The 72,089-nt window shown below is 42.8% G+C and overlaps 2 protein-coding genes and 1 pseudogene across 7 annotated transcripts; all 3 read left to right on the plus strand.

Moving 5' to 3' along the window:
* The first annotated feature begins 4,117 nt into the window (after positions 1-4,117).
* On the plus strand, positions 4,118-17,530 carry LOC136477221 (dynamin-2A-like). 6 transcript variants are annotated; one of them, XM_066475318.1, is made up of 22 exons: positions 4,120-4,418; positions 4,511-4,561; positions 4,787-4,907; positions 5,042-5,134; positions 6,026-6,087; positions 6,291-6,408; positions 6,525-6,864; positions 6,954-7,101; positions 9,202-9,303; positions 9,396-9,515; positions 12,795-12,878; positions 12,960-13,087; positions 13,527-13,602; positions 13,767-13,857; positions 14,025-14,101; positions 14,181-14,237; positions 14,913-15,060; positions 15,164-15,339; positions 15,531-15,642; positions 15,720-15,789; positions 16,291-16,463; positions 17,070-17,530. In XM_066475318.1, exons 1-22 carry the CDS (start codon positions 4,275-4,277, stop codon positions 17,219-17,221), a joined length of 2,643 nt encoding a protein of 880 aa, XP_066331415.1. In that variant the 5' UTR covers positions 4,120-4,274; the 3' UTR covers positions 17,222-17,530. The 6 variants fall into 6 exon arrangements, with proteins under 6 accessions (XP_066331418.1, XP_066331420.1, XP_066331419.1 ...); XM_066475319.1 differs by having other exon boundaries at positions 15,179-15,339; XM_066475321.1 differs by lacking the exon at positions 17,070-17,530 and having other exon boundaries at positions 4,118-4,418; positions 16,274-16,456.
* Positions 17,531-22,193: 4,663 nt separating this feature from the next.
* LOC136469805 (lysine-specific demethylase JMJ26-like) lies at positions 22,194-57,093 on the plus strand (annotated as a pseudogene).
* A 10,965-nt stretch (positions 57,094-68,058) lies between these two features.
* LOC136473400 (chaperonin-like RBCX protein 1, chloroplastic) lies at positions 68,059-71,166 on the plus strand. Its single transcript, XM_066471049.1, has 6 exons — positions 68,059-68,311; positions 69,236-69,330; positions 70,177-70,294; positions 70,412-70,428; positions 70,518-70,580; positions 70,820-71,166. Exons 1-6 carry the CDS (start codon positions 68,146-68,148, stop codon positions 70,898-70,900), a joined length of 540 nt encoding a protein of 179 aa, XP_066327146.1. The 5' UTR covers positions 68,059-68,145; the 3' UTR covers positions 70,901-71,166.
* Positions 71,167-72,089: the final 923 nt, after the last annotated feature.

Raw genomic sequence — 72,089 nt, forward strand, 5'->3', positions numbered from 1 at the left:
CTAATCTCACAAAGATGATGAATCAATGATGGAGATGAGTGAGAGGGCTTTGGCTAAGCTCATAGGTTGCTATGTCAATGCAAATGGCTAAGAGAGTGAGCTTGAGCCAGCCATGGGACTTAAATAGAAGCCCCCCATGAAATAGAATCGTTGGGCTCCTCACTGCATAGGTTTCGGGGTGACCGGATGCGCCGGTCAGATCGATCGGACGCACGCCACTAGCGTTCGATCACCCAATTGCTGCCACGTGTCACTTGCTTCGAATGTCAGCCGTGTGATCTCAATGGCTAGTAGCCACTCGCGTGCCACTTAAGTGACAACCAGACGCGTTGATCGCTCATGCGCACACCACGGCCATGACAAGACCGAACACGCCAATTAGCCACAGCGTCCACACGTTAGGTCATTTCCAAAGAGCTCCTCGAGCTCCAAAACCATGACCGGATGCGTCAGGTGCTTGCGACCGGACACGCCACCACGTTAGGTCCACTCCTCGCTCGCACAGCCACTTTCGTCAGCGTATGTCATCACGGACCGGACGCACCCCCTGCGTGTCAGGTCACATTTTGACCCAACGTCCGGTCAGACGACAGACAAAGCCCGAGCATGTCTTCTTGTTTTATAAATGACCGGACTCACCGATCCTCTATCAGTTCACCTCGAGAGCATCGTCCGGTCACTGTTTGACTGTGAAAATCACCTCCTTCACTTCATCAACTTCTCCACCCTTGCTCAAATGTGTCAACCACCAAGTGTATCACTTTGTGCATAGGTGTTAGCAAATTTTCACAAACATTTTCAAGGGTGTTAGCACTCCACTATATCCTAAATACATATGCAATGAGTTAGAACATCTAGTGGCACTTTGACAACTGCATTTCGATACGAGTTTCACCCCTCTTAATAGTATGGCTATCGATCCTAAATGTGATCACACTCGCTAAGTGTCTCGATCACGAAACCAAAAAGCTTTTATGGAATATCACCTTTGCCTTGAGCTTTTTGTTTTTCTCTTTCATCTTTTCCAAGTCCAAGCACTTGATCATCACCATGGTCACATCATCATCATGATCTTCACCATTCCTCCACCACTTGGAATAGTGCCACCTATCTCATAATCACTTAGATAAACTAGGTTAGCACTTAGGGTTTCATCAATTCACCAAAACCAAACTAGAGATTTCAAGGTCCATATCAGTCACATGTGCATTCCTTGCTGAGTTGACAAGCACTGTGGCATGCATTTTTTATTTGGCCCCTCCCTTTCTCTTTCTTTCAAGAATGGATCCCTTACCTCTCTCGTGTGACTCCTCCCTCTTGCTCGCCCCTCCAGGAGTTTAGGGGCAATGCATGCAGTTGGGACAACATGGTGTTGTGCATGCACATGCCACATGGCCATCAGGATGATGAACTCACCACCACCACACATGGTAAACAATAGCACACTACAATGCCGTCACACACGCCACCCCTTGCACTGTGGTTGCTCCCGTGCCCGCCGCCACTCACGCTCCTACCGCATCTCCATGGGCAAGAACCACCACAACTGTCGCTCATCCTCCCACGCGTGCATCAGAGTTGTGGCAAGCAAGAGAGGCGGGTAGAAGGTGATCGAGGAGGGTGAAGACGTCATGGCCGCATCATTGTCGTCGAATGAAGAAGAGACAACAAGTGGTAAGGGAAGGGTAGGATCCATTCCTAAGATAAGAGAGAAGGGGAACGGTTAAATGCAATAATGCATGACATGTTGGCGTGACACGTCAGCGAGGAATGCACATGACACTATATGTATATGAGGTGTACAAATTAATAAGTTTAGGGATCTAGAAATGTATTTTTAAAGTTTATGGATGTAAGTGGCACCCGTTGACAGGGGCCACTAAAAGGACTAGATGGCTAGAGAGGAGGTGAATAGCCTATAATTTTTTTCTCTTCGAACCACAAACACTAGAGCAAAGCTAGGTTGATTAGTACAATATATGAAGCCCTACTAGCAACTACTTGCTCTAGCTCTATTTCACCCAATGCAAGCCCAACACAATTCTAGTAGCTTGGTTTCTAGTCTATGTCACAACACAAAACAAGTTACACTAACAAGAGCAACCCTAAGAGAGCTACTAAAGAGAGCAACTACAACTAGTCACTACTACTACTACTACTAACTAAGCTACTCTAGCTTAAGGCAAACAACTACACACACAAGCAAGTATGAGCAATGTAATAAACAAGTGTGTAATGAGCAAACCAATCAAGGCAAGTGATGACACAAGATATATCCCTGAGGCTCGATTGCTTGTCGGCAACCTATGTCCTTGTGGCGAGTCCCTACTTGATGGTTCATGAGCTAACTAGCATGACAAGCTGGACCCACCAAGGGTGCCGCAAGAATCACTCAAATGGTACACTCCAATGAGTCACTAGCAATTCACTAGAATATCCCTTTGCACTCCGCGAGTTGGGATCAAAACCTCTCACAATATCAATCGGTTGGAGGCAAAGAACAATCACCAATCTTCCTCAACGACCTCAAACTGCTCCAAGCCGTCTAGGTGCTGGCAATCACCAAGAGTAACAAGAAAACCGCAACCCAATTGATGAACTAGTGCCACTAGATGCAACAACTCAATGCAAATGCACTAGATCTCTCCCAACCTCAATTTGAATGAAGCACGAGGCAAAGAGATGAGTGGGAGGTGTTCTTGTCTGCTCAAGAGGGTGTTTTTTCATTTGGGAGGCCAAGAGAGACGGCCACTACAAACCGACTATTCCCTATTTATAACCCAAGGCAAACGAGCCGTTGGAGCTCTTCATTGGGTAGTTATCGAGGTAATCAGATTAATCGCATGCCCTGAAACTCCTAGCATCGAATTAAGCGTTATGTTAAACGGGGCTGTGCCACTTAGTCCGATGCACAATCCGATGGTGCCCTAGGGACTGTTTTCAACTTGCTTTGATCCCCTTTTTCAACTGTGCCAACTCCAAATGTGTTCCACCGTTTGTGCAAGTGAGTTAGCATTTTCACAAACATTTTTCGAAGGGTTTTTCGTGTCCTTACTAGGTCTAATGCATATGCAATAAATCATCTCACCTAGTGGCACTTAGATAACCGAATTGAACTTTAGAGTTCCCCTCTTAATTATACTTCTATCGTCTATTCTAAATCCGATCACGCAATCTATTGCGTCTTGACCGGTAAAACAAAATGCCCTACCTTATACATTTGCCTTGATCGATAGGGTTTTGCTTTTCTCTTTATTCTTTTCCAAGTAAGAACTTGCTCCAATATGAATGATCACCCTTCATCCATCCTAGCTTTGCTCTCCATCTTGGTGTGGACCTAACCTGGCTCATCACACAGTTAGCATAGAGGTTAGTCACTAGTTGTATCCATTAACAAAACCAAACATACGGCTTTTCAGCCACTCATGCATATATTTAAATCAATAGTTTTTTCTATGCACTTAAATATACACCATATCTATCTATATAATAGAAATAATATATATAGAAAAGCCAAAATGTGGCTTACAATTTAGAAAGGGGGGAGTACCTCATAAAATTGTTTGTGTCATGGTCATTTGTCCCTACTCTCTCTGCCCCAAAAAGACGGTTGTTTTAGAAAGGAATTTGGACATCTGTTTGTCCAGATTGGTTCCCAAAACAACGGTCTTTTTGGGACGGAGAGGGTATATATTTGAATGTTGACTAAGTTTTACGATCTATATACAATGTTTGTTCTATTATAAGTCTACAATTTCTTAAGCTAGTATTATATTTCCTGCCTCAGTTGGCAGTTGCTTGCGGCGTGTCCTACTTTTTAGACTTATATCTCTTCGCCTAACATTTTCTAAGGTGTGGCGAGTAAATTGGTACTCTCACCATAGGAAGTTAGAACTTCGATAAAAGTTTAGTAAATAAGTGTGACGATAACGATTATCTAAACATCTCCTAAAGTACATGAGCATGGACGAGACATAAAACGAGCGCGATCACCGCTTTGGCATGCTGCACGCATATGCATGCAGTTGGATTAGATTATATTGATTGGACGGGAGAGACTTGCGCGCGGAGCTGCGCAGAGTGCAGACCCAGCGTCACCACTCGTACGTGTCCTGCTCCCACGTCTCCATAACCCGGAAGAGAGAGAGAACCCCGATCGGGACCGCACGAAGAAGCCGATCCACCGCATCCCCTCGCACCATTTGAAAGTAAACCCACCCGCCTCCCTTGGCGGCGCGACACGCGATCGCCGATCAGCCTGAATCCCTGGACCGATGGAGGCGATGGAGGAGCTGGCGGAGCTCGCCGACACGACCCTGCAGGGCACCGCGCTGCTCGCGGACGACGACCCCTCCGCCGATGATCGCCCGAGCCGTCGCGGGTCATCCTTCCTCACCGTCGTCGCCATCGGCAACGTCGTGCGTACACCCTCCGGGCCTCCGTCCCAATCGCATGCAACTCGGTCCGATCCTTGCGCTCCTGCTGGGGCTTGATGGTTTGATTTGTGCAGGGCGCGGGAAAATCGGCGGTGCTCAATGGCCTGATCGGACATCCCGTGCTCGTGAGCACAGTTTTTCCCCCAATTTCATTTTTTGCACACTTTTCTAGGTTCCATATATATATTATATATTGCTCGGCGTACACTTTGTCTAATTCTGCAAATATGATTGTTTTCTCATTCCATCTCTGCTACGTTGAATGGTGGAGCAGAGATTCATAATTTACCAAATATTTAAGGCGCTTCTCCTGTTGCCTACACCGACGAATCTCATGTTGCTGATTGCAGCCTACCGGGGAGAATGGCGCGACAAGAGCCCCAATCTGCGTTGAGCTGCAGCGGGGCGCATCACTCAGCAGCAAGGCCATCGTTCTGCAGATCGATAGCAAGTCGCAGCAGATATCCGCGAGTGAGTTCTCTTGGTGAACGATCTCTCAAACGTGGCTAAAAAATTCTTGGACTGTGTGAAATCAGGGGATGGATTTGCATTGGGTGCCTGCATGTGTTTGTGGCGACTATGTCTGAATGACGACTATGGTACAGGTTCCCTCAGGCACTCGTTGCAAGACAGGTTGAGTGAGGCTTCTGGCAAGGGGCGGTCGGATGAGATCACTGTGAAATTGTGCACTAGCACAGGTTGGTTTCCTATTCCATTATTCTTATCTCTTTTTTTTCCCTACATACGCGGTAAACAGTTAATCGAGTATTGTTCAGAAATGAGTATACACTATTTCCTTTTCTTTTAATTTGAATATATAAGCGACTTCACTGTTTCATTCAATTGATTGGCGAACCGTACGTTATTTCCTTTGGCTGCATCTATTTCTACTGGGCCACACTCTTTTTGTTTGCTTTATGCAGCCATACGCCGTTCTGCGTCAATCCTACAGCGATTGTAACTTCTTTCATTTGTTTCTCTGAATTAAAGGTACAGTAGGAAGCTCTGACATAATAAAGCTTAGGGTCAAGGTGGATGATACATTTTTACCTTTGCTTATATATGTATCTTGAAGAAAAATATGTATGTACAAGATAAATAGATTTCAAAGAGAAGATTGCAAAAATAAAGCACACATAGTAATCTTTGGGCTGTGGTGCAGTATTGAATACATAACTCCTACTATACACATGAAAGTGAAAATAAATTTGAGAAATTACTATACCAAGTCATTATTTTCGCTACAAATCCAGTAATATTTTCTGATCGATGGCAATGAGTTTTCGTAATTCAGTTGTCAATAGTGGGAGTTTTCATTAAAACAAACAAAATTGTCATGTAGGTTTTTATTTTTGAATAATCAGGGTAACCCACTGCAGGTCTGCAACCCATGCCAAACCCTTTCTGTTCTGATCCATATCAAGAGTAGTTTTAATATCGAAATCTAGATGCTTTTGTCAATAATATTGCCCAAATTTTGACAAAATATGCCTGGGCTCATGTCTTCGAAAATAAAAACCCTTCAAATTTCATGTTACGGTAACCATTTTACTTTGGGTATTCACTTCTCATTAACCCTTCTGTTTCAGCCCCTCCACTAAAACTAATTGACATACCGGGCGTTGATCAACGGAGCAAGGATGAATCAATGGTGAGTATTATGTAGTCCTCTATTTGATTGTTTTGTTTAGCTTTTTGAGCAACTAGCAGATTACCTATGCAATGGTGTGGTTAGGTTTAGAAATACCATTACATTTCCATATTGTCAAGAATTATTATCGAAACTGCAAAACTAACCAAGTGTGTACTCTCTTTTCTCCATATATGGCTTGCAACTTGAAATCACATCTCCAGATTAGCAACTATGCTGCACGCAATGATGCAATTTTGCTAGTTATCATTCCAGCTCTTCAAGCACCTGACGTGGCGTCTTCTCGAGCTCTAAGGATTGCCAGAGAATTGGATTCAGAAGGTGTGTATAATAGATTGCACAAAAACAGGACTCCTTTTCCATTACACTTTCTTGACATAGCATTCGAGTTTACTTGTAATGTTTTATGAAAGCATATTAATGTGTTTGTTTACTAGGTACTAGAACCATTGGTGTCTTAAGCAAAATTGATCAAGCTTCTGGAGAACAGAAAGCCCTGGGTGCTGTTCAGGCCTTGCTTGTAAACCAAGGTCCAAGAACTGCAGCGGACATTCAATGGATAGCTACAATTGGGCATTCTGTTCCTACTGCCTCTGCTCAGTCTGAAGTAGGTTCTGAAACCTCACCGGAAGCTTATTGGCAAGCAGAAGTTAAAACCCTTATATCTATTCTTGGCGGAGCTCCCCAAAGTAAGCTTGGGAGAGTAGCTTTAGTTGATTCACTTGCTAAGCAGATAAAAACAAGGATAACAGCTAGGCTGCCAAATCTCCTTAATGGGTAAAAACTTAAGCCGCTCCTTTTGGTCAATTTGTGTAGTGGTATGCTAGAATCAATGATAATTTTATTCCTCTTTCATATCACTTTAGTCTTCAAGGGAAGTCTGAAATTGTCCAAGAGGAATTAGGAAAGCTTGGAGAACAGATGGCCCAAAGTTCTGATGGAACCAAGGCAATTGCTTTAGGACTTTGCCGAGAATATGAGGATAAGTTTCTTGAACATATTGCTGGGGGTGAGGTTAGTAAATCTAATGCAGTCCCTGCTGGCCTATATATATCTCTTAGATTTATTCATAGTCTGAGGTTTACTTTCCTCAAAAGTAAAGGATATTAGAAACTTTGAGCATTAGTTCATTTGTGCTGTTATATATGCAGTATTTCTATCATCATAAACTGGCCAGTCTGAAACCATCACGTCCTGCTGGCCTATATATCGCTTAGATGTATTCATGATCTGAGGTTTATTTTCGTCAAAAGTAAAGGATATTAGAAACTTTGAGCATCAGTTCATTTGTAATGTTGTGCAGTATTTCTATCATCATAAACCAGCCAGTCTGAACCATCCTTGATTTGGACTTGGCCACAATTGTACAATGTATTAAAAGGCTTTGTAGAAGTTTTATGTGCCACTTGTTTGATCTTTTCAGTTTCTAAAAAAAGTATGTTGCACCTTTGCTTTCTTTTTTTTTCTTAAACATGCGGGAGAGCTGTGGATCACTTCATTAAAGAAGAAATAAAGGGTTTTAGGATATAGGCTGTAACTGCCTTAAAGATACAAAAATCGCACCATATAAAAAGGAAAAAAGAACGACCAATCCCCAAGATAAAAAATAAATGGACTCGGGAAGCAAGAGCATCTGAGGATGCCTTGCACCAGCTGCACACCACAACGAACGTTCATGAAGCACGGACTGCTGTACTTTCTGGGGATCTGGGAACCAAATTTCCCAAGTAACTAATTGGATCGAAGAGTTAAAACCTTTTTTGAGTCCTCCTATCCTCTTGAGAGCTCCACACCACACCAGCTATTGCGAGATGAATCTCTTAGGGGACAGAACTGCTTGGGGGACCACATTTTGGAGAACGAAAAACATAGAATCGTGAGTTAGGACACAAGAAACTAACACATGTTCAAAGTTTCTTGCGCCTGCTCACGCTATGGGCACTACACAGGATGTGGAAGTCCTCTCCGCGCTAGTCTCTCAGCTGTCCATCATCTATAAATATATCAACCCAAAGGAAGACTTTACAACGTAAGGGAGATCAACATTTCTGTAACCTTTTCCTAGTATTGAATCCGTTGATTGAAACAAAAAAGGCCATGTATGCTGATTTATAAGAATATGTGCCACTCTCTGTAAATATCCACTTGTCTTGATCCAGTACCTCAAGATTTAAATGGACTTCCTCTAAAATTTCCCAAAGGTTTAGATATCCAATCAACACAAGAATTGTTAATGCCTCTCGAAATTCCAAAATGCATTTGTGATTAGCAAGGGCTTCATGCACAAATAAATTGTTTGGCCCTCGTTTTGGCACCAAAGCAGTAAGATTAGGAGCAACTTCTGGCTATGATTTACTGTGTAGCTACCGATCTGTACAAAACTTGGTTGACATGCCATCCCCAACTATTGTATCAACAGCTATAGCATACATAACCTTACCACAGGATGCACTTGCATGAAAAGCCCACACCAGGACAAGATAGATCACCCAATGAAATCGAAGTGTCCACTCAAGTGTCTAAATGTCATGAATAATCCCTAGTCCATATTCAATTGGTCGGCTAAGTTTTGGCCATGCTGCTAGACAATTGCCTCCATTATCCTTCTGATGCCCTTTCCAGAGAAAACTCCTTACCTTGTCAATTTCTTTATTGGCACATTTGGAAAGATTGATAAATTGCAATCATGAGGTAAGAGGAGCTGAAGTGAGGACTTCTTTAACCATGGTCAGTCTACCGACCCGGTTCATAAGCGAGTCCTTCCAACTCATAAAATAGTCTGCAATCTTGTCAATAAGTGAACACAAAGAAGCCTTGGTTGGTTTCTTAAGCGAATGAGGCACTTCAATTCAAGTACATGGAATGAGGAACGAGGATGGTCTTAATGAATATGGAATGAGTGCACAAACTTAATTTGTAGACTTCGTTAGTGAGATTGATGTTTTATATAAAGTTTATTCTATCTTAAATGTGTAAGCACATCCTAGTTGCAATACTATTCATACCAGAAATACCAATATGCCTTTGAAGGTGTTAATTTGCCCCTCTATGAAATTTCTCTTTTTCAAGACCTGCTAGAATTTAGAAGTCCTCGAAATTTTACTGCTTATGCAGGGTGGGGGTTGGAAAGTTGTTGCAAGTTTTGAGGGAAAGTTTCCAACTAGGATCAAACAACTACCTCTGGACAAGCATTTTGATATGAAAAATGTCAAAAAGGTAAGTAGTTGTACATAAAACATAATTAAAGCCAACTCTACTTGAACTTGTCAAACTTATGGTTATTATAACATCATTTTTCTTTATGTTAGGTTGTTTTGGAGGCTGATGGTTATCAGCCATACCTGATATCACCCGAAAAAGGCTTAAGGTTTCTCATAAAAGGGCTTTTAGAGTTAGCAAAGGAACCATCAATACTCCTTGTGGATGAGGTAATATTCGAGTTCCTTTAGCCTTCTTCCGTCATGAACTAGTAGTCACTGCAATCTAGTAAATGATGTAGACCTCTTCAAGGTTTCATCTACATGTACATTGCAAATGTTAAATGTATAGTCACATGTAATGAGCCATAGTATATGGCTTCTTTGTACATTTACACATCTGTATATTTGCCCATTGGGCCCTTGGAATAGATTAGATGCTTTACTCTAATGTGGTAAGGTTTCTAGATCCTTCTTTGGCTTCATTAGTTGTTGCCGGCACACTATAGCTACTTAGCTAGCGAGTGGCCGGTGAATCTCATAGCCACCATGTCTATCTTTATCTCTTTCCCCTTCTTCCACACACCCTGAACCCACTTCTCCAACTATGATGTCGCCTTAATTTGTGCCCTCCTGCTCTGGACCGCAACTGCCGCTCTGGCCTTTCATGTAGCGTCCCACCCACTCGCTTGAGTTGCACACTACCCCACTTGCATAGGCTGCAACCCATGGCTCCGCACACCCATGTCGCACCCCTTCTGATCACCATCATAGTACCTTCCGACCACCCCAAATTGATGACACCCCTGCCTCTCTTGCAGCAAAACCAGCCTGCACTGCTTCCTTCTCCATCATCAAAGTCATGGCTCGCCCCAAATCAGCTCAAGAGTACTAATTGTGCTATTACTGCCGGCTTCCCAGAGTATGGTAGCTCCTCTGCTCCCTCTATAGACCACATCCATCATCAAGTTGGACAAGACCAACAATCAAGAATGGCATGCGAGTCATCCTAGACATTTATGCTAGTTGGGACATGTTAGGGGTATAAGATCCTGTCCACCAATGCCCGTCCTGCTAATATCCTCGGCAACGCTATCTCTAGCCATGGTGGATATGGAGATGAGGCTGCCACAAAGGCAATAATGATGCTCTTGCCATTGATGCTGCAAAAACTTAGGAGGCCTATTAGGTTGCTCTTGATGCTCTTGAGTGAGACATTACATTTCCATGAAGATCGTCAAACTTCCTACCTCACAGATGATTTGTATGTACCTCGAGGAACATTACTGACAAGGTGGTGAGGCCATTTACTACTACTTGTTGGGGCAACTTGCTAGCCTCCAGTAAGGTGGCCAAAGGGCGCCTAGCTCAAACGGTTAGGTGACCCAGCGGTACTCCTCAGGTCCTGAGTTCGATTCTCCGTGGGAGAGAATTTCAGGCTGAGGTTAAAAAAATCCCCTCACCCGTCCCAATGTGCCAAAGCGCAGTTATGGCCCGGCCCGGTTCTCACAGGGCAACGGATACCGCTGCGTCAGGATGGGGACGGGAGTTCAGGGGTTTTCTCGATCTGTGTGAGAAGATCTTCTTCTTAAAGAGAAAACCCAGGGGCCGTCATAACCCCCGCAGGTCGAGTTTTAGCCTCCAGCAAGGTGACTCCACTGTGGATGTCTTTTATCTGTAGTTCACTTGTCTATGGCATCAGATTGACGACATGGATCCTCCAACTTGCTCTAGTGGCTCCACCTTCTAGCGCTCATAATGTGCTTAACGTGATTGACAATGCATGTTGACTTGCTCATGAGATTTATCTAGAGTTTGAGCCTTTTCATGCTCAACCTGTGAGTAGATCACCATCACTGGCTACTTTGGAGGTCCTTACTACACTTCGAGCTGAGGAGACTTGGTTTTGTAGTATCTATGAGTAGCCATCACTTGTTATTCTAGCTATGTTTGTTGTGCCTACTACTACTACAGCTTAGCTGTGACTTCATCGATAGCTACTCATGCATGGGCCTCCACCTATTGTAAGAGGTGGAGGTATTCATGCTCCGTATGAAGAAGCAAGGCCATGTCCATGGTTCCTCTAAAGAGGGGGAGGGTCCTCAGGTGGTCTTCAGCGGGAGTTCTCAAGTGGCACCTCTCAAGGTGAACATGTTATCACCAAGTGAGACTGCTCAACATGTGTCCATCCTTCAGTGCTTCACTAACCAATCCACGTCAAGCTCTGCTGGCATTGCTCTGTCTTATCCAGGTATTTTGATCTTGGATTCCGGTGCCTATTTTCATTTAATACCAGATTCTTCCTTTGTCACTTCTAAGGACCTCTGGCTATTTGTCATTGTTCAGGCAACTGATGCCAAGACTATTCCAGTTAGCTATCAAGGCACTTTTCTCTCACCTTAGCTCATAGTTCCTAAGCAGTCCATGCAGCTTCTTTGTGTAGGCTATCATGTTGGTTTTGATTCTTCTTCCTGCTTTGTTCAAGACTGTCGAACTTAGGAGATAGTTGGGACTAGCCACTGCCATAGAGAACATAAGGGTCTCCACATCCTTAATCACCTTCATCTGCCGTACACTACTTCCGCTACATCATCCATGGTGTCCTCACCCGCTGCTTCCAATACAATGGCCAATGAGAGCAATCTATGGTGTATGGCGGGAGCTTCGGCCTTACATTAGTTCCTTGCTAGGTCGTTGGTCTTGGATCCCTAGGTCCTTGGTCGTTTGAGGCAGTTGGTCATGTTTCCCTAGTTTATTTTCTAGTATGCTGCATTGACTAAACCCCATGAGGAGGGGGTTTCTTACTTCCCTCCCTTTTGTATCTTTTTATTCTTCTTCTTGATGAAATGATGCACAACTCTCAGGCATAGTTCGAGAAAAAAGGGGGGTGTCAAATGTATATAGTCACATGTAATTATCCCATAGTATAGGGGCTTCTTTGTATATTTATACATCTGTATATTTGCCCATTGGTCCCTTGGAATAGATTGAGATGAATTATTCAACAGCTAATACCTAGTTTCAATTTGTCATGTTGCACTCTACGTCTTGAAAAGTTTCGGATATATGTTGTGATGTTAAGATTGAAAGATGTAATGCATATTAATTCAATCAAAACCTGGACCCAGAAACTATGCTATGGCTATTCATTTTTTTTCTCGAATACGCAGGAGAGTTGCATATCATTGCATTTAGAAGAAGAGAACTGAAAGTACAACACATCCGAAAACACATAACACACCCACGCACAGATGCATTCATTTTAGCTTACATGCTCATGTCAATTTCTGTAGTTCCTGATTCCACAAGCATATTCACTAGTCTAGTCATGCCATTGCTACTGAAATTGCCAATATTTCACGTATGTAATGCTTTATTATTTTAATTCATTAGCTGATCAGAGACCTTACCTATCCTGTTCAAATGAAGTTGTAACCACTTCTGTATAAAATTAGTGTTCTTATGACATTGTTACCTTTCAATACTTTTCCTTGGAATTATTGTTATCAGGTTCACCGTGTATTGCTAGACATAGTATCAGCTGCAGCAAATGCAACTCCAGGACTTGGTAGATACCCTCCATTTAAACGGGAGGTAAAATCCTTAAAGTGTGTTTAAGAGCCAAAGATTTTTATTAGTTAGTCAGTAACCCTTTTTATTTCCTTTGCTGGCAAGGTAATTGCAATAGCATCTGCTGCTCTAGATGGTTTCAAGAATGAGGCAAGAAAGATGGTCGTTGCACTAGTTGACATGGAGAGAGCATTTGTACCTCCCCAACATTTTATTCGCTTAGTGCAGAGAAGGTTAGGTGATTTTGCTATGTAAAATGTTAAAAAAGTTGTATGTAAATAACTTGTTGATGTCCTCCTTCATTATATAGTTATTTCATACCTATCCCCTTTCAACTTAGAACACAACTATTTTCAATGTTCTATATTTTTTTAATGGTATTCTGGAATTCGAGTAAACCGCCTTTATGTATAATGAACTGTCTACTTGTGTCATTGTAAATTCAACATAGTTAAGACTTAATATCTCTGCCATTCATAATCAGAATAAGTGAAGCCAGGGTTTTGTCGATATATTATGAGAAATCATGTTCACTAAAGTGTCTATTCATGAATGATCCAATTCCTTTCCACTGACAGACATTCTCATCTAGTTTGCACCCGTCTTGTACATTCTCAATAAAATGGTGTATCGTTTTATTTTTCTGTCTAATTGTCAAGTCGTAAAATTCAGGATGGAAAGGCAACTACAAGAGGACGAGCTGAAGAATCGCTCTACAAGGAAGGGCCAGGATCCAGACAAAAGCAGAGTATGCTACTCTGTACTATACATTGTGCCTACTTTATGTTTTCCTAATTTCTTGTGTATGGATAGTTAAACATTTTGAACAGTAGTTGTTACCCCATAGTGTTTGTCTCATAGTATCCAAAAACATCATGTTAATAACTGTGAAAATGGTTGTTTCCATTTCAGGATACAACCCCACAAAAAAATTCACATCAAGGAGAGATGAAACAGGCATCAAATATACAAGTTTTAGGTCCTGCAGGAGAAATTATTGCTGGTATGGCCCTACTACAATTATTGTATATTTACCATCGCTAATCTTATTAGGTAAAGATAATAATAAGTAAAATAGATGGAAGAGCTATCCATAAGCAGAACTGTTTTGTGTTTTCAATCTTTGCCTTGGATTAATTACATAGTGAGTGCATGTTTTCTCTGCTAAAGGTTTTTTGTTCAAAAAACGCGCAAAAGCAAATGACTGGAGCAAGCGATGGTTTGTTCTAAATGAGAAAAGCGGAAAGGTTGGTTGTATCAGCATTAAAATACTCATCCATTCCTTTTTACCATTTATGGTGGCTCTAAAATTTCTTTTGTGCCCAGCTTGGATACACAAAGAAACAAGAGGAGAGACATTTTCGGGGTGTCATTAATTTGGAGGTAGTAAAAGTTTTTCAGTAATTTTCTGTTGTGATTCTTCTTTTTTTTCTTTGGAGGGGAGTCATGATTCTTCTATTGCGATTTGGGCATTCAGGTTTATGTTGATGCAATATGTTTAGCTTATATCTGATAGCTTTTAGGGTCTGTTTGGTTCTCTCCTCGCCGGAGCTGCCTGGCCCAGGCAGCGCTCCCAGGCGTCCTATTTCAGTCGACTGTGGGGCCAGGATCGAATGCCTGGTAGGTGCCTAGGAGAGACCACAAACCAAACACGCCCTTAGTGGGCTTTGAATCTTATTGAATCCCATAATAAATCAGTTGTCAATAGAGTAGTCAGAAAGGGTGGTGTTTTGAATAGATGATCAGGTGCAAAGAACTGGTTCGGCCAGTTCCAGGTCTTGCTAAAGCAACAGGCTTAGTTATTCTTTATTAGTTTGAAGAAATGTTTTCTATTTCCTTTCTGCCAATTTGAAGTTCGACATATAGATGCAGTTAGAATTTAAAATTTAGGTGAACTGGCTTGATCCAAACGGGATGCCAACAAGAGGATGTGGTCAGATTGACTGGCTAAGATTCACTAGTTTTTGGTACCCTAGTACTCCTAGTGCTACCTTGTGGTCAATTGATCACGCAGTTACATTATCTGTCATTGCATTAATTTTTGTTTGCAACTTGTAGGATTGTAATCTTGAAGAGATTTTAGATGATGAAGATCCTCCAAGAAGTTCTAAGGATTCTAAAAAGGCAAATATGGTTGATACTGGAAAAGATTCTAGTCTTATGTTCAAGATTACTCACAAGATTGCATATAAAAATGTGTTGAAAGGTACTTTTGGATCTATTTTTTAATTCATTACATGTTTCTCAGTTATAGTTTCTAATTAATTACATCTTTGATGTTTCTTTCCAAGTGTTCACTTAAATTTTAGTAATTACCGTGGCAGCTCATAACGCTGTTATACTGAAGGCTGAAAGTATGAGTGATAAAACTGAATGGGTCACCAAGATTAAAAGCATTGCTGACCCAAAAGGGCTTGCTGCAAAGAAACAAAACTCTTCAGAAGGTGGCGGACCAATGAAACAAAGCCATTCAGATGGTTCCCTAGTACGTTGCAAGACCTTACATTTTTGTTTTGTCAACGGAATTTGTAATGCTTGCATTTGGTTCTGCCCTTTCATTTCCCCATATGAGAACTTTTGGAAGCCTTCCACTACAGCAGAAAAGGATGAATTATGTGGCATTTGCTCTTCATTCTTGTAAAATATTTTCCATTCATGTACATACCATCCTTCCAGGATACAATACTCAAGAAACCTGTGAACCCTGAAGAAGAGCTTAGATGGATATCCCAGGAAGTCCGTGGATATGTGGAAGCAGTCCTCAACAGTCTTGCAGCAAATGTCCCCAAGTTAAGACGACAATCTTTTTCAGGATTTCCTAATTTCCTTTTTATGCCATGCAATGTCTTACTATTCTAGTTGAGCAGGCTGTGGTTCTCTGCCAAGTAGAGAAAGCGAAAGAAGATATGCTTAATCAGTTGTATACTTCCATAAGGTTGGTTCTATCAAATTATTTCCGGGTACTGGGTATTTCATTGTCAATATGTTATTTTCAGGGAAAAAAACTTATTACTTTTTTTTCCTTGTGTGATGTATCTGTGTGATTTGAGCACCACGTTATTGATTTCATCTTTCTTAAGGTTCAAAGTTGATTTAGTGGTACATATTGCTATGTTTTTCATGAAAATGAAAACTTCTTCTTGTTAAGATCTTGATTCAGGTTTTGCTGTTTCAGCCTCTTAGGTGCCAGTTGCTTCTATGGTTTTGCACTGCATATATGTACATCATTTATGTAATACCTGCTGGTACCAGTCGATTTATTAGAGCTACTTAAGTACAAGAACATGACTATACAATGTTGGATATTCTGAATTTTCTCTGATATATGACTTGGATGATAATACAGATATTGTAGTCAATTACAGCCATTAAAGTTTGAAATATTTCTTACCTAGAAAATTGAAGTAACAAACTCACAGCTCCGTTCTGTGGTTAGCACGCAAAGCGCAGCCAAAATTGAAGAGTTAATCCAGGAGGACCATAATGTGAAGCGCAAGCGTGAAAAATTCAAGCTGCAGTCATCCCTTCTTTCCAAGGTCACTCGCCTGCTCAGCATCCATGACAATCGGCAAGCCAGTGCTACTTTGTCGACAGATTCGGCTGGATCAGGTAAGTCAATTCCTTTTATATGAATCAACGTACATTTGGGGCTGCTGCCTGGTTGCATGAAAATTGCTCCAAGAAATGCTGTTGATCAATAAATATTGTAGCTACATTTTTTATACACATTCTGCAACTGTGATGTTATGATCAACTTTGTAGAGATCTCTGGAACTTATTTATATATGTTCCTCATATATACATACACCAGACCCAACAAAGTGCTGTTGATCTTTATTTTCTCAATTTTTATACAGCCATGTGTGAATTTCCTTTTATCTAAGGGCCTGTGTAGTTCCCAAATTTTTTTGCGCAGTACCCATCACATCGAATCTTGCGGCACATGCATGGAGTACTAAATGTAGACGAAAAAAAAAACTAATTGCACAGTTGGGTGAGAAATCGCGAGACGAAACTTTCAAACCTAATTAGTCCATAATTAGATACTAATTACCAAATACAAACGAAAGTGCTACAGTCACCAAAACCCAAATTTTTTTGCATCTAAACGTGCCCTAAGATTGTGCTCTCTGCGACATCATGATATGTCAATCCTGTACAGCATGTTTTTGCTATAATTTATTCATGCATTTCATCGCCAATCATGTCCTGCAGAGAGTAGCCCGAGGAGAATGGTGGGATACTCCGGTGACGAATGGAAATCTGCATTCGAAGCTGGATCGACCAATTCGTCTGCTGTAGCACCCTCTGGCGGCCGCCGCTTACCAAGTCGAGGGCCGCCTCCGCCTCCACCAAATGGTGTTTGATTAAGGAGCGCGTCTTCTTGCCCCATGTGCCCCTGAGCAGCAGCTGATTATAAGTTTTCAGAGGTATGGTAACGACCCGTGAGTGAAGGCACAAGATTGATTGACCGGACTATTACTGAAACAAGTAAGGTGACCATAAATTATTACAGACCGTGAACAGAAGATGTAGATTTTTGTATTTTCTACTACTCACATTGGATCCAGAGGCATTACATTGCGCCAACAGATATCTACTGTAATCTTTCGCTGCTTCCTATACTACTAATTTTATTTATTTTATGCACTTTTCCTTTCTATTAGCTGCTTTTATCCCGATGATGTCATCAGTCTACTGTACGATGCATCCGGTTGTTATCTTGTGATGAAGCAAATCCTGTTAGTGGAACTCCACCGGATTGAGCAAGGAGGCATTTGTAGATTATATATCATATATATAGTCATGATTATTTTGTTATTTCAATCGCTTCTGCCAATTAAAAGGGGGGATATAATATCGGTTATTTCGAAAGTTCGGTCATCTAAAAACGGAGACCGATTGGTTAGTTTCAGAACTCAGGACCGGGTAAGTTCGGTCTCGGTTAGCTCGGTTTAGTCTCGGTCATAACTGAACTAACCGGACTAGACAAAACAACTACTAACTGTATAATTTGTAGCAAATCTTAGCAATATTTTTTTCTATTTCAAGGCAAAAATAATAATACAACATATATATTAAACAAAGTGATAAGTATGATGGTGGGTATAAACCCATTAGAATAAATATTATATTACTAATAACAGTCTAAAGTACACATTATATCAACAAAATCTAAATATTCGGTTAGTTCGGTTACCCGAGGCATATAACCGAACTAACCGTAAAAAGTTCGGGTAGTATAGACTCGAGACCGAACTAGTGACCGAAAACTTCGGTCTCGGTTAGTTTAGTTCGATCTTCGGTCTTCGATCAATTATGCCAAGGGCTAATGATGTCTTTCTTTGCTATTCCAAGAGGAGCGCTGAAGAAATTAGATTACTCTCGTTCTAGATTTTTTTTGGCAAAGTGAAAACCAAAAAAGGAAGTATCGCCTTGCCAAGTGGAGCATACTTTGTCAGCCGAAGGATCAAGGGGGTTAGGAATTCATGATCTGGATATTAAAAATACCTCACTTCTTAGTAAATGGCTTTTCAAACTACTTACGATGGATGGGACCTAGCAGCAATTTATCCGAAATAAATATTTAGGCCCTAAACCTTTATCTCAGACTTACTGGAAAAGTGGGACTCACATTTTTGGGCTAGTCTTATGAAAGTGAAACAAGACATTCTACGTTTTTGGATCTTTCACAATCAAAGATGGGTCGCAAATGAGATTCTAGGTGGACAAGTGGTTAGGAAATGTGCCTTTGTGCGAACAATATCCTTGCTTATACAACATTACTAGACACAAGCAACACACTGTAGCTGAGGTCTTTAGTCCGTCTCCTTTAAACATTTCATGGTGGTGTGATCTAATTGGGCCTAAGTTACTAGCCTAGAATGAGCTTCTTCCTCGCATTGCTAATATCACGCTAACAAGAGCAAGATGAGTTTCGCTGGAACTTGGACTCGAAGGGCCAATTCTCTGTTAAATCACATTATTCGGCTTTGATTCACCTAGAGGTTCCCAACTTAAACAAAACCATTTGGAAGATAAAGGCCCCCCGCTGAAGATAAAGAATTTTCTCTGGTAGCTTCGAAGGGTAGTGATTCTAACAAAAGATAACTTAATTAGCCAAACACAATTGGCAAGGAAGTGAAATGTGTTGCTTTTGCCACAAAAAATGGGACAATTAAGCACATTTTCTTTGGATGTCGCTTTGCACGTTCGATTTTGAGTTGCATACACGTTGCTTTAAACCTTCCTCAACCATGTAGTATTTCTCACATGTTTGTGAGTTGGCTAAATGGGTTTAGGAGGGATTTAAATCCTTTATTTCTGCTAGGGGCGGTAGCTACTTGTTGGTCACTTTAGTTATGCAGATATGATTTGGTATTTGAAAAAAAAAGTTTATTCTCCCTTGCAGGTGGTACATTTGGTTATTTATTGGCTCCGCATGTGGGTTATCCTTCAGAAGTTCTCGCTTTGGTTACGGCGGCATCGCAACACTTGACAGGTAATGTTTTTCTAAACGGTAAACGGTCTTTACACGGTCGTCCTTCGTTTAGCGTTTAGGCTGTTTACACGGTGTTTAAACGAAGTTAAACGGTCTAAACGGTTTTATACTTTTAAAAAAATACATATAATTATATATGTGCATGTAAAAAACCAAGTATTCTAGCATTTATACATGTTTATCCGAGTAAAAATCAATTATGTTGGTATGTATATATATTTATGCATTTGAAAAGAATCAAATATAGATATTTATGCATGAAACATATCAAGTGTACACATTTATAAATATAATAAACTTAAGTATACAAATTTATCCATACAAAAATGAACTAGATTTACCTCGTGTTCGCCTAAACGGCCGTTTAAACAGCTGTTTAGCCCGTTTAATGTTGTTTATCTCCGTTCCGTTTAGGCCGTTTTTCCCGTTTTTTTTTTACCGTTTAAACGGTCAACCATTTAATTTCCGTTTACTCCCTAAACAAAACAGTTTACCATCGTTTACCGTTTACTAGCCGTTTAAACAGCCGTTTAATCTGTTTAGGCGAACACTACACAAGCGATCACAATGCTTTTCTTCTGGGCACATGGGTAACGATCTAGTCTTAGGATTGATTATCATTAGTGTGCCAGGCTTTCCTTTTGTTTTAGTTTTGTTCAGGCTGTGTGCACTTTTCGCATAAGCCGGGAGACTTGTATCTACTCGATATAAAGATCGTGATTTAATAAAATCCTCCCTTTATATAAAAAAAGTCAATCTACACAAATCGATTAGATGCTTTTCCTATACGGAAAAGCTACCGCGCGTTCGGTCGCGCTGCTGGTGGAGCGCGCGACTCTTTGGCCCACGCGACTGGAGTACTTGGTGGCCCGCGTTTTGCTGATCGGTGCATCCGCAGGTTTTCTTGGCCCGTCGGCGTCGTGTTGGGCTGGCTGTCCGTGGCAGACAAAAAGCCAATAAAGATGCTAATTGCCAAATGGGCTGCAACTAGACAACCGTCCTTGTTTTTTTTTCATTTTGTCTAATTTTGTTTTTAGTTTATATTTCTCAATTTAATTTTTTTATTGCTTGCCAATTTCATTATTTCAGTTTTTTCTTTTTTTTTATTCTCAGTTTTTTGAGTTTTTTTTTTATTTTCAGTTTTCAGTATATTTCTTTTTAGTTTCAGTTTTGAGTTAGTTTTTAATGTTTTTTTAGTTTTAGTTTTCAGTCACCCTTAGGTTCGAATACCTTCCTCAATCCTGCATATTAGTTGTCTCACCTACAATGTATAACTTGCCATAAAAGGGTAGCCTTGCACACATAAGTTGCCACAAAAGATTTTTTTTAATTTCAGTTTTCAGTCAAGTCTTTTTTAATGTTTTTTAGTTTTAGTTTTCAGTCATCCTTTTATGTTCGAATGCCTTCCTAAATCATGCATATTAGTTGCTTCACCTACATTGTATAAGTTATCACAAAAGGGTAGCCATTGCACACATAAGTTGCCACAAAAGAAAAGCACATACACATACAAGGCAGATTGGGTTGGGATTAGGGGTCGCAACAAGTATTAGGATTAGAGGTTGCAGAAATTATTAGGAATAGGGGTCGTGGATTGGGTTATATAATAACTTGTCCCTCAGTTGGCAGCTTATTTTATGCTTATTTAATCATTTGCATCTCATGTTGTCCAACTATAGGATTACATGGTAGCAACTTTAGTATTCCTTTTTAACTTTTTTGCCCCCGAGCTTGTGCATACTATATAATAACTTTAGTATTTTTTTGAGTAGAAACTTTAGTATTACATGGTAGTAACCTATTTGATAAATCTCCTAACATGTATTATACATAATTTGCTAATAAAATAAAATATTTCGAAACATGTGCAAGTGAGATCTAGTTTTGTTCGTCTCATCACGTATAACACATCGACGGAATTTAAAATAGATGCACCAATCAAAAGTTACAGTAGTTTGAAAGAAAATATTTGGCTTTTTTGCATCAGCTTGCATACACCCAATGGACACAGAGCGGGTGGAGGAGAGTGGGTCCGCTTGAGACACATGCGCATGCAGGGATGTGGGACAGGGTAGCGCGCTCGTATTTTATTTTCAAAACCGGAAAAGCGGAGGGGCGCCGGGCGTCGTTTCCTAAAACGGAAAGGGAGTACGGGGTCGTCGCGCGTTTCGCTTTATGTCGCGCTTTATCCTGGTCCTTTTCTCGGCTAACGATGTATTGATGATGGTTTCTATCCTCATTAAATGACTTGTCACGTAGGTAAAATGTTGACATGACAACGTAATTAATGAAGAAATAGAGCAAAAATCATAGAAATGGTTTCTTCATGAAGAAATCAGGTCTACTCTTGACCCAATGCACCAAGAAACCATGAAATCACTATTAGGGAGAAACCACCAGTTTCTAGGGAGCTCGTGTCGCACTCCCATTGGAGGAAGAAGATAGAGTTAGGAGGGAGAAAGAAAAAATAATTATTACTCATAGAAACCATAGGTTGAAAAGCAATACTTTTTTTGATGCGGTATTTTATGTTATAGAAACTACTAGTTTTTTTATTAGGACTGCCCTTAGTTTCGTATGCATCTGGACAGCACCAGGCCCAGATCAGCGGCCCAAGTCTCCCAGCTGACGGGTGAAAAAAAAAACAAACAAGATGCGCCTCCGACCATTCTACACCAAGACAAGTCCGGGCCCGTTCATCTCCACATAACCAGGCACGGACTGCTGACGGGTCAAAAAGGAAAAGGAATTCAAGAGCGAGGCGCCTCATCCTCCCTAGTAAAGGTCCCTGCTCCGATCCATCACTCTCCTCCTTCCTCTCTGTAGCTACTGCAAGGATGACGCGCAACATGGCCAGGAGGATGGCCGCGGCGAAGCTGCTTCAGCACGCCGGGGAGGAGGCTGTCGAGGGTAGTGCTGCCGCGGTGGACGATGGGCCACCGGAGCTCCGGCGGGCTGACGTCGCCAAGGTGAGGAACTACTCTTTAATTTTTGTTTCTTTCTCGCCTTCATTTCTTTCGCGTTCATGCCTTCCTTCATGGCCTCACCCACCGGCCACCACAAATAAACGGACCTGGCCTCCTATCTGATTGATCTGATGGCGTCAGCAATCGCGAGCTTTCTTCCAACTCACCCACCGCAAATAAATTTCCCCGGATCGAGCGAGCTGGAGATGCCTATGTAAATGCTCACTGAAGCACAACACAAAACACACAACCACCTGAAGCCCTAGGCTTCTTGTTAGGCGCATACATAGCTGCTCCGATCCATGGCTGCAAACGACGATGAGGCGGCGCCACCGGCGATGGGCGGCGGCGCGTCCTCGGAGCACACCGGCGACGACGTAGGTGCGAAACGGAAAACCGTTTCCTCGTGGCTTTGTTTGTCTTATTTCAGTATCAGTAGGAGTGTATAGGACCAAGTGATCAACGATGTTTGTTTCTTCTGCATGCGTCCAGAAGGTGCCCAGCAACAGCCAACAACTGGCCTTTAATTTTCACCAAGCTTTTTCTGTTGCCGTTTCAAACAAAAAAAAAGCTTTTTTTTGTTGCATGTAGCTAGAGAGCAAAGACCACATTTTTACTAAATAATAACAACTCCAAGTAGGCATGCGTCACTTTACCCAAACTTTATAGTAGTCCTTTCTGTTTCGCTAACCTCCGTATTTAAAATGATTCTTCAGTATATATCTCTATCTTTATCTCTACCTCTATCTAATATTAAAGAGTAAAATGTTTTTCTTACAATTTATTTTCTTTTACCATGTTTTTTTTAATTTTCTGAACTGTCTTTGTACCCACAACATCTCGTAGGTGACTCGTGGTTATAAAAGTTCAAACAATGACTCGCGTCTAGCCATAATACGTCCAGTGCTTTCACCCTTGCTCTATATATACAAGTTTACGTCAAGTTTAGTAAAATTCAGGATTCTATTGCTAGACCAAGCTGGCCCGATGGGCATGTCGGGCCTGCTCGGGCCAGACTTTTTCAAATATAGGGTTGGTTCTTTTTTCTTTGGCTCGGCCATTTCAGGTCAAAGATTGGGCCCCCAATCTGATCTGATGGTCGTAGAAGCTGAAAATCACAGGTGTTCGGTTAGATTTGTACGACGTTCTTTTTCTTGCTAAGTGAAGGATGCGAGATTAATAATCCTGTTGCACGTATATATGCAGGTGATGCTCGTCGCCGGTGCATCAGAGAGGGACGCCGCCGCGTCGTGGTTGGAGTCGGCGACCGACAAACACTGCTGGAATCTCGCATTTCTCTGTGTGTGCGAAAACACACAGAAAAATACGAATACCGTCAGAAAAATATTTTTCTGACGGTGTACCATCAGAAAATACACATAGAAATATAATGACAGAAAAATTTAATTGTTCTGTGTGTTCGCCGTCAGAAATAATTTTTCTGTGGGTGTTACACGCACAGAAAAATTACGTTAGCCCATATTAAATTTAAATGTTGTGTGCGTTGATCCTCACAGAAAAAAAGAAAAGCCCGATAGGAAAATGATTTTCTGTGGGTGTTACACGCACAGAAAAATTGCGTTAGCCCAGATTAAATTTAAATGTTGTGTCGGTCTCGGTTAACGCACAGAAAAATAACAGACCACCGACAGAAAAACCCTTAACCATGCAGCAAATTGGATACAATAATTATATATAAACAGAACAGTAGCAACAACATATTAAATATGGACTGTCCATACTGTAATTTCATCACAACATAATAGATAGCATACATATAAAGATCCAAATGTTTAGCACATTCATTAATGCACCCTAGAAAAATTCCCATTTCCGTGAACTGTCGATATCTCATATGACAAGGGAACCCATGGTCTAATTTTTATTTCAAAAGAACTTCTTGCTCATACTTGCAAGAAGCAACTGAAGAATGTAAAGTCAGGGCTAATTACAGATTTATGAAAAGATGAACCATGCACTGTGTTCTAGCTCCCATCGGATCAGTTCGGACAACTCTTTTTGGACGGTCATGATTGCTTTACACCAACATTTGGACTGAGGTCCATGCTCATGTGGTTATAGGCAAGAGGTGCGTACATCCGTGTATCTTCAGAGCTCAGGAGCTGTTACGGAAAAAAAGGGAACGTAAATGAGAGGCATGCACATCGAATTAGTATTTTTAAATGCAGAGTATACAATGCTCTGTTCTCCCAAACCTAATATGTAACAATGCTATGTACAGGTTAATGTTGCGCATGATGGAGAACTAGAATTGTGAACTAAAGTTTTTTCCAATGTTGATCTGACTTAACTAGGACACAAAAAAAACTACCTTTATTTGCAGCTGCAGGAACTTGACATACTGAACTGCTTCCTCCAGCATAGTGCTCATGTCAACCTGCAAAGGCAATGATTCTGGTGACTGGAGCTAGGCATGAGAAGACTCATTCTTCTTACCCAGACAAGCACATCCATAACAAATCGAATAAAATAATGAAATGATGCAGGATGAGGATGTGAGAACACTTCACGCATATCCAAACCATTATTCACACTGCTTTTAAGTCAACCAAGATAACATACGTGGGACACAAGCTTGCCAATCACTAAATTCCTTGAAAGTTCAGACTTTATAACAAATCAAATTAGCAAATTGTTTAACAAATTTAGAGCCATACATTATAGTACTGAACACAGTTTAATTTTCTTTGTGTCGTGCATGTCTATGGAATCCATTGCCACAGCCACACATGTATTCCACACAGATCCAAAGGGACGTTCCTCCCAACAGTGGTGGGCAAACTGAAAAGGAAGCCCGAGCAAGGCAATACTTGAGGGAGAGCTATGAAGGAATCGAAGACATACTTGCTTGCTTCTCACCAGGCGTGGGCAGAGCTTGAGAGGTGACGTGATTCTCGGGCATGCCGATGTAGTTGAGGCTCTTAGCGGCGAAGGAGCTCATGTCGGTGCCTCCGACGGCCACTCCGCCGCAGCAACTAGGGATGCCTCCATGGATGAGTAGGCATCCGGTGGCTCCAGTCTCTACCAGTCGCAGCCGGCATGGGTGAGGGAGGGGACCGTCACGGTCCTTGCTCCACCTCATGCGCGGCCTCTTGATCTAACCACGGCCACCATGGATCTGCACCGAGGTAAGGGAGGAGGCGGCTCTGGCTAGATCTGGAGGAGGGAAGTGGTGCCACAGCCAGATCTAGAGGGAGGCGAAACCCTAATGAATCAGGCATCAACGCGGAGCTGCAAGCGACACGAGTGGCGTTGGCGTCATGGAGCGCACCGGCGGTGACCAAGGGAGGGCCGCCGCCACCACCACGCCCCGCCGTCGGCCACCACCACCGCCGCCGCAGCCACTGGCAGGATCCGGGAGAGGGAGGGCCGGATCCGGCCGGGTGAAGAAGGGGCAGGGGAGGGGCACCCACCGGGGAAGAAGAAGGGGGAGGGGAGGGGCGCCGACGGGGGAGAAGAAGGGGGAGGGCGCGGATCTACTCGGTCGTCGACGGCGGCGACGGATCCGGATGCATTGCTCAGGTGAAGGGTGAAGAGGGTGACGGATCTGGCGTCGGGGGTGAAGGAGAGGGGCCGCGCCCGCCGCGTCGATGAAGAAGGAGAGGGAGGAGGGGAGGAGTGGCGGCGCTGCTCGGGGAGGGGAGGAGCCCCGCGCTGAGTCGCAGAGGGAGGGGCGCGGCGCTGAAAGGAGAGAGTGAGGGAGGGGGCGCGGTCTACTGCGTGCGTGAGAGGGTGTTTGGGGGCGCGGCGGCCGACGGGTTAGGGTTTGGATTTTTATGTGCGTGCACATATTTTTTTCTGTGCGTTTTTAAAGAACCGACAAAATAAATTGCATTTTTCTGTGAGTGCTGATTTTTTCCGTATGTGTATTGTCACGCTTAGAAAAATCATATAATTTTTCTGTGAGTTTTCGTATTTTTCTATCGGGATATTTTAGAACCGACAGAAAAATCGTAATTTTTCTGTGCGTTCCGAAAAAAACGCAGAGAAAAATTATCACCCATAGAAAAAGTGAGATTCCAGTAGTGAAAGTGGCTAAGAGCAAGAACGCGAGCTACTACTACTTGCCTCATTACCTGCTGCCGTGCCTAGCGGAGCTCAACAAAGAGCAGCACGCTGAGAAGGAGGTGGAGGCCAACATAAAAGGTACGGTGGTACATATATGCGTCTCCGTAAGCGACTTGCATCGAGCTAATAATTCAACTCCTGTCATCAATATACTCTGCGCAGGGGTTTCATTGTCCAAGCTGAGCGTGCAGCCGGCAGCCTATAATAAAGAGGAGAGGGTGACCTGGTACGTGTACTCCCTCGGTCCCAAAATGTTTGACTAGGTTTATAAAAAAATTAATAAAATTTGCCTTTAAAAAAAGTTTATTATCAAATAGATTCAACGATCTGTCTAATGATATTAATTATGTACTATAAATATTAATATTTTCTTATATATATTTAGTTAAAGTCAAAACGAAAACATCACTTATTTTTCCTAGAGCAGCATGCATTAATTAGAGTTGGAGGCCCTCCCGTGTTTCACTATTAGAGATGGTTCACATCTCAACCAGTTGGTAAGGCCCTATCACAGTAGGCTGGGAATGGGATAAGGAGAGATAAAGGGAGAGGGAGGCAAAGCCCAAATGAATGAAAATTTTGGGTCCGAGCCTTCTTTTCACGACCTGGTTGTTTTTGGAGCCGGCGTATAATGATTTTTCATCGCTAGTTTGTTACGACCTAGGGTGCAAATGCCATAAGAAAAAACCATTTATGTTGTAGGGTGTCATTGAAAATTAGTTAGTAGCTAGTTTTGTGTTAAAAAATTTGACAAGAGTAAGTACTTCAAATGATGGGTTAATAAGTGAATTAGCAGGATGCACTAGTGAAGAAAGTACCCTAACAAGTACTCCGTAACAAGGAGAGGATGAATCATGGGATATCGAAGCGTTGCAATACGTGTTTCATTCTTTATTAATCACATACATTATGCTTGTGCATGACTACCTTGTCCTTATATGGCAGCGACAACTGCGACACGTCGATCTAGACCTGCCCACGCTGTGACTACGAGCTCGGAATCGCCTGCTGCAGGAGCTCCGTGAAGGAAACGGTAACAACCCGGGTTTCCGTGTAACCAAAATACAAGCTTTTTAAAAAAAATTCTACAATATGTAAATCATGTAGTCGCTAGGTCAAACCTGAGTCAAACCTAGGAGGATTTACCACTAAACCGTTGTATCCATCTAGATTTGATTGTAGGTGTGTGCCTTGTTCTTGAGTTGGCTCTGGTTTTGAGTTCATTTGGAGTGCACAAAGCCATAGCAAGAATCCCCTCATTGAATCTATCCTGAATCCGCAGCAAATTCATATCAAATCTCTTTTAAATCACCTCTCAATTCCTTTGAAATTCCTCTCCATTCTCATTTGAATTCATCTCATTTTCCTTGAGACATAATTCACAATGGGGGAAAATCATTTTTCCTTTTCTCCTCACATCCAGCCCACTCCTTTCTCTCCCTTCCCGCTGGCCCATTCGGCGTCCCAGGCCCAGCCAGCCCTCTTCCTTCCCCGCCGGCCCGTCCCTCCTCTTGGCCTGATCCGCGAAGGCCTGCTCGCCTTCCCACCTGGACTGGCCAGCCCAGCTCACCCCCACCCTTCTCTTCCACCGCACGGCCCAGCAACCACCTCTGGCCTAGCTGCGCAGTCGGCTGCGCCGTAGTCCGCTCGCGCCCGCGCAGCCCCTGCGTTCCCGGTCACCGCCGCCGCTGCCCGATGTGGAGACGCGCCCCCACGCCTTGGCGTCCGTACACGCACGCCCGGGATCCGCGCCGCGTGTCCCGTCCGTGGCACGGACGACGAGGATCACCGGAGCCCCTGGAGCCCTAGCCCGCGCGCGCCTATGAGAACGTCAGTCGCCGCTCCCGTTCTTGTTTCCAGGCCCGGTGTGACCCGGAGCGGAGCTTGAAAGATGGGCCCTTATAACTCAAATAATATAATAATGTTTCTAATAAATATAATATACATAAAATATTTTTTTCTTGTGTGATTGTATCAAGTCCTCTATCCTCTCTTCTTTTTTCTTTTCTCACTTCCAAATGCGTGTAAATTTAGAAATTAGTAAGTAATTTAAAAAATTATGCAATACTCAATTCAATTTCAGAATTTTAGAAAATCCAATGTCATACTAAGGGATTGCTAAATCCCAAATCTAAAGAATATACTTGGCATACCACATACACAAACACAATCAAAGGGCTTAGGGTAATTTCTTACCTCTGTTACTCCGTACGTACGCAGGAATGGAGAGTGAGCCATGACCGCCGTCGGCCGGCGGCCGGTCGCTGGTTCTGGCACAGGGCACAGCCGATCGGCGGTGGCAGCACGACGCATAGTCTCGCAGAGTCGCATTTCGCAGCGGTGAAGAAGGCAATCGCGGCCGCGCGGGGGAAGGGTAGAACGTGGTCGCGGACGCGGAAGCCGATTAGCTGAATCGACGCTAGGGATGACAAATCGGCAGCCACATGCCTTACCTGCTTCCTGGGCTCTAACTTTATTTGGGGCCATAGAAAGGATATAGTATACCTACTTCTCGGTCGAGGGCCCTGTTCGGCTGAACAGCTCGAACCCCCAGGGCCGGGCCTGCTTGTTTCCCAGCCGCCGCCGCCACTCTCTTCCTCCTCTTCTCACCCTCGCTCATCCAGCAGCGAGCGCGCCACTGCCCTACCTCTTTCCGTGGTCACCAAGCCGCGCCACCACCGCTGCGTCTGTGCCCTTCGCCTCTCGCCGTGCCACGACATCGACCGCGCGCATAGCGCTCTCCGTCGACGCATCCGCGACGACCACCGTGACCTCGCCTCGACACCGCGTCGTGCCGTGGGCGCGATGTTCTCCTCGCCGATCCCGACGTCGACCACGCCGTGCTTTGCTTCGAGCTCATAGCGGTCGCGTCCACCCCGTCCACCACCATGAGCTCCTCTTCTTCCCCACTGCATCCACCCCGCCGCCTCTGCTGTCCGCGCCGAGCAGAGGACCACCGAAGCCGTGCTCCGACCTTGTCCTCTCCACGATGCGCCTCTGCACTGCACCGCGACCACCGCAGTGGTCAAAATTGCCCTAGCCTCGCCCTGCTGCCGTCAGCGGCGTGCCGAGCCTCGTCGTGCTTCTGCCGGACGCCGTCGAGACATCGAGGGTCACGCCGACACGGGCACGGCCATCCTCGAGCAGCGTCCGAGCCTTCCCCATGATGCTGAGCTCCACCTCACCGCCCAGCTGCTCTTAGTCGAATATGCCCGACGTCGTCGACCTCCTCTTCACCGAGCACACCACGCTCTGCCTCATCCTTGCAGCCACCACGTCGAAGCCGGTCGGCACTCCTTCCCCGGGGGTGGAACCACTAGTGGAGAAACGGGCTGTACTCCCGGTTCTCAACCGCCTTCAGTCCCGGTTTTGGAACCGAGAGTACCAAATCGGGACTAAAGGTCCCCTCCTTTAGTCCCGGTTTCGCGCCCGGTAAGACCAACTAGGACTAAAGGGCCTCTCGGCCTAGCCACATGGGGCAGCCCTTTAGTCCCGGTTGATATTACCAACCGGGACTAAAGGTTTCCTTTTTTTCTTTTTTTGTTTCTATTTTCAATTGATGATTCATTTTGGTTTTCGAATAGGTTTTCGAATACGCATTCTACGCTGCTAATAATATACGTATTCTACATGTTTATAATATTCAAACATTTTGTACAAACTAAAGTTTGAAACTAACATATATATTACATGTATATACATATATTGTACGTTATTTTATGTACATATAATATGTATGTATGTGTATATATATATATTACAAATAAAGGTTGCATTGTATATTCTATCATATCCTTGGGATAACAAAATCACTCTATCTAGTTTGGCTTCCATGTTTTGTTGATGTCATTGTAAAACTCGCCGGCGGGGTTGAGGACCTGGTCATTAAGAAATCCTGCTATGGTCTCTTGAATTGCTTTCAGTTGGTCACGTCGTATGACTTTTTCCTTCAACCATAGAGTCTTCAATAAAAGTTAAAGGAAAAGTATTAATATATATATATATATATATATATATATATATATATATATATATATATATATATATGTTGGTCACTTGATTACTTATATATATGAGCAACAAAAGAAATTGTGAATATATGAATATATTTATATAACATACTTTGAGGATCTCTTTAGGAGTTCTTTTTGTGTACGCCCCGATAAACTTGCAAACATAGTATCCGCAGTAGTTGTTCCCCTATTCTTGCCTCAGAACCCACTTTTATGAGAAAAAAGATCCAGTGAATTAAAAGCATGCATGGTGTTAATTGAATTATATATATATAAATGTAGATAGTACTTGCTTTGTGTGCGATTACATCCAGTGGCGCTTTGCAATGTTTCATGTGGTGATTCTCAATGAAACTTTTCCAAACACTACGCCCAATAAAATAAAACATTAATTTGGTCTTTAATAATTGTTGTAGTTAAGATATCGGGGTATATATAGTTGCTAGAGAGACCATATTACCCTTGGATAATATCTATCATGTCTTGGTACTCTGTTTGCTCTTTTCTTAACGAGTCTAAGATTCTCAACCGACTATTGGCCATATCGATAACCATCAATATCCTATGATTGCTGCATATATTTTTATACACAAATATGATCGACATTAGCTAGAGTCAACATATATGTATATATATGGGAGATAGCTTAGCTAGTAAGCAAATAATTGAACAAATGTCCATATGATCGACATTAATTATTTAACACTCACTTGAAGTTGTAGGGGAAGAGTATGTCCTTGTTTTGTTGGTTCACTAAGAACCTCATGAGATTTTTCTCGAGTTTGGCTTTCCATTGAGGCAGGGGATTAGGGTGTTTGAATACGACATTTGGATCAACGAAACCAACATCATTATCCTTTCTCTTTCTGAGTTCTGTCATCTCATATCTGCATATATAAAAATATAGTGTGAGGATATATAATGTATATATATACATATAGCTTTATATATACACACTTTAATAGTAGAAAATAATCACACTTACAGATAATAGCAGCTAACGAGACTTTTGTCGAGAGAGTCCAGGTGGCATAGTTGGTGTAATTCTTCAAACTCGACATATATAACGTCATCGCCACGGAAGTAATGTTGGTTTCTAACTCTGACAGTAACAAAGGCCTCTCCCCATTCACACGCCGCCATGTACCACTTGTTTAGCAGGTACATTTGCGTACCCAGTTCATCTAAGGCCTTAGGGTTGTATAGACTCTTTCTATGTTCAAATTTCTTCCAAGGATCCACTTTCAGAGCAGATGGTCCTTCAGCGAGCACTTGGACAAGGTCCAAACCAGTTTCCTCGTAAAACCGAGCTAGCTCCTCAAAATCGACGTCTAAGTCTAAGTTTGAACCATATTCATTACGAACAACAAGAGGGGGGACTGATTGTTGCGATTGTTGTCCGAGTTGTGCAATACCTTTCCCTGGTCTAGTCTTTTTCTGCGCCGCCTCAAATGACTTGGTGAGAGAGCGGTCGTAGTCCGATTTTGACCGGGTCTTTTGAGATTCCTGCTTTTTCTGGTCTACCTTCTTTCTTAGAAGATCTGGAGGTAGGTAGAAGTATGACTTCTCTAGGTTCTCCCTCTCTTCTCGTTGCTTTTTTACTTTTTCGAAGAAACTGTCCACATCTTTTTTTACTGCAGCTTTTAATTCATTTTCACTTTTCTCGAAAGACAGTTTTTGGGGAATAACTGGATTAGATGAGGCTTTCTTCTTTACCGGCTGGTGGGACAACGACTTTGTTTGTGGGGTGGACCTCTTAGGAGTTGGCTTCCTCTTAGTCATCAAGGGAGGCGGGGCAGCCGTTGGAGGCGTTGGAGACCTCCTTGGAGGCGTTGGAGACCTCCTTGGAGGTGGCGGCGATGGCGACGTTGCCACCTGATTCCTCGGAGCACTATGATGATCTGGAGATTGAATAATTGGACTTAGGTTGGCGGAGGCCCTGCTGTGTGATTACAAAAAATAATAATTAGGTATAAGAAATTGTTATTATTAATCATGCATGTCGATAGAAAGTTTGTGAAAAATTGTTTCGTTCACTTTTGTCTGCACCTATTGTCTGGCAGTTGAGGAAGCAACGGTGGACTAGAGACCCCGAGAATAATGATGTAGCGCTTGCGTCATAGTATGGATGTTTTCTCTGCTTCTCCTAGAGTCTTCTCCCCATCACCTCCTGGAATGTCAAGAGGCAGGTCACTAAAACTTTTGTTAACTCTATCCACTGAGACGTTAACATATCCAGGTGGTATTATTGCCCCATGGATTCTTGGTGTCTTGGTAGGATCTAGAGGAGAAAAAACACCGAGAGCCACCATGATTGTGGCATTCTCTTTTGGAATATGTAGCGCACATGATGTAAACGGTGCAGTGATGCCATCCACGGGGAAACATAGCATTGAGTTATCTTGATTTGGCAACTCCGTGGAAGTGCAACTGCTTTTCAACTGATCAGGGGGCTAATATTTTTTTCAAGAATATACCTTTAATGTCATCAAAATAGTGCGTGCATGCATTATATCCCTTGTTTGATTGTCCTGAAAGATTACTTAGAGCAGGCCAATCATTGATTGTTACGAACAACAATGCTCGCAGGTCAAAGTGCTCCTATTTGTGCTCATCCCACACATGTACACTTGGTCTATTCCACAAAAGTAGAAGTTCTTTAACTAGTGGTCTCAGGTACACATCGATGTCGTTGCTAGGTTGCCTTGGGCCTTGGATGAGCACTGGCATCATAATAAACTTATGCTTCATGCATAACTAGGGAGGAAGGTTGTAGATACATAGAGTAATAGGCCAAGTGCTATGACTGTTGCTCTGCTCCCCGAAAGGATTCATACCATCCGTACTTAAAGCAAAACTTAAGTTTTTTGCGTCATTTGCAAACTCTAGGAATTCTCTATCGATTGCTCTCCACTAGGACCCATCAGCAGGGTGTCTCAACATATTGTCTACCTTATAGTCTTCTTTGTGCCATCGCAACAACTTTGCATGGTCTTTGTTTCTGAATAGATGTTTCAAGCGTGGTATTATAGGAACATACCACATAATCTTGGTAGGGATTTTCTTCATGGGACGTTCGCCCTCAACATCACCAGGGTCATCTCGCCTGATCTTATACCGTGATGCATGATATACCGGTCATGCATCTAACTTCTCGTACTCCTCGCCATGGTAGAGGATGTAGTCATTAGGACATGCATGCATCTTCTGGATTTCTAATCCCAAAGGGCAGACTACCTATTTTGCTTCGTACGTAGTGAAGGGCAATTCGTTATCCTTCAGAAGCATCTTCTTTTGGATTTTTAGTAACTCCCCAAATCCCTTGTTAGATACACCATTCTTTGTCTTCCATTGCAGCAATTCTAGTGTGGTACCCAACTTTTTCTATCCCGCATCACAAGTTGGGTATAGCAATTTCTTGTGATCCTCTAGCAAGCGCTCGAACTTGATCTTCTCCTTTTCACTTTTGCATTCTCTTTGTGCGTCACAAATGGCCTGACCAAGATCATCAGCGGGCTCATCTTCTGCCACTACCTCTTCTTCAGCTTCCCCCATTGCAGTATCATTGAAGGCACCATATTCAGCAATAATGTCATCATTGTTCCATTGTTCTTCTTCACCTTCTTCCATTACAACCCCGGTTTCTCCGTGCTTCGTCCAACAAATATAGTTTGGCATGAAACCCGACTTCAACAAGTGTGAATGAAGACTCCTTGAGCTAACATATTCCTTCAAATTCTTACATATGGCACATGGGCAGCATATGAAACCATCATGTTTGTTTGCCTCGGCCACACGTAAGAAAGAATGCACGCCCTTAATGAACTCTTGGGAGCGGCGATCAGCATTGTACATCCAATGCAGCTCATCTGCATTACATGACATACATACCATATTAAAATATAGAACATAATTAGTTAATTATACGACATGCATGCTACCACATAAGGTATTAATTTATGAAAGTCTCGCTACAATGTAGACAATCCCAACTACCACTAAAAAACTAAAGCTAAAATGCACTTCAGCAGCATAAGAATTTCACGACCAATCCCAACTAAAACAGACAGATCATGCATTTGTTCAACATCTATGGGCTTCTTCCGCAGGATCACTGCCTCATCAACCGCCGTAGCCACCTGTGGAAGAGAGTTTTGCACGTGTTCAACATACTCTTCCTCCCAGTACCAGCCTAAACATCCAGTGCCATCCCACTGAAATTAAAACAAAAAATTAGAACTTTAATCACAATCATCATGAAAATAAGTATAAATTAACCATAATCATCAAATACGATAAAATAACTCACATTGCGATTCGGACACTTGTAGAAGATACGACCCTTGTTGGGACACTCCTTCCTCACCCGGTACTCCATCACAATCTTCTCCTCACACTTGCCGCATGCAATGAGAGGAAGGTCCGGCCTCAGTCGCTTTGGAACCCGATGAGAGGCCGAGGACCCAGAAGCAGTTGCCATCTACTCTCTATACTCATTTTTAATATAATATAAATTTCTCATTTTATAAACAAATAAAATTAAAAAAACTCTAAAATTCTCTATATCTCTAAACCATGAAGTATGCTATGCATGCTAGAATTGAAAACTCAATACTAGTTTTGAATAACTACTTTAACCTTCCTTCATCCAAATACGCAAACTTTAAAGTGATTTTGAGCTTAATTGGCTTACAAATAAAAAAATCTAACATAAAAAAAACCACATATATCTAGTCCACAAAATGAAATAAGCTACTGATGAAACATGAGAGTATAAAGTTGGTAACCTTCAGAACCGAAGAATCGATGGAGGAATGGAAGAAATCTTGTGATACACAGGTGATGAGGAAGAAGAGAGGCCGGCGATGAAGCAAGAACACTGAGCTCGAAGTGGCTTGGGCTCAGGGAGGAACAAGGCTGGGCTATATAGGAGGGGACCTTTAGTTCCGGTTGGAGACAGAAACCGGGACTAAAGGTCCCTTCCTAGTCCCGGACAGAGCCTCTAGCCGGGAGTAGACTTTTACTCCCGGTTGGAGGGACCAGCCGGGAGTAAAAGTTAACCTTTAGTCCCGGTTGGTAACTCCAACCGGGACTAAAGGTCCTCTGCAGCAAAAGCCTGCCGCAGTTGCCGTTGGGCAGGGACCTTTAGTCCTGGTTAGATCTACAAACTGAGACTAAAGGTATCTCTAGTTCTAGGTGCGAAAAATACCGGGACTAAAGCCAAATTTCGAGGTGGGATCAAAGGTCGTTTCTCTACTAGTGAACCTCGTCGAATCGGACCCCATCACCTACGTCAGGCACCCTCACCACGCCGTCCCCCTCCTATGGCCCTCTTTTCTCAAGTCGCTGTGCCAGCCGAGCCACTTCACCGGTGTCAGAGCCACGCCATGACGCGACCACCTTGCCCCGCACGTAGTCGAGCTGAACCATGATCATGGCATCCCTGTTCATGTCCAAGATGACGCCTTCTGGGCTACCAACCTCACCACGGTCGAGCAGTCGGCTTCTCCTCCGCCACGACCATGACCAACCGCATCCCTCCACTACCTCGACCGTGCCTTCTACTCTATCAAGCCGACGCCTTTCATGCCTCGACAGCGATGTAGTCACCCTAGCGACCCAGTGCCTCGCCGATGTCTCACCTCTCTCACCGTTGCAGGGCTGCACCTTTTCCACCTCCCTTCTGTGATGGCCATGGCCACATCGTGCCGCTCCTCTGACATCGGGAACGCAGCAGCCATGACGACTTCCTCTGTGGACCTATTGTCGTCTCTACTAAACTGCCGCTGCCAAGCCTCCACCTTGCCAAACCCTGCAGCAACCAGCAGCCTTCCTCATTGCCTTCATTGTTGACCTATCACCATCTCCCATCCTAGTGAGCCACCTTGAAGCAAAGCTACCTCCTTTCTTCCTTCATGTCATGTTCTTGCCTGAGTTTGGCCTTCGTGCCGCTATTCTTTACCGTCACAGGGAAGCGACCCTGCTGCACCATCCGCTGGGGCTGAACGACGCTGCCGGACCTCGCCGACCCATCCCGGACAGCAGCAGCCACCGCCTAGTCATCCGCTGCCACCTCTAGCTGGTAGCAGCCAGCTTCTGGCCGCCTGCTACTGCATCTAGCTAGCCTCTAGCTAGCAGCAAGCAGTAGCCGGTCGAGGGTGGCTACAACAGGCCAGTAGCTAGCCGTAGCTTGCTCGGACACGCCGCAACGGCCCTTCATCGTCAAGGTCGAACCTTTGAACCCCGTCGATGCCAACCTCGATGTCGACAAAGCCCTTGCTTTTCTTTCTTTTCATTCCTTACTTGCTCCTATACATGATTATCTATCTATACCTATGCTTGTTCCGTGCCTTCGCACCGGTCTATCTCCGTCTTTTTGTCATCTATATCTATGACTGTGCTGTGCCTTCGCCACCAGTCTATCTTGTGATGCTATGGATATGTGCAACTTCATCTAGTCATCGTAGTGTCGGTTTAGCTCTTGTTCTTGTGTTGTTCGTGTTGTCGGTTGTTTTTGTGTGGTGTTGTCTGTCTATGGACCGAGCCTTCGAGCTGGTCAAGGGTTCGTGCCTCATTCGAATGTTTCGATTGTGGGTTCGTCCTGCCGTGGCCGTGAGCCGAGCGTAACCTGAACCCTCGCTCTTAGTTGACTTTCTAGTACCATGATCATCGCCCCCTTCTATGGCTCTAGGACGTGGCCACCATGAGCTTGACATCGGTGCGCTTCCTACCCGCACATGATGAGCCCATCATAGATTAGTCTATAGAAGATGAACTAGGGGATGACCATCGTGGAACTTATGGAAGCCAACTCATGTAGGTATAGCTTGTGGCCGCGAGTTTGCCTCGCCATGACCATCGGGCTTTACCTCTTTTGCTCGCTTGTTTATCCTAACCACCTCATATGCCTGTACCACTTTGACCATGGCATTCCTTCGGTTGTAGCAGTGACAACCGCATCATTATGGACCTTAGAGATTGCCTTGTGACAATTTAGTTGCACGGTCATGGTGCCCTACGAGTGGGTTCGGATCGTGGGATCATGTTTCCTTTCTTCCAACCTTTGTCCGTTCCATGATGAGTTGGTCAAAGGAGTGCGGATTCCATTCTTCTCTCCTCAATTGTTCTCAATCCTCGTCGATCCAGTAAGATGTGGATTGAGCCCTTTGCTTGTTTGGTGTTTACTGCTCTCTTGATTCCATTCCTTTGATTCCTGTCATTTGCTATGGTGAGTGGATCAAAGGAAGCTGAATCCCATGTCCCCCTCTTTTTGGTTCTATCGTGCTTAAGCCCTTGTATGCTTGTACCTATTTGGTCTGTAGCATTTCTTTGGTTCTTGCAGTGACAACTACACCTCTAAGAACCCTAGGGATGTCTTAGTGCATTTAGTGCACCTAGGTCATGGTACCCTACAAGTAGTTGGGCACTGTGTTCTCTTTTGTGTCACTCCTTTTGATGCCCCATCTCTTTCCATGGCGTGTGGATTGGAAGAAGTAGACCACCTCCCTTCTCTTATCTCCCCTGTTCCACCCTCTCTTGATTCTTGTTAATTATAATGGCATATGGATAGAGAGAGAGACTAGAACTGCTTCCTTTCCCCTTAGCCGCTCTTTGCGATTCCTGTCAACCTCCATGACGCCCGAATCGAAAGACCATGAGCCGTGGTGTTCGCTTAAGATGGTCTAGGGTCTATGCCATATTTATTGAGGCCGTACAGGTCGACACAGTCGACTCAGGAAGTACTAGCTAGGCTATGACTTAAGCTTATTAAAAGCATCTAGGCCCCTAGTTGGGTTTCGGTGATTAATGACAATACGTGATTACTGTAACTAACGTATGTTTTGTAGAGGCAATTAAGTTAGGTCACGATAATGGAGATTGATTGGGCAATCATGGTGGTCATGCCCCTACGATGGAAATTATTTCGGTTTTCAAAGGATGGACGACAAGGTTAAGGATGGACTAGTTCTAAGTGTCATTTGGAGTTGAAGAGACACTTAGAGTAGTTTAGGACTTTGTTTTTCCTTTGGTCGTACTATTAAGGGGGGTATGGATGGGTAGCTTGACCTAGGTGAGTCTAGTTAGTTAGGTGTGGTGCACACTTGCTAAATCTAGCACTAGGTAGCTCCAAAATAGCCCTTATATCCAATGGAGCAGACTTCATTCACGTATGATCGAGAATTGGAAGTGAATGGAGGGTCAAATACTGACCGAACGCTGGCTCCGATTTGACCAGACGCTGGCTTAGGGTTCGGTCAGTTCATTTGACCGAGATGTTTTCGTCTGGTGCGACCGGACGCTGAGAGATCAAGTGACTGGACGTTGAGGGCCAGCGTCCGGTCGACTCTAGTAAGGTTCCAGAGAGGGAAAATCTCATCTAGACGCGTTCGGTCAGTGCTGACTGGACACTGGCTAGCATTCGGTCACACTGTAAACACTGGAGTTTGGGGTGAACTGATTGGCATGTCCGGTCAACATGACCAAAGCGTCCGATCACCCCGTAGAGGCACATAACGGTTCGTTTTTCAGCCCATGTTATAAATACTTCCTCCACTCGTGTGTGGGGGTACTTTTGCTCATTCCAATAGCTGAGAAACACCTTTGAGAGTGCCAAGAAGAGCAAGGTCCTAGTGAGGTGATTGAGATTTGAGAATCCCAAAGAGAGCCCTCATTAGTGAGATCAAGAGTAGCAAAGTGTGCATCCACCCTTCTCATTAGGCTTGTCGTGGTCAAGTGAGAGTTTGTGCTTGTTTCTCTTGGTGATCGCCATCACCTAGATGGCTTGGTGGTGATTGAAGAGCTTGGTGATCATCCGGCAGAGCTTGTGGATGACCCAACTCAAGTTGTGAGCGGTTGTGGGTGATTCACCGCGACGGAGTGTCGAAGAATCAACCCATAGAGAGCACTTGATCCTTGCGTGGATCAAGGGGGAGCTACACCCTTGCGCGGGTGCTCCAACGAGGACTAGTGGGGAGTGGTGACTCTCCGATACCTCGGCAAAACATCGCCGCATTCCTCCTTCTCTCTTTACTTTGAGCATTTACTTTGAGCAATTCAATTCTTGTCATTTACATTCCTAGAATTGTCATGCTAGAGTAGGATTGGAACTTAGGGTGCTAAACTTTTGTGCGTTAGATCAATAGAAACACTTTCTAGGCACAAGGCGTTAATTAGGCTAACCTTAGAGTTTAATTATTGCAAAGAAATTTAGAATTAGCCCAATTCACCCCCCTCTTGGGCATCTTGATCCTTTCACTTATGCTTAGCGAGCAATGACTCCTGTTTCTTTTGGCCCAGGGATCGGACATCCGCCGAGAGGGCTAAGTCATTTTTGCCTTGGTGTTCTTTTGGTGTAGTTGTTCTTCTGTGTCTTGTTGCCTTTTTAGAGTATTGATTGCTTTCTGTCTTGCTTGTCGCTCTACTGAGGTAGTTGCATCGAGGTTAGCGTTGATCGAATCAGAACCCATTGGAGGAAGGACGTGCGAAAGGTAACAAGACCTTAGGGAGAACAACTACAAGTACGCTGACGATCTTGGAGATGACCAATCAACAGGTGCCACGTCCCACCCAACCTCATAGAATCCTATTAGACATGCTATAATGTAGATGCTAGTGCTTTACTTTTATGCAAATGATTTGTGATAGGTTGCATGGTAGATTTGCTTGTGAGCCATTACCTTGTCTCAACCTATACCCCTGCACACCCACTGTTAGGCTAGACACTCGCTTACTTACTTGCTACTGCTTCTACTACACATTATATTTGTGATGTGATGCTTGATGGAGGGTTGTTTGTGAGTGGTTAAGGCACTCGGTGCCGATAATGTGGTAACAAATGGGGAGATCTTGGCGTGCGTCTTGGGTGTGTGGTGAGGATTGTGTCGATTGGGTAGCATCTTATGATGAGTCGTTGGACAAGTCTCGCTGAGGGGGTGCGACCAAGGCATCCCCTACGAGGGGTACCTATGGTGGCTTCATGTGAGATGAGGAGATCCTAGGGTGGAGTGTCTTTGTGGGATGAAGCCCCAAGATGGAGGTGCCGCCGAGGCACGGGGTGTTGGTTACACCCTTTGAGAAGGTATCCTATCCGGTCCCCCTAAGGATTGTTATGTCAAGAGAACCGGATCATAGGACCCTATGTACACACCACTCGCTCCTGAATGGGCGGGAGACGGTTACTCGACCAACTAGGACGGTGCGATTACTGCTAGGTTGGAAGTGGATAGTGTAGGGAGGTATGGGCATGTGGCCCACACCCTCCTAAGACAACATAGTGACCTTTGGGGGCCTGGTACTATGTCTCATAGTCTCAGCGTGCCGGTGGACTCTGGGGTGGCCTAGGGCTGAGTGGTAGGGTGGCACCATATCGGTTGGGAGGCAATCGGTATCAGCCTTTGCGGGGCACCACCGATGATGGTGATCTTGTGGTTCCAGGTGTACACGCTCTACAGAGTTGATCGATCTATACGTACTGAGTCCTCGGATATGGACATTTCTATGACCTACGCTTCCCTTGATTAGTGAGAGATGTCCTTTCTTCTTCTTCCCCCTAGGTTTGGTGTTGGTTTCTGGCTTTGGCCGTTGAGGCAATGCACGAGAGGGAGTCGTCCTTGCCACCTAGAGAGTGAGTGTGGTGAGATGTGTGTGGTGGGATGGGTTAACGGGTGGATGGGATGGGTTAAAACTTGTTGAACTATTATAAAATATTGATGAACTTGTATAGGAAAACTGCAACCATAAATAGGTCTTTTGTTCTACCCTTGCATTCCACTTACCACAAAGAAAACACAAATAGCATAGGGTGGGAGCTAGTGGCCAGTACAAATCATACTAAAAGATATTTGGCAGGTTCGGATGTCTTCTACGACAATGACAACAGAGATTAGAAGGATTAGGTGGTGTCATTCATGCGCTCAAGTTTGGTTGAGGAGATGAAGTCTACGCCCGCTAACATTCTACGCTGACTCTGATGATTGCCCGTGAAGGAGGAGCCTTCACCCACTAACATGCTATGTCGACTCTGATGAAGATCTATGTGCATTTCTGCTAGAATAACGATGTACTTAGGTGTGTTACCAAGTGTTGTAATGCCTTGTAATCTTGTAATTTTGTGATGTATGAACTGTGGTATCAACTAGATAATGATAATGTGATAGTTTGGTCTTCCTAGACTACCACATTATGATGTAATATGTAGATTTCCCTTCGAGGAAATCATGGATCGTTTTAGAAACCTACGGGGTTCCTGCTTCAAAACTAGAACAACGAGTATCCAAACCTCGACGCAGACTACCTGCACGGTGGCGACGCTGCGGCTACATAGCCAGACCCAAGCCCATCGTCAAGCTACCCATCAGATGAGGTGATCATGTCTATGATTGGAGCTTGGGTGGCCGACACCCATGAACTCGCCGATGACCGCATCCGGTGCCCTCTAGAAGAGCTTGGCGGCTGTGGCGGCTGCCGCGTGCTCCAACTGAAGAGGTTGTTTCCTGAGAACTAGCTCGCTGACCTTGAAGCCGATGCCTTTGCTGCATTGCCTACCACATTTAAGATTGCTGCTGAGAGTGTGTGCTCATGCTATTGCTCAGGTGATCCATCAATCTAGATGAGCACAAAGGTAGCATTAGTTCAGGACAACTCTCTAGATAATCACTTGTACTACCCACTGTCAGACAATAGTGAGGAGGATGATGTGAAGCACTACCAGAAGCATTGGGTGATAGGAGAAGCCATGGTGGCTCAGGGTGTGCTCCAGAAAATGTTTGGCTTGAGCTAGGAGCCTCTAGAGTTGTGGTCTGCATTAAATTTAAACGACGATCATAGGCGGTGTTCAGAATTTAGGAATATTAAGGCCATAGACTGCCTTAATCTCTATGAGGTTATGTAACCGGACTACTATTGATTAATAGTAAAGAGTGACGATACAAGGAACCTCGGTCGGTAACTCCGACCGAACAACGAGATCATCGAGCTCATCGCCGTCGCCGTCGCCTTTGGGCACAGTTCAAAACTGAGTCTAGGTTTGAGTTCTCTTCCTCCTTCGATGCCTTTACAAGAGGGAGCCTCAGCGCTGCCTCTGATTGGGCCACACAAGGTCTTTTTGCTCACTTAGCCCATTCAGGTCTAGTGAATTTAGGATTCGGCTTCCTGGACCTTGCTGTAGCGCCTTGGCCCACTCCAGCTGATGAAGATGTCTTTCCTTCTATTGCTGCCTTCTTTAGTTCCTGTCCACCTTCAGATAAGCTAGCACCTAGAGTTGTAGAGGAGGTACCGGTGGCATTGGAAGTGCCGGTGGTGACACCCCCCTTCCTTGAGAACCAGCTTCCCCCAAGCTGGTGCACTTAGGAACTGTTGATGCAGAGGTTCCTCGTCCTCCCATGTCATGAGCGATGACGACAAATTAGACCAGCAGACAAGTACTTGAGGAATAGCTTGATCATAGTTGCGCCTGAGACGATGGTCAATGATAGCATCTAGAACCTACAACTCATGTTCAAAGTTAGGAAGCTCATGTACATGTTCATTTGCTGGTACAACTTTCTTCAGCATGGAGACATGAAAAACTAGATGAATATGACATTCTGGTGGCAACTAGAGACGATATGTAGAGGGACCAATGCGCTCTATAATTGTTAAAGGCCCAAAGAATCTGAATGCCAATTTGTTGGAAGAGCGAGGAGCAAGTGACGTTTGAACATATGGTTGTGCCTTGAGATATATTGAATCCCCAACATAGAAGACTCTATCAGTTCTATGCTTGTCAGCCTTGGTCTTCATTTTGGATCGAGCCCGAATAAGGTGTTGCCTGATAAGTTGCTGGAGTAATTCTCTATCTTGCAACCAAGCACTGAGTTCAAAGGACTAACAAGCTTGTGAAATATCAATGCTGAAGTGACGTGGCTCATATCCATATAATACCAAGAATGGGCTCTGACCCAAGGAGGAGTGGAAAGAAGTATTATACCAATATTCTGCTAGTGGTAGCCACTGAGACAATTTAGTGGGGCAAGCATGTACAAAACAACGAAGGTATGTCTCCAAGCATTGGTTGACCCTCTCAGTTTGCCCATCAGTCTGGGGATGGTATGCACTGCTCATCCTTAGGTCTATTCCCAAAAGCCTAAACAACTCTTGCCATACATTGCTAGTAAATACTTTGTCTCTATTAGATATCATTGCTGTTGGCAGGCCATGAAGTTTGAAGACATTGTTCAAGAATGTAATGGCTACTTGCAAAGCAGTGAATGGGTGAGGGGGAGTGGCAAAAAATGAGCATATTTGGGGAATTTATCCACCACTACTAAGATGCAGTTGTAAGAAGATGACCTGGGTAAGCCTTCAATGAAATCCAGAGTAACCATTTTCCAAGCCCCTTTAGGAATTGGCAAAGGAGCCAATAAACCTAGGTATGCTACCCTTTTAGATTTGGCTTGTTGATAGGTGGTACATTGCTCCACAAATTGCTGTACCGAGTGTTTGAGTTTAGGCCATGCAAATATCTGCTTCACTTTCTTATATGTCACTTTAGAGCCAGAATGTCCCCCCTATAGGACTGCTATGCAAGGTAGAAAGGATTTTGTGTTGTAATTGCTGACTGTTGCCAATCCATAGTCTGCCCTTGTATCCGATGGGACCATCTTGTAAGGAATAATGGTTTGATGGAGAAGATATTGCTAACTTAGTAAGAAGTTTACTGCAGTGAGGGTCCTGCTCATATGCCTTCTAGATATCTTCCAACCACAATGGCTTGAGAATAGAAATAGCAAATATATCAAAGACCGGTGACTTTTGAAGTCTTGATAGAGCATCAGCTACCTTGTTGTCACTGCCCTTTTTATATATGATCTTGTAAGTCATGCCCATGAGTTTAGTGAGTGCCTTATGCCGCCAGGGTGTAGAAAGTTTTTGATCATCTAAATGTGTCATACTTTGTTGGCCAGTGAGTATGATGAAAGGAGATGTTTGCAGGTAGTGCCTCCAATGATCTATTGCCATCAATATTGCTAAACACTCCTTTTCATAAGTTGAAAGCCCTTGTGCCTTGACCCTTAAGGCCTTGCTAACATAAGCAATAGGGTGACCCTGTTGTTGAAGTATTGCTCCTATCCCAGTAGATGATGCATCTATTTCAATTATAAAGGGCAACTCAAAGTTGGGCATGGCCAATACTGGAGTAGATATGAGTGCATGTTTGAGTGCTTGAAATGAAGCTTTAGTGGCAGATGTCCATATGAATATTGTTCCCTTCTTTCAAAGATTGGTGAGAGGTTTACTGATCATTCCATATTGAGGTACAAATCGCCTATAATAACCTGGCATGCCTAGAAAGGTCCTCAGGTCCTTGACATTCTTAGGTCTAGGCCATTTTTTGATGGTGTTGATTTTTGTGGGATTTGTGGCAACACCATGTTCACTCACAATATGACCCAAATAGCTTAACTATCTTTGAGCAAAGGAACATTTAGCAAGCTTAACATGAAAGCCATGTTGTTGCAAAAGAGTGAGGACAACCTTGATATGCTCCAAATGGTCAGTCCAGGTTTTATTATATATCAAGATATCATCAATAAAGACCATTGCACACTTCCTCAACAATGGATGTAGCACTGTATTCATAATGGTTTGAAATGTTGCAGGACCTCTAGTGACATCATAAGGCATTACCCTGTACTCATAGTGCCCACTATGTGTTTGGAAAGCTGTTTTAAACTCCTCACCAGCTGCCATTCGAATTTGGTGAAACCTAGAACAAAGATCAAGTGATGTAAACCAAGTAGCACCCTATAATTCCTCTAGGAGCTCTTCAATGATAGGTAGAGGATATTTGTTCTTGACTATTAGTGCATTCAGTCTTCTATAGTCTACACAGAGCCTCCAATCTCCTGTCTTCTTTCTGACTAAGAGCATTAGAGAAGAGTAAGGACTAGTACTCTCTTGAATCCATCCTTTTTCCAACATATCTTTGATTTGAGTTTCTATTTCTATCTTTTGAGCAGGATTGTATCTGTGTGGCCTAAGATAGAAAGGTTGAGCACCTTCTAGAAGAGGAATCTTGTGATCTCCCATTCTTTCAGGTGGGAGGTTTGTGGGTGGGGCAAAAATAGGTGCAAACTATTGTAAGAGTTGCTACAACTCTATGGGCAATTTGTCCTCGACAGTATCTTGAGCTAGTGAAATAGATTGTAACCGCATTTTGATATGAGTTTCACCCCTCTTAATAGTTCGACTATCCATCATAAATGTGATCACACTCACTAAGTATATCGATCACCAAAACAAAATGGCTCCTACCATTTATACCTTTGCTTTGAGCCTTTTATTTTTCTTTCTTCTTTTCCAAGTCCAAGCACTTGATCATCACCATGGCAACAACATCGTCATGTCATGATCTTCATTTGCTTCACCACTTGGAGTAGTGCTACCTATCTTATAATGACTTTGATAAACTAGGTTAGCACTTAGGGTTTCATCAATTCACTAAAACCAAACTAGAGCTTTCAATCTCCCCCTTTTTGGTAATTGATGACAACCCTTACACAAAGATATGAATTGAAATTTAATTGAATCCATGTTGCTTGCCCAAGTATATTTACTATGTGTAAAAGGATATGGACAAGTTTCATGAATCCCAAATGGTAGCAATTGCTCCCCCTATATATGTGCTAAGAGTTTGGATTGTAGCTTGCACATATGCTTAGATAGGAAATATAGGAGACAATGTCTACCAAATGATGCTAAGGTATAAAAGATGGACCTTTTGAAGCGTGATACCAATCGGAGTGCACCAATATACCATCCTTAGCACCATTAGTAACTAGACATACACAAAAACTAGAATACCCCATGAGATCAACATTAGAAGTAAGGGTCTAGTTTTCATAATGTGAACATGAGTCTAGTTACTTAAACCTATACATGCTAGTTTTTCATTTCATCATCCAAACCTACAACTAGCATACACCACACAAGCATGGATATTAAAATTTAAAAACTTGTGCCATGCAAACAAACATGTGAAATGCACATTCAAATGCACCATACAAGTTCATGAGCTTGCTCCCCTACTTGTGTGCTCAAAATTTTAATTGATCCCTTCCTTTGTCATATCTCTCCCCCTATGTCAAATTCTCCCCCTTTGTTGTCTTTTCACTATCTTTGTACACTAATATCTTTGTTTTTCTCCCCATAGCACTAATATCTTTGTTTTTCTCCTCCTTTGTCATCAATGACCATAAAGGTTCAAAATGTAGATAGGTTGAGATTATCAATGTCAATCAATGGGGTGAGGATCATTTTCCCAAATTTAGTTCAATCTAAAATACTTGCCAAAGACATTTAACTCGGTTGGATCTAAGGACAAGCTTCCTCACACCTCCAAATAAGGGTTATCTTGTACCATGTTGAGTTAAACACTTATAGCTCATTTTCTAGATCAAACATTAGGTTTACAAGCCCACAAACATGTCATATGCTACCACTAGACAAAAATAAGCATAGAAGCAATAGTGGTACCATATAATCATCAAATTCATTTGATTTTCATGAATGAGCTTATTAAATGTGAAAGATGTCTAGATGCACTAAACATGTCCTTAGTAAGGATGTATGCCATGCCAATCAACTTTTACCTTGGATTGCTCGAAGGAGTGGCATGTCATATAAGTGGGGGTGCATCAACACATATTTGAGAAATCCAATATATTCAACTCATTCCTTAGCTTGCAAAACCTTTTCTCATCCAATGGCTTGGTAAATATATCGGCAAGTTGATCTTCAGTGCCCACACTCTTAATGTAAATGTCCCCTTTTTGTTGGTGATCTCTTATGAAATGATGACGTACATCAATGTGCTTTGTTCTTGCGTGTTGAACCGGATTGTTGGTTAACTTGATTGCACTCTCATTGTCACATAGCAATGGCACTTTCTTGAACTTGATTCCAAAGTCATTCAAGATGGCCTTTATCCAAAGTATTTATGCACAACAACTACCGGTGGATATGTATTCGGCTTCGACGGTTGATAATGCAACACTGTTTTGCTTCTTTGATGACCATGAAACAAGTGATCTTCCCAACAATTGACATGTGCCCAAGGTGCTCTTTCTTTCAACCTTATATCCCGCATAATCCGAATTGGAGTAACTAACTAGCTCAAACTTTGCTCCTTTAGGATACCACAAACCAACATTTTGTGTATGCCTCAAGTACCTCAATATTCTCTTTGTAGCCTTCAAATGACTTTCTCTTGGCGAGGCTTGAAATCTTGCACACATCCATACACTAAACATGACATCCGGCCTTGATGCGATCACATAGAGTAGGCTTCCAATTATAGACCGATACAATTTTTGATCCATCATATTACCACTTGCATCACTATCCAAGTTGCTATTTGTTCCCATTGGAGTACTAATGTCTTTGCTATCACTCATGCCAAACTTCTTGATCATGTCCTTAATATACTTGCCTTGACTCACAAATGTAGCATTCTTCAATTGCTTGATTTGAAGACCAAGAAAGTAACTCAACTCTCCAATCATGGACATCTCAAACTCATTAGCCATCATCTTTCCAAATTGTTCACAAAAGTCTTGATTGGTTGATCCAAATATGATGTCATCAACATAGATTTGCAACATAAATAAATCTTTTCCAATCTTCTTGATAAAAAGAGTGGTGTCAACCTTTCCCATCATGAACCCTTTAGAGAGTAGGAATTCCCTCAATCTCTCATACCATGCTCTAGGTGCTTGCTTCAAGCCATACAATGCCTTCTTCAACTTGTACACATGGTTGGGCTTCTTGTCATCTTCAAAACTAGGAGGTTGCTCAACATATACTTCTTCATTGATATAACCATTGAGAAATGCACTCTTAACATCCATTTAATAGAGGTTAATGTTATGGGCACAAGCATAGGCTGGCAAGATTCTAATTGCTTCCAATCTAGCAACCGGGGCATATGTTTCTCCAAAGTCAAGACCTTCAACTTGTCTATATCCTTGTGCTACCAATCTTGCTTTGTTCCTTACTACTATCCCATCTTGATCTTGCTTGTTTCTAAAGATCCATTTGGTTCCAATCACATTATGTCCCTTTGGTCTCTCTACTAATTCCCATACTTGATTTCTTGTGAAGTTATTTAATTCTTCATGCATAGCATTCACCCAATCAACATCCTTCAATACTTCATCTATCTTCTTTGGTTCAATGGATGCCACAAATAAGAAATGCTCATAAAATGAAGCCAATCTTGATCTAGTTTGCATACCTCTTGAAATATCACCAATGATAGTGTCCAATGGATGATTCTTTGCAATATTGGTTGGTTGGAGGATTGGAAGTTAATTGCTTGCACTTGCTTGATCATTGGGTTGAGATGATGCACTAGCCACTTGATCTTGTTCATTATCATGAGAGCCACTTGTACTAGCTTGATTTGTATCATCTTGCACATATGAGTTTGAGAGCACTTGCACTTGATCATCTTCATCATCATTCACTTGCCTAGGCCTCAATTTACCAACATCCATGTTCTTCATGGCATTTGAAAGTTGAATGCCTCTAACATCTTCCAAGTTCTCATTCTCTTCTTGTGAACCCTTGGTTTCATCAAATTCAACATCATGAACTTACTCAAGAGTACCACTATCTAAATTCCAAACTCTATATGCTTTGCTAGTGGTTGAGTATCCAAGTAGGAATCCTTCATCACATTTCTTGTCAAACTTGCCCAATCTAGTGCCTTTCTTCAAGATATAACATTTACAACCAAAGACCCAAAAATATGCAATGTTGGGCTTTCTACCATTCAAGAGCTCATATGGTGTCTTCTCTTTCAATGGGTGATAATAGAGGCGGTTGCTACAATAGCAAGCCGTGTTGATAGCTTTGGCCAAAAAAGATTGACTCACATTGTAATCACTAAGCATAGACCTTGCCATATCAATGAGTGTTCTATTCTTCCTTTCAACAAGGCCATTTGATTATGGAGTGTACTTGGCCGAGAATTGATGTCTAATTCTAAATTCATCACACAACTCATCAATTCTAGTATTCTTGAACTCACTACCATTGTCAGTTCTAACTCTCTTGATGGTTGTTTAAAACTCATTGTGAATGCCCTTGACAAATGATTTGAATGTTGCAAACACATCACTTTTGTCCACTAGAAAGAATACCTATATGTATCTTGTGTAATCATCTACTATCACAAAGCCATATTTGTTGCCACCAATGCTAGTGTATTATGTTGGCCCAAACAAATCCATGTGCAATAACTCAAATGCTTTACTAATGCTCATCATGCTTTTCTTAGGATAGGTGTTTCCAACTTGTTTGCTGGCTTGACAAGAGCTACAAAACTTATGTTTTTCAAACACATCTTTCAAGCATCTAACCAAGTCATGCTTAACCAATCTATTCAATTGTTTCATTCCAACATGATCAAACCTTCTATGCCATAACCAACCCATGCTAGACTTAGTGAACAAACATGTAGATAATTGAGCTTCACTAGTATTGAAATCAACCAAGTATATATTCTCATATCTAAAGCCTTTGAAGATCAAATTAGAGCCATCTACACTTATGATCTCTACATCATCTACCCCAAATATGCATTTGAATCCAAGACCACACAATTGAGCCATGGATAGTAAATTAAAGTTCAAGCTCTCTACTAGCAACACATTGGATATGCCCATGTCATTGGGTATTGCAATCTTACCAAGCCCCTTGACCTTGCCTTTGCCATTGTCACCAAATGTGATACTATCATAACCATCATTGCCATTGGTGTTGATTGAGTTGAACATTTTTGCATCACCGGTCATGTGTTGAGTGCACCCACTATCAAGAACCCAATGCCTTCCTCTGGCTTTGTAATTGACCTACAAAAGAAGATCAATTCTTTTTAGGTACCCAAACTTGCTTGGGTCCTTGAAGGTTAGTCACTAAGCTCTTTGGTACCCAAATGCCTTTCTTCTTTGAGCCCATCCATAGTACACCAATGAACTTAGCCTTTACACCATTTGCACCCTTAGTAAGCATATAGAAAGAATCAAGCTTAATGGAGGATACATTAGCATTTTTCCTCTTGTTCTTGTACTCATGCTCTTTATGACCAACTTGCTTGCAACTAGTGCAAAACTGATCATTGTCCTTCACAAAACTAGTCTTGTGAGAAGCAAAGACTGCCTTGCCTTTCTTGGGGGTATAGCCCAATCCCTCTTTGTAGAGAGAAGCACTTTGGCTACCCAAGCACATAAGCAAGCGGTCCTCACCACCATAGGCCTTAGCCAAGGTGTGAGTGAGCTTATTGACATCCTTCTTGAGGTTCTCATTCTCAACCATTAGTGAGGCATCACAAGTGAAACCATCACTACTAGATGAGGTGGAAGTAGAAGTACTACAAGAAGGGTTAGCGGGAGGAACAATGATAGGCATAGATAATGATTCATCAATTATATCACAAGTTAAGCCTACATTGCAAGTCTCAACATGCTTCTTTTTATTTTGCTCATCAAGCAAAGATGAATGAGCCTTTTCAAGCTTTTTGTGAGCCTTGCCAAGCTTCTCATGGGCTTCCTCTAGTCTCTCATGAGATGCATTGAGCTCATCAAAGGCTTGCTTAAAGGCTTTTAGTTCCTTACGCAAGCTTTTGTATTCCCTTCTCTTGATGTCAAAGTGTTCTTTAGCATCTTCTAGCATGCCAAATAGTTCATCCTTAGTAGGTTCATCATCATCACTATCACTATCACTATCATTTTCATTTTCATTATCATGTTTCTCATCACTTCTATCAACACAAATTTGTACCTTAGTGGCCTTAGCCATGAAGCATGATGGAGTGTCGAAGAGAGAAGGCTTCTCATTGATAGCAATGCTTGCAAGTGCCTTCTTCTTGGCGGTCTTGTCATCATCACTATCATCATCATCACTTGAGGAAGCATCACTATCTCAAGTGACTACATATGAACCACCCTTCTTCTTCTTGAAGGTCATCTTGTCCTTCTTCTCTTTCTTTTCCTTGTCCTTCTTCTTGTTCTTTTTGTCATCATCTTTGTCACTATTGTATGGACATTGAGCAACAAGATGATATTTGCTTCCACAATTGAAGCACCTTCTTGACTCTTCTTTGTTCTTGGATGAAGATTTCTTCCTTCTAGCACGATAGCCTTTCTTCACCATGAACTTGCCAAATCTCTTGACAAAGAGAGCCATCTTCTTATCATCATCATCATCCCATGAACCATCATCTTCACTTGATGTATCTTGTTTTGCCTTGCCCTTGGATGATGTGGCCTTGAATGCCACACTCTTCTTCTTGTCATCCTTCTTCTCTCTCTATTCTTCCTTCTCATCATCATCTCTATAAGCATCATCGGTCATGATATCTCCTAAGATTTGATTTGGTGTCATTGTATCCAAACCGGTCATCACTAGCAATGTGACCAACATGCCAAATCTTGCAGGTAAGCATTTCAAGAATTTATGAGAGAAGTCCTTGTCATCCACCTTCTCATCAAGTGCTTTGAGGTCATTGACAAGCACTTCCAACTGATGGAACATGTTCGACACACTCTCATCTTCCTTCATCTTGAAGCTAGCAAATTTCTCCTTGAGAATGTATGCCTTTGCACCCTTCATTGCCTTGGTGCCCTCGAATGATTCTTCCAACTTTTTCCAAGCCTCATGAGCCATCTCAATGTTCTTGATTTGCTCAAATGTTCTCTCATTGATTGCATCATGAATGGCACTTAGAGCAATGCCATTGTTTTGGAGAATCACTTCTTCGGCCATGGTGGGATTTTCTAGATCATCAATCTCAATTTTGGTCTCTACCACCTTCCACACCTTTCTATTGATTGACTTGATATGTATGGTCATCTTTGACTTCCAATATGGATAATTTGTGCCATCAAATTGGGGTGACTTCTTAGTGTTGTTGATTTAAGCCATTTTTACACCGAAGGTTGTTAAGCCTCAAATCATGGTGACCTCAGCTCCGATACCACTTGAAAGGTCCTAATGGCTATAGGGGGGGTGAATAGCCTATTAAAAATTTCTACAACAACACTTAACAAACCAGTTAGACAAATATGAGGCGAAGCAAGTGTTGCGCTAGCCTACTAAAAATGCAAGCCACCTACCACAATTCTAGTTTCTATAGTCTCTATCCACACAATGGCTATGTCACTACACTAAGTTAGTGTGCTCTCAAAAACTAACTAAAGAGCCACACTAACCAAACTAACAAGCTATCATGACTAGCTACACTAAAGAGCTTGACAACTAGTTTGCGATAATATAAAGAGAGAGAGAGAGAGTAAGATGGTTATACCGTCGAGTCGAGGAATGAACCAATCAATCACAAGAATGAATACCAATCACCTCGGAATCAAATGATGAACACAATGATTTTTTTACCGAGGTTCACTTGCTTGCCGACAAGCTACTCCTCGTTGTGGTGATTCACTCACTTGGAGGTTCACGCGCTAATTGGCATCACACGCTAAACCCTCAATAGGGTGCTGTACAACCAACACAAGATAAGGATCACACAAGCCATGAGCACTTTACTAGAGTACCTTTTGGCTCTCTACCGGGGAAAGGTCAAGAACCCCTCACAATCACCATGATTGGAGTCGGAGACAATCACCAACCTTCGCTTGATGATCCTTGCTGCTCCAAGCCGTCTAGGTGGTGGCAACCACCAAGAGTAACAAGAGAATCCCACAGCAAAACACGAACACCAAGTGCCTCTAGATGCAAACACTCAAGCAATGCACTTGGATTCTCTCTCAATCTCACAAAGATGATGAATCAATGATGAAGATGAGTGGGAGAGCTTTGGCTAAGCTCGCAAGGTTCCCATGTCAATGCAAAATGGCCAAACTAGTGAGCTTGAATCGGCCATGGGGCATAAATAGAAGCCCCCATGAAATAGAGCAGTTGGCTCTTTAGTCTGCTGAAAATCGGGGCGACCAGATGCACCGGTCGGTTTGACCGGATGTAGGACCCCAGCGTCCGGTCGTGCGATGCACACCACATGTCCTCTTCTTCAAATGCTGATCACCTAATCTCAACGGTCATCAGTACATTTAAGTTGTGACTGGACGCACTGCTCAAACTGACCGAACGTAGGATCCCAGCGTCCTATCGTTTCCAGTAAGGTTCCACTCGCAACCGGACATATTCGATCATGCCCGACCGGACATAGGACCCCAGTGTCTGATCACTTCCAGTAAGCTCCTAGAGGTGGAAATTTGCGATCGGACGTGTTCGATCACGTCCGATCGGACTCACCCAGCGTCTGGTCACTCACCGTCTTCTCTGTGCACTGCCACGTCAGTGGGACCGGACGCAACCAGCCAGCGTCCAGTCACGAAGTGACCTAGCATTCGGTTGAAGACCAACGCCAGCATCTTCACTGCTTCCACTAACCGAATGCTCTGGTCTAGTTGAGGCCAGCGTCCGGTGCACTCTGTGAAACCCTATCTTTTCTGTACAGGGCGTCGGTGGCATCATTGGACTGTCCGCACTCTATGGACGGACACTCCACTAGTGAAGTTTGTAACCCTTGCTCAAATGTGCCAACCACAAAGTGTATCACCTTGTGCACATGTGTTAGCATGTTTTCACAAAATGTTTTCAAGGGTTTTAGCACTCCACTAGATCCTAAATGCATATGCAATGAGTTAGAGCATCTAGTGGCACTTTGATAACTGCATTTTGGTATGAGTTTCACCACTCTTAATAGTACAACTATCGATCCTAAATGTGATCACACTCACTAAGTGTCTTGATCACCAAAATAAAATGGCTCCTACCATTTAGACCTTTGCCTTGAGCCTTTTGTTTTTCTTTCTTCTTTTCTAAGTCCAAGCACTTGATCATCACCATGGCAACACCATCGTCATGTCATGATCTTCATTTGCTTCACCACTTAGAGTAGTGATACCTATCTCATAATCACTTTGATAAACTAGGTTAGCACTTAGGGTTTCATCAATTCACCAAAACCAAACTAGAGCTTTCACCGGTGTGTAGTTCCCTTGCCGTGGTCTAATGACCTAGATGCCACCCCTAGTAGGTGAAGCTCTAGATGGGCGGAGCTTGGCACCTTGATACCCTACAGGGTGAAGTGATCCTCATGAGGCACATCGGTGAGGGAGGGCTGAGTGTCTTGCTAATCGTTGGTGGAGGCTTCTACGAGTTGAGCTTGTGGAAGATTTCCCCACACCTTCTTGACGCACTCGCTGAGGTCTAGCACCGCGTGTTCTAGCTCGTGGACATGGTTGTCGACATTGGGCTTCTAGATGAGGATCTCCATATGCAGTGTACGCATCTCTTACATGGAGGTCCTCAATTCGTTGATTCCTTTTGAATTCTCGCTAAGAAGTGCCAGGATCTGGCCTAGTGGTTGTTCAGTTGAAGCCGTAGCCATGTGTCTACGGGTGAGATATGGGTGGGTTGCTAGGATTCCTACCCCAACGCTGCTGCTGATCACACCAACCTCGATGTGGACCTATGGATCCTCGTGATTGATGCTACGAGAGCGAATCACAAGGAGAGCCTGCCATCAGGGATTACGGTGCCGGTCAAAGCAACAGGGAAGAGGGGAAAAATTGTGGCAAAAATTTGGGGAAAATTTGGTGGATCGAGGTGGTTCTGATACCAGATGTAACTAGACTACTATCGATTAATAGTAAAGAGTGATGATACAAGGAACCTTGATCGATAACTCTGGCCGATCAACGAGATCGCTGAGCTCACTGCCTCCGCCGTCGCCTTCAGGCATGGTTCAGAATCGAGTCTAGGTTCGAGTTCTCTTCCTCCTTCGATGCCGTTACAAGAGGGAACCTCAGTGCTGCCTCCGATTGGGCCACGGGGCCTTTTCGCTCACTTAGCCCACCCAGGTCCAGTGAAACTGGGATTTGGCTTCCTGGGCCTTGCCATAGCGCCTTGGCCCGCTTTAGCTGATGAAGACGTCTTTCCTTCTGTTGCCGCCTTCAGATAAGCCGGCACCTGGAGTTGTAGAGGAGGTACCGGTGGCCTTGGAAGCACCGGTGGTGTCATGTTAGCTTTATACTCCATCAATCAATCTTCTGTGTTTTTTAATTATTATTGATTGATATATTTCTGCACAACAGAAAGGTAGCATATAAGTATTTCTTTATGTTTTATTAGATTGAACTACACAAAAATGATTTCTTCAGAGGGTATTATAAAGGCATGAGGCTTCCCAATCTATGGCCAAGGATGCTAAAGCTAAATGACTGGCCTCCGTCAGCAGATTTTGATGATCTTTTACCTGCTCATGGAGACAAGTATATAAACGCATTGCCTTTTCAACCTTACACGAATGCAAAATCTAGCTTCTTCAACATCTCTACCTTGCTTCCTAATGGGGTCATAAAGGTTGATCTTGGCCCTAAATTGTACATAGCTTATGGCTTCCCACAAGAGCTTGGCAGAGGGGATTCCGCCACAAAGCTTCACTACGATTTGACTGACGCTGTAAGTGATATGATCCAAATGATTATTCCAATAGCACACCAATGAGTTAGCTTCAATTAGTTTTGTTTTCTCTGCTAAATAAGCATTTTATTTGCCTTAATAAGTTGTGAGTCTAACACTTATAACTTCAACCTGGTTTCGCCTGTATGTTCCAATAATGTTTTTTCTATGCAATGCAGGTCAATGTTCTTGTGCACACCGCAAAGGTCCCCCCTCTAATAAGGAGCAAGAAAATACAGTTGTAGAGCTCAAAAGAAAACATAGGGCACAAAGTCGGAAGGAATTGGCAAATGGCGATGGTGACGGTGACACAAAAGATAATAAGACACCACCTGAATATCTGGAGGATGAGGAAGGTGCTCTTTGGGACATATTTAGAAGGGAAGGTGTCCCAAAATTAAAAGAATATCTCATTAAGCACTCCAAGGAGTTCCGCCATACACATTGCTCCCAAGTAAAAAGGGTTGGTCTAGCTATATATGTTTACTATAAGATCAATGCATGATATTTTTTTGTTCTTCTGACATGACATGCATATATAATGTAGGTGTATAATCCGATGCATGATGGAACTTTTTATTTGACAAGAGAGCACATAAAAAAGCTAAAAGAGGAATTCGGTGAGTTACATTAGCTGTAAGTCAATGCAATGCATCCTTGAAAATACATCATGTTATTTGGAAATTGATATTATTTTCAGGAGTAGGGCCTTGGACCCTAGTACAAAAGCTTGGGGAAGCTGTTTTCATACCCGCTGGTTGTCCTCATCAAGTCCGCAATCTTTAGGTATATCTTCTTTTTTTGGCATATACTTCAGGTATATCTTCTGAGCATACTATTTTTGCATAAGAAATTCTCCACTGTGGATTGTGGTAGTAATTTTGTAGCTGTATTCAGTCCACAAAAGTTGATTGCAGCCCTCTGGTAAACTTTTACAGTCGTGCACAAAGATTGCTCTAGACTTTGTTTCACCAGAGAGTGTTAGAGAATGTATATATGCACTTGACTGAAGACTTCCGCATGCTACCTAAAGCACACTGGGCAAAGAAAGATATATTAGAGGTAAGAAATCCATTTGATCATTCTTTATTTGCTTAAATTATTCTTTCTGCAAGATTGATTTACCGGATAAAGGTTGGTGAAACAATTATGCTATGAGTTCAGGAATTTAATACATCCAAGTTTTACAATTTACTGTTGCTTTACTATGGCAACTTTTGATCACTAGGGGTCCTTCTTGGAACTCTTGCTCCATTGCCTTGCTATACACTAGGAAAGGGTAGGCATGTTTAATTTGTTCCAAAATGTTGCTTGCCAACGTAGGCTAGCTCTCCTGCATGATTGCACGCCCACACTTGTTTCTTGCTCTCATTGCCCTCCCCTCAAGTCTTGCTCTAGCATCTAGTAACACAATCAAGTGATGGAGGTAGAGTCATTGTTGGCCTAGGGTAGAGGTGGAGGAGTTCAATTCTACCATGGGAGAATCTCACTGACGAAGGTGGGATACTTGGTTGAGTCAACCACACCTCGTTGCACTAATTCTAAAAGAGTGAATCAATATACAGTGGATTAATCACGACCTGGTGGAGTACCTACAATAGAGTCGTTATCGAAAAAACCTACAATAGAGTGGATGCCAATATGTGGTAATGGAGCCAAGGCAAATTTTGAAAGAAAGTCAAAGTTGGATGAAGGGGTGGAGTTTGATTCGATTAAAGGAAAGGAGGATTCATCAAACATGACGTGATGAGAGATGATGACCTTATTAGAAGTGAGGTCTAAGCAATGATAGCCTTTGGGGCCTAGAGAATAGCCAAGAAACACATCGAGAGCCAACCCAGGAGATAGTTTGTGAGAAGTGGTGGCAGAGAAGTTTAGGCAGCACTTACACCCAAAGACATGTAGGTGAGAGTAGGTGGGAGAAATGCCATGTAGTGCGAAGTATAGGGTGTGCAAAATGTGAGACTTTTGTTGCTTGGCGGTTTAGAGGTACATGGCTATGTGAAGTGCTTCAATCCAATATTATAGAGGGAGGGATTCATCAAACAGGAGGGTGCGAACAATGTCATCTACGACAAAAGGGAAAACTACTGAAATCTCATCTCGAACAATGTGGACAGAATAAATCTTAACTAGGCAATTCTCAACCCTAACATTGACATTGGTCGTATAGACATTATTACTAAATGGAACAATAAATGTGTCCAACCTAGGGCCAACCATATCTAAATAAGAATGGAAATCTACAATCCTTCCGTAGGGCATGTGTTAATATTTACTGGGGTAACTTCTTCATAGAAATAATGAGTGGTGATAAACATCACAATATATAAGCTGCCTAACTCATTCCTCTCTTTAGTGACTTGGTGGTACACTCAAGGCTTTTGAAGCTTTCCTTCATTCTAATTCATTGTCAAAACTATTAAAACCAAAACCGTCAATCCCAAAGCATGACCATAGCATTATGCTATAGATCCATATATACTTTAGTTGCATCTTCAAAACAATTAATTTATGAAATCCTTACATGGGAGTAGTAATAAACATGATATATTGATTAAGGTAACATGATTTGTTGATACTTATGTTCAGAATTGAAAGGGTATATTTTGACGATAACATGTGTATGCTCATTTTTTCACAAGCTTAACATGTGTTTTTCCAATATCAATGAAAATGTTTTACGTTATTCTAAGTTTTTACACATTTTGTGTGAAATGATTTGATCTAAAAGGGTAATTAAGTAAATATGCATTAACAAGCAAAATAAAAGCTAAAATGGCAACACATATGCATGCCTCACAAATAGGTTTGATGTGACAAGCAGACCATCTAAAATGACTAAAGGCATCTAAAATGACTAAAGGCATGTCAGTAGTCCTAGTAATTCGCATTATATGTCTAGGGTATTTCAAAACAAAGATGTTAAAAGTGCCAACAATAGACCCCTCCCTTCCCATTCCTCGTCATCTTGTCATGAATTGAATGAGAGGGACAGGTGCCGCCCTACTTGTGACACAGGTGGCATTGGTTCTATTGTGGTCCCTTTCAAGCCATTTATTTCAAATTCTTTCCACAAATATCTTCATGTCAATGGCATGTGGCACCCTCTTGTCAACCTCAACATCTAGCAACATTACATGGATCCATCAGCTTCATCCTCCTATGCAACATCCAAAGAATCTTACCACCTCATTGCTATTTCCAATGCAGTCCATGGCATTGTCATCTCACTGGTGGCTGAGGAAACCTCCTTGTGGAGAAAAAGGGTGCCATTCTACAGCTCTGATTGCATTTGTGGAGAAAAAGGGTGCCATGGGGGAGGTGAGCTATGTCCTTGGGTTGAGCAGTCGTTGCGCCAATGTAGGTGAAGGAGTAGGAGGTACTCCACGTGCTTGGTCAGGATAGTAGACTATCCATGCACTGGAATGGCTCACCTCAGAGGTGCTAACACAATAGTGCTTGTTTGTGCCCTAGAGTCTACTTCCTCTCTCGCTTGCACCGCTGGTGTCGAATTTGGTGGAGGAATGCTAGGGATATGCGGTATTGCTTGTGTGAAACTGCCTCTATGCTAGCCATGCATGCCTTTGCACTTGCCATGATACTACCTCCGATCTCTTGCATCAACACTACTAGTGACAGAGTCACCAATGCTTCCATAGTCCACACCAACCTCCCAAGCACCTACAGTCAACCCTACTCACTCAGCTCACCACCTCAATAGGGAGAGAGGTGGAAAACAACACTGACATGTGGACCCATTTAGCAATGAGAGGAGGAAGGATGAGAAGAGTTGGTTACAAAGGGAGGCATGACCATAATTGATATTTCATGTCAAAAGTGATGAGGAAAGCAACAAACAACTCAAAAGAGAGTACAAGAAAGATATGAATTTTCTAGTGGCACAGATGGAAGCATGTTTTTAATGGCACATAGGGAATTCTCTCTTGGTTGCCAGCTAATTCTTCTCCAAACTACCAATGTCATCAATAGACACGTGGAAAGCATGCAAAGACTATGTTAGGAGTTCGTATTGAAAGTGTACTTTTATGCCTCTACACTTCACAATGTCATGTGTGAATGTTCTTCCTCAAACGTAGTATGTAAAATGTGCTCTCATTGAGGGTATCCTTGTACTAATATGAGTAACATAGCATGATGTCATGTCATAAAAGATTCTATTACAAGCGCTAGACAACAACTGTTTTACTAATGGTGACACCATGACAAATGAACATACAGAAACGGCAAGATGAAGTTACATCCACAAGGCAATCCAATTGTCAATCTAGGTGCACATATATGTCCATGCTGCACCATGCACATTCCATTTGTACTCAAGAAACGAACAGTGCCCCAAGAGTCATCTATTCAGTGTGCCAATGATACCAAGAATCTTCCTTCACGATGATAAACTAAGAAACAAGTTATTTATGGTTTGTAAACTTTTTTGGCTTCATATGCTGGCTGTAAATTTGGAATTGCGTGTTGCATTTGGCCTCATCCTGTATACTTGCATGATCAATGAGGTATGTATATTAACCACTTGAGGTATCTCACCTTCATGGTATCAGATAAGGCTATGAAATGATGACAAATGGTAGAACATGAAAACCATCTTGTTGTCATGGATTTAAGGATGAGTACCCTCCAATATCCGAGGTTTTGTTGATTATGGTTCTAGACAAAACTTCCATAGCCATCCGTTTAGGGTCGCTTCTAGAACAACAAAGAGAGATGGGCTCTTTATCTTTAGGTCAAGTCCAAGAACTTCATCAATGGAAATCACACCATCACCAATTAGTGCAGTAAGGTGAATAATTTCGCTATTACTTTGGATGATATAGAGAAATGTCCCAATGAAGGTTATCTCATAAGTCCATGTTGTGGCTTGATTGAGAAACTTTCCTACCTATTCTCTGTACTTCCGAACCGTAAAAAGATGTTCCTATCATTTACTGATTCTTGTTTGTCATAGTACTTGATTGACACGCTCTTTCAATGCCATGTCATTCATGCCTTGTCTAGCTCTACGTTGAAACCCTCCAAGGGCACTAATGTGTACTTTTAGTTAATTCACACTGCCTTCAATGGTGGGTCAATAAATGAGGGAGGGGTGCGGGGGCAAATAATTGAAGCATAGAAACCTTAGTAGCAGCAAACTAAGAGAAATAATAGTTCCTATTGCTCATATATGTCTTAACAATTTGACATCAATTCGGACGACATATTCATTCAGATCTACATTAAAAATGTTAAAAGTGGCATAGTTCTTCACATAAAAATAATATTATGAATTGAAATGAAGAAATATAATACACACCACTTATTGCTCATGGGGCAAATATAATATATGACCTTTTATGGCTTGAAAGTGCCTTAGAACTTTTTTCATCTTCAATGTAGCTTATAATGATATTATTCATCAATTCATCACCAATTTAATTTCTCCATTAAATCTTAATGGCATTCATAGTAGTTCAACACATCTTTTCTTAATACTCCTCCATTATATCTTAGCCTCCTACCATATGCAATGCAACTAAAAGTATATAATAAAAATAATAATTGACAACTAAAGGTTGAAATATTGAAGATTAACAAATCAACAAATGTAGATTGGAGAGTGCTCTGCCCTGTCGAGCCCTCTCTACTCTCTGTGCTTGGTTCCCATGTCATCAACCACCGGTAGATGCCCTTAGCTCACAGGGGCCAGTGGTTGAGTAGCAGTGAGGGCTTCTACTAGCGGGTGGCCTTGACACCTAGTCACCTAGGAGGCCAACGACTGGCTAGCTGGGACTGAGCCCTGACGGTCATGGACCATAGTGGAAGTGAGGGAGGGGGCTAGCGACCGGTTGTGGCCTGGTCGAGCAAAGAGGCAGTGGCGAGATGAGTATAGGTAGTGACGACGGGAGATTCAGTAGTAGAGAGAGAGAGGCAAGACTGGAATCGGGGAGGAGCTGGTTTTGTGCCTGTGAGGGGCTTAGGGCGCCTGGTCGGGTGAGGCTAGGCATTCGAGGCTGAATTTTTCATGGGGTGATGAGGTAGAATTTAAGGGGGTATTCACATAGTCTTGGGCTCTCCCTGTGTTGCAGCTCCCAGCCTAGGGCCCATATCTGCCCTTAACTACCTTAGTCATGTCCTATGACTACTGTAACTATCATGACGACGGCAAATGTCATAGCCATCATGATGGAGGTAATATGGACGCTAGGCAACCTTACCAAGTGTGTTGGCAACTATGGAACATGCCAATAGAGGTATATATCCACCCACATGCCCTGTCTTGGGCGTCCTTCCTCAACCATTATATCATCAAATTACAAGTCTAGCATAGTTAGCGACTAAGTGCTCGCATAACCCAATCTCTTTGATAACAACCTCCACACATTGTAGCCTAGTTTCTAGCCTTCATTGTATCGATTCCACTATCATGAGTATTGAGCTCACCGCTATCAACAATAACATAACCTTCGTTGACATATTTTTTTTCTACGATAGCATTCCCTCATGAATAATTTCAAATCACATTCTCCTGCCTCCGCCATCTACTAATTGGTTTATTGCCTCCAGGTTGTATGCTAACATGACTTGGAGACTATCAATCTTACATCACCATCACAATTGCTTCTACTAATCACATAACTCTTGACTCACCATTGCACTCCTTTTTTCATAATAATTAGAACTACAAAAAATACAAATAAGGCATCATCGTAGGATCATAATTCTAATTGGCAATGATAAGCTTCCAAATGTTTTAAATATGCATCGATACCTCGATATGACAAGTCATGCTAGGTTGCATTACCAACTAGTATAAATACTCACGAGTATTGCTCTTTTCATACTATTGGATAAAAAGTAGCACAAATATGGATTGCAAACCAGTGCCTACATGGTGTTTTGTACTAGTGAATGTTCTTATTACATTTAGTACCATGAAAATTATTTTTTATTCAATAAAATGATAACCAAAATCTACTTAATTTCATCCCTCTACTCTCAAAATGAAGGATATTCACACCAATAGCATGATCGTCGGATGCCACAGCCATAGAAACCTCTATCTTTCCTAGTGGCCCTCTTCTCATTTTCCATGTACGCCATCATATCCTTGCGACGCTATGGAATCATCCTCTCATGCATCATAGTCATCAAGCTTTAGTAAAACTGAGTCCTTTTTAGTTTTAAAAAAAACTTAGTCCTTTTTTTATTTGGGAATACTATGTTCTCATTGAAGTTCAGTTTACGTATTCCCTTTATTTATATTATAATACTGGGCATTGATGTCAAGACTTTGTTGACTTCCATCAATTCTAAACGTGCACCCTAGGTTGGGGTGGGGTGGAGGACTATTTGTTTAGGGGGTGTTTGGTTCCTACAGGAAAATTTTAGTCCCTGTCCTATTGGATGTTTGGACACATGCATGAAGTATTAAATATAGACGAAAAAATAACTAATTGCACAGATTGTGGCTAATTTGCGAGACGAATTTTTTAAGCCTAATTAGTCCATGATTTGACAATGTGGTGCTACAGTAAATATGTGCTAATGGCGGATTAATTAGGCTTAATAAATTCGTCTCGTAAATTAGTCTCCATCTATGTAATTAGTTTTATAATTAACTCATATTTAGTTCTCCTAAATAGCATCCGAACGTCCGATGTGACATGGACTAAAATTTAGTCCATGGAACCAAACACCCCCTTATGCACGTCGAAAGACACGCTCCATTCCATTCGCTTGTGCCTAACACACCGATGACATCAGAAATCAACATACTCAATATGCTAGGAATTTGTTGTCACCTAGATAAGGACACATTGTTGGTTATGATTTTGTAGTTTTCCTTGTCTGTTTTCTTATGCTATGTATTATTACTTTCCTTGTATAGTTGTATGTGTGGCATGTCACCTCCTATATATGCAGGCGCATGATAAATGAGGTTGCTAGCTGCTTGTGTTATGCCACCTTCACCTACTTAGAGCAGCTCTAGGGTTGTGTTTCCAAATTGAATAGTGGCCAGAAGAAATCAAACACTGCACATCAGAGCAGTGGATCCATAGTGTCATACCTAAAAATCAAGCACCAAACTCAGTTCCATCACAGGAGAATAAAAAAAATAGTTAAACGCATAAGTTTGTTGCTCCATACCACCTCATGCTTCCTCTGTCTAGCTGAAGCCAGTGTACAATGTCCATCGGAGCATGGAGGTGCTGCACGGAAGTATGAAGACCTGTCCTATCCACCCTAATGGTTGATCTGAAGCCCTCTCACCTAGTGTTATTGGTTAAGTTTAGTCCACATCATAAATTGATGGTGAAGAAATACAACATATAAGACAGGGGCCACCCTTACATATGAAGCTAGTCTTTTAAGTTGAGTTAGGTATGAGGCCTTGGTTTGTTGTGAGCTCTGGTGGACCTGGGCTTGAGCTCGTGGGTATTGCGAGCTGGGCCGAATTCTCACTACACTCTCTAACACTATAAGTGGTAGGCACAAGTTTGTTGTAACCCCTCCCCTTCATATTGTGTTGGTAGAAAAAAAAAAGCTCCAATGTTGTGCGCGATACATCTACTTCTAGCATGGCGTAGGGCTATTCCAAAGAGGAGTTTTCTCCATGTCATGCACATGAACTCCAAGGGCTCCAATGTCTCCTGGGGGGATAGACGGGAAGGATAATGAGATTTTGTGCCAATTTTAAAGCTTTAATGATCTGATTTGCTCACCCCTAATGCCAATTCAATTGAGAGGAAGTTGGATTTGAGATATGTAGATGTGGAAGCTAGACATGAGTTGGGTAACACGAATGGGTGGAAGGGGAAGAGAACGCTAAGGGCACTCACAATGTGCTAAAAAAGTTAGCCTTATAAACAATAAATACAACATTTTTCTAGGCAACAAACATTGTGGAGCTGCACCTTATTAAGGCCCTGTTTGGTTCTTTAGGCGCTCCTAAATTTTCTGTCACATCGAATGTTTGGACACATCTATAGAGTATTAAATATAGACTAATTATGAAACTAATTACACAACTTGCGACTAATTTGCGAGACGAATCGTTTAAGCCTAATTAGACCATGATTTAACAACGTGGTGCTACAATAAACATGTGCTAATGATAGATTAATTAGGCTTCTCAGTCCTAACCATTTCGTTCTCGTCATTGACTAGAACAGGTTGCTGCTAGTATTGGTTGACAACAACTGCTAGTATTGTTTAAGAAAAATAACATCACTACTACTAGTAGTGTTTAAGCAAAATAAAAATAAGATCGCTGCTACTGCTAGTATTGTGAGTTCCATCTTCAGTAAAAATATCCACTGCTACTGCTAGTATTTGTCAAGACTGATGAAAAAAAATCCACTGCTACTGCTAGTCCAACATTTCCAATCACTTCAGATCTATTTTCAGAAAGCTTCAAAAAGCTTCAAAAAGATATGTTTTCAGAAAAATCTACTGATAATCAAAGCCGCCCCCGCCGTGGCTAGTGCCGATAGGGGAGGATTCGGCTGTGCCGGATGCAGCCATGGATGAGGATGATGCTGATGTTCGCCGTTGCCGCCGGTGATGGGGAAGAGAGGCACCACCAGGCTGGATACGTGGCTAAAGGGGAGGAGGCCCGCCGCCAAGCCGGATCTGCCTCCAATGGGGAAGAGGCCCGCAGCCCTGCTGGATCGACCAATGGAGGAAGAGGCCCGCCCGTTGCCGACCTTACCCTTCCGCCCCGCTGCCACTCTCATCGCCGCTGCCACCACTATGGATTTGCCACCAAAATCCATTCCCGCGCGCCCTCAACTTCCTCCGTGCGCGCACGCGTCCGCAGTGGATCCTCCCGCTTGTCGACTCCCCGTACAACGTGACTCTAGAGAGACGAGGGCTTCTTGGACCATGAGCCACGCTCGTCGTCGAGACGACGGGGCGAGCTCGTCTCCTCACAACCGGGGTTCTTTTTGTAAAATATACGATATACAGATGGGGTATGCAGACGCGTTGTACATGCCCTAATTACTTATTATGTGATGCAGGTGAAGAAAATGATAGTTCACCCTGCTCGCTTCAACTACTTTTCAGCAAACGAAAAATGTTTTTCTCTCACACCAAATCAACATAAGCATCAACATAAGTTAAATTTGAGCATAGATGAACAGGGTTACTAGTGTTTGCTGTTGATAATGCTGTCACGACGTTGAAAGGCCGTGGAGGGTAAGCAAACAAAATGCAATGAATTCGGAAGGCATGTGTTTGTGCAGAACACTGTCGATAGCCTTCGTTGACGCCTCTATGCAAGCGTTCTGTTTGTTTGGGTTTGTTTGGCTTATAAGGCGTACTTTTTCAGCCAATGAACAGTCATCCTGTTCGCTTGTTGGTTTCAGCTAGGCTTATTCAACCAACCAACAGTGCTTTCCTCTTATAACAAACCAGCACCAGCTAGCCCAGAAACCAACAAGCGAACACGTCGAGTACTTTTCTCTCACACCAAATCGCCTAACAAAACTTTCAGCTATGGCTTATCAGCCAAACAAGCCCAAACAAACATGTCAAAGAACTCATCCTGTGTACTTTTGCATGCTCCGTTGTTCGTTTATCATGTGCTGAACTGCATGGTTCAGAGACTCCAGACAGGAGGAGATCTAGAAAGAAGAAAGACGCTGCTCTCGCAGGTGGTTGCTAATTGGTCCCGTTTACATGCGGGCGATTGAACAAAGAAGAGCCATCGTATGAAAATCATTGTTTTTTTATAAGTAATAACTCAGAGATGAAATTGAATTATCGGTAACACTACGATTAGAGCGTCTGGATGTCAGAAGCTACGTGGCTTCACGCCGTCCACGTATTCCGCCTTCAAGAAACATCCCCCGCTCCACAAGCTACTAGCCTCAAGCCGCACACACGTTCCGCTCTCCTCCTCCATGGCCGCACCCTAGCCTTAATCGAGGTCTGGACCCCCAGCGACTTGCCGTAGCCCACCGCCGCTCTCCTCTCCTCCTCCATGGCCGCACCCAGCCTTTATTCGTCCCCTCCCTCCCGCCTCCTGCTCCTCACCGTGGCCCTCGGCGCTGCCACGATCTTCGTCCTGCTCCACCCGCCCCTCACCGTCATGACTGCGGCGTCCGCTACCATGCGTCCGCTCTCCAAGCTCTCCCAAGCCCATGGTGCTGCTCATATCCCTGGATGGCTTCCGCTTTGGGTACTAGAACAACGTCCCTCTCCCACACATCTGCTAGCATCCTCATCATCACCTCCTCTCGCGGCTAGAGATAGCAAAGGGCGTTGTGGCCATGCCGTACTTCGTGACCGCCTTGAGGCTTGCCAGACATGGTGGTCGTCATCCACTAGTGTCGCATTAGACATGTTGCAAGCGTATATTTCAAGTATTTTAATGGTTTCATATGTATGTTGCAAGTGTTTTCATATGGATGGTGCGAAAGTAGATCGGGATATTGCATATGTTGCAATGGTTATACACATATGTTACAAGAGTATGTTCTAAATGTTTTATCTGTTTTTTCAGATGTATGTTGTAAATGTGTTTATTTGGATGTTGCATATGTTTCACACATATGTTGCAAGTGTTTTATCTGGATGTTGCACATGCTTTTTGCAATGGCTTTTTAAGTGTTTTCATGTGTTTTTGCAAGTGTTTTAGACGCATATTTCAAGTGTTTCATCTACCTTTAGACGTATGTTACAAATGTTTTATCTGGTTATTTCGAAAGATAGATCGGATATTTTTGCTGGAGACCCACCTACTCTAGTCTGTGTTTAGGAAGTAGAGGGGGCGTGAGCGGTCTCCGTGTGGAGTCAGGAGGCGTGGGTGACATTCGGATAGACGTGGGACCCACGTAGACACGCAAAATGAAGTGCAGACGGACGTGTCCGTCCGGACATGAATTATTGAAACCAACTTTTTTTTATTCTTATCACAAACAAAAATATCTCCCTTTAAAGTGCCCAAAATACCCTTTGTTGGACAGGCTAACATCTCACATACTCAGAAGGCACTGCACCCAGGTTTATCCATAGGCACTGCCGCGACATGTGGTGTGGCTGTGGCGCTGACCCACCAGTCGTGGATAAATATCTCCGGCGCCCTTTTTGACTCTATCCGCGCCGCGCCGCGCCTATCTGGCATTTCCGGCAAGTCCACGTTGCAACGTAAGAGCAGAGTGAGCGTGCGCTTCTTGGTCATGGAGTGTAGCAGTGCCGTCGTGCTTCCGGTCCAGGGCGCCGGGGTTGGGCGCGTCGTCCTCCCCGTGCAGGTGCAGTCGTTCTGGAGGAGGAGGACGACGGAGTGGCGGTGCCGGCTCGCGAGTTCCGTGGCGCCGGCGAGGTGCAGCAAGATGTACGTTCCCGGTAGGTAACCGTTCGCCTCTCGACGACTCTACATCTGCATCTACTCTGCTCCTTCTAGCTAGAGTCTGTCTGTTTGACACTGGGTGTTTTACCCTTACTCCACACCTGAATTTTTCCGGCACTACCTCCAGCAGCCTGCGTGCACTGTTCATCTTCTACCTTCAACCACCCGTCACACCGCCCGCGGCACTGTTTATCTTCTTCGTTGGCACCGATTATATGAAATAATTTTTTTTCTATGAAAGGACAAGGACAAATCGTGGCTGTGTCGACAAAGATCACGAGCAACAACGGGCACGGCACGATCGTGCCGCGGGGGCGGTGGCGGAGGTCCGGCTTGGGGGCGGCGGAGGCGGCAGCGGAGGTCCGGCCTGATGGTGGCGACGGAGGTCCGGTCCGGTCGGGGCTGCGCGTGGCGCTATCGCCTGAGCGCGAGGAGGCGCGGGCACCGGGAGGAGCTCGCCGGTTCCGTCGCCGGTGAGAGAGAGAGAGCACGTGGAGGGGAGGACGGGAGCACGGAGGGGAGGAGTCGGTCGGAGCCTCATGTCAGAGACACAGAAAAAATCGTGTGTTTATAGGTGCTAAAACATCCGTGTGGTGTTTAGCATTCCTGTCTAGCTATCTATCTATACGTTTCTCAACTGCTCAGTAGTAGCAGTCGTTGGTGCCTGAACGTAGCTAGGTGTATTAAGCGACTGCACTGCAGCACTGCACCGTGTAAAGCGAAGCCGCCCGAAGCCTTGTTTGCAAACTATGCACGTAGGATTGATTGTAACAAAGTTCTCAAGGAACGACTTTTAATTTATCGTAAGTAGTGCGTGAGCCGGTCTTGCTCAAATGATCCGGTGCAGTGTGACAAAGTGTGGCTACCAACCAAACACTCTCTATGTTGTCCTCACCGCGCTTATGGCTGTGATGATTCAGGCTTCGGGGAGGGTTCACCGGAGCGGAAGGCAGCAATAATCCTCCAGCACTTCTTTAACTACATCGCCGTCACGGTTGTCCTCGCTCAGCTTGAGGTTGCTTTCTTGCCTTTTGGAATGGCTGTTCCTTCCTATTCAACCAGCACTCCCATTAATTTTACAAATATTTTTAGGAAAATTGTATCAATATATAAAATATTGTACTGTTAAGGTATTTTCCATGGAAATCCTAGTAACAAAGCAATCGTATCGTATGTCGTCGAAGCATATTGATATGAGCAGAAAAACAAACAAAGGAGAGAAGCATTAATTTATACATACAGTATCTTAATTTCAACCGCAAACAAGATAAGAAGTAGCTAGTGCTACACTAAAAGATAATAGCATCCTTGTTGCACTGTTTCAATTGTTATGTACCCTTGCCCTTGGTTGATATACTGTTCCGAATTTGTTCTTCAATATATTGTCATGTATACAGGACAGGACTACTGGGTTTTTAATTTCGGTATTGCAAAAATTTCGACCACCGCCGAAATCACCGAATTTCATGAAATTTTGCCAAATTTTGTTAGAGACTAGCACATGAAGTATGTTTTTTTTTTCAAAAAAAAAAATTAGATCTAAATAAATATTAGTACGATTTATGACTACACATCTATTGAATAGAAAATAAATATACAATATAAACAATAGAAAATATGAGTCTAGAGTTATATAGCACATGTATTAGTATGTGTATTACAAAATTTTGAAATTTTCTTTCGGCCACCACCGAAATTACCGAAATTCGCAAAATTTCGCCGAAATTTTGAACCTTGCCAGGACTATAGATATCTGAATTGTTCTCATCTTTGAGACTTGATGTCTTGATCGCCAAAGGGACTCGAAATTGTTATCACATTTTGATTTATTTTTATTCTTTTATCTGGATCATCGATAAAGAGTTACAACAGGGAAGCTTACTTTGAGCTGAAGGAGTTCATCAGCCGCACCTCTCTGAATGACGCTGAAATTTTCTGCAAAAAGCTGATGCGCGAGTCTCCAAGGCTTAAGGGACTAGGTAAGTCTAGTTTTTAACCGCACACTGTTTTACTTGCTTGATCCTTTTATGAAACAGTGTATGAAATTACTGAGGTATGTGTGGTTTCCTCTCTTGTTTCGGCTTGGAAACAAACAGCCATGAGGATTCTAGAGGTGCGTACTCAGAGCATTCATAATTGATGCCATATTCTAAACATCAACCTGCATTTCAAAGGGATTCAGATGAACTAATGCAACTGCAGGTCCGATCTGGTTATGTGAAGAACGATTTCGAGTGGGACAATTTGAAGAAGTTATCCTTCAAGGTTGCCTTACTCTTCTGCCCCTTCTACTATATATTGATCGGTCTATTACTTGCTAATAAATTACGATAGACTGACTTTTTAAGGTGTCTCAGTTATGACCTGTAGTATCCATAAATTAGTTGCTCCAGCAAAATGTTTTCAATTATCTCCAAGAGATAGGTCACAGTCTGTATGAATTTCAGAAAAGTAGCACTATTTAGTGCTCTTTTTTATGCTCTTTTGTCTTCCACTGTCTGCAGATGGTTGATGAGGCCAACACAAAGCTCATGAGGGATTATGTCGTGGAGGTTAGCCACATTGAAGACGAAAACCATATATAACATCAAATGACTTTCTCTTGATCCTTGCCTAATGCCTATAATATTTTATAGGCAAACTATAACATCAAATGCTTTCTCTTGAGCCTTGCCTATAATACTTTATAGGAGGCTTGTATGTCTATAGAAGATGTATAGGTTATGAAGCGCTAGCTTGCTCTTGGAACTTTGTATATAGCATAGGTACTAAGTATAGCGGATTAGCAGTGCCATGTACGTAGATGGTTAACATTACTGGAATAAAACTCCGCACGCATACACCATGTTACTTCCTCGATCATTCATACACATTGCTATTCCACACGACTGGCAAAGATCGATTTCACGAACTAATAAGAGTATTAGGCGTCATCTTCTGAAAGATAAGTCAAATTGGTAGAGAACCTGAACCTGGTGATAAAAACTGCTCCTATCACGAGGTCGAAACCGTTGCAATTACTGCACCACAGCTCCATTAGTTACTACTACAAATTTTTAGCAACGAAGGCATTTTTTAGTATACGCAGCTCAACCAAAATCGCCTCTAAAAATGGTTCCTAAGCCAACTCGCCTCTAAAAATCGGTCAGGTACGACGCCTTTAGAAATGTCCCTATCTCTAAAGACGCCTAAATCTAAAGCAATCTCACATCTGGATCTACAACCTTCTCTAAAAATACATGCAGCACATGAAAATTTATAACTTTTTCAAACAAAGTTAGATGAAGACAAACTTTATATCAGAGTTGTACATCTCAAAGAGATCCACAACTTTATTGTTGACAACCTTTTAATTTGAAATAATTTTAATCCCACAAATTTAGTTTGAAGTTCTCACATTTTCAAATTCAATTCTTTTTTCTAATTTTCTAAATGATCCCGGTGGAGAAATGACCAAAACAAGAGTTATAATAAATCTAAAAAAGATCTAAAATATTGCATTTCATATTTTTTTCATTTGAAATAATCTAATATGTCCCAAGTTTAGTTTTAAATGCTCACAATTTGAAACATCCTTGGATGGAGAAACGACAAAAACCATGGTGTAGATTTCAAAGAGCTATACAACATTGTAATTAACTTTTTCATTTGAAATCATTTATCCAAGAAAAATTATGTTTGAATTTCTCACATTTTAAAATTCAAAATTTTCAAACGACCTCGGATTGAGAAATGACCAAAATAAACCAAAATTGTAGTACTCGATACTATCAA

The sequence above is a fragment of the Miscanthus floridulus genome, chromosome 8, assembly GCF_019320115.1.
Source record: "Miscanthus floridulus cultivar M001 chromosome 8, ASM1932011v1, whole genome shotgun sequence".
NCBI classification, from domain to species: Eukaryota; Viridiplantae; Streptophyta; class Magnoliopsida; order Poales; family Poaceae; genus Miscanthus; species Miscanthus floridulus.

Coding starts and splice junctions, on each gene's coding strand:
- LOC136473400 (XM_066471049.1), top strand. CDS start 68,146: ATGGAGTGTAGCAGTGCCGTCGTGCTTCCGGTCCAGGGCGCCGGGGTT. Junction 68,312..69,235: donor CAGCAAGATGTACGTTCCCG/GTAGGTAACCGT, acceptor GTGATGATTCAG/GCTTCGGGGAGGGTTCACCG. Junction 69,331..70,176: donor TTGTCCTCGCTCAGCTTGAG/GTTGCTTTCTTG, acceptor TCATCGATAAAG/AGTTACAACAGGGAAGCTTA.
- LOC136477221 (XM_066475318.1), top strand. CDS start 4,275: ATGGAGGCGATGGAGGAGCTGGCGGAGCTCGCCGACACGACCCTGCAG. Junction 12,879..12,959: donor ACCCTCCATTTAAACGGGAG/GTAAAATCCTTA, acceptor TTTGCTGGCAAG/GTAATTGCAATAGCATCTGC. Junction 14,238..14,912: donor GGGGTGTCATTAATTTGGAG/GTAGTAAAAGTT, acceptor TGCAACTTGTAG/GATTGTAATCTTGAAGAGAT.